Source organism: Zea mays, chromosome 3, assembly GCF_902167145.1.
Source record: "Zea mays cultivar B73 chromosome 3, Zm-B73-REFERENCE-NAM-5.0, whole genome shotgun sequence".
NCBI lineage: Eukaryota > Viridiplantae > Streptophyta > Magnoliopsida > Poales > Poaceae > Zea > Zea mays.
Genome location: NC_050098.1, coordinates 160,535,757 through 160,607,845, shown reverse-complemented (window position 1 = coordinate 160,607,845; position 72,089 = coordinate 160,535,757). Strand labels below are relative to the sequence as shown.

Sequence of the window (72,089 nt, the reverse complement as noted above, 5' to 3'; positions counted from 1 at the left end):
GGAGGCAGCAGCCTCAACATCATCTACGCCGAGACCCTCGGGCTCCTGCGTGTCGATCTGTCCTTGGTCCGAGCAGGCGCTGCGCCTTTCCATGGGATCATCCCCGGGAAGCGCGTCCAGCCCCTCGGACAACTCGACCTTCCCGTCTGCTTCGGAACACCCTCCAACTTCCGAAGGGAGACCCTGACGTTCGAGGTGGTCGGGTTTCGAGGAACCTACCACGCGGTACTGGGGAGGCCATGCTACGTGAAGTTCATGGCCGTCCCCAACTACACCTACCTGAAGCTCAAGATGTCGGGCCCCAACGAGGTCATCACCGTCGGCCCCACGTACAAACACGCGTTCGAATGCGACGTGGAGTGCGTGGAGTACGCCGAGGCCCTCGCCGAGTCCGAGGCCCTCATCGCCGACCTGGAGAGCCTCTCTAAGGAGGTGCTAGACGTGAAGCGTCATGCCGGCAACTTTGAGCCAGCGGAGACGGTTAAGTCTGTCCCCCTCGACCTCAGCGGCGACGCCTCCAAGCAGATCCGGATCGGCTCCGAGCTCGGCCCCAAATAGGAAGCAGTGCTCGTCGACTTTCTCTGCGCGAACGCCGACGTCTTCGCGTGGAGTCCCTCGGACATGCCCGGCATACCGAGGGATGTCGCCGAGCACTCGCTGGACATCCGAGCCGGAGCCCGACCCGTCAAGCAGCCTCTGTGCCGATTCGACGAGGAGAAGCGCAGAGCCATAGGCGAGGAGATCCACAAGCTAATGGCGGCAGGGTTCATCAAAGAGGTATTCCATCCCGAATGGCTTGCCAACCCTGTGCTTGTGAGAAAGAAAGGGGGGAAATGGCGGATGTGTGTAGACTACACTGGTCTGAACAAAGCATGTCCGAAGGTTCCCTACCCTCTGCCTCGCATCGATCAAATCGTGGATTCCACTGCTGGGTGCGAAACCCTGTCTTTCCTCGATGCCTACTCAGGGTATCACCAAATCAGGATGAAAGAGTCCGACCAGCTCGCGACTTCTTTCATCACACCCTTCGGCATGTACTGCTATGTCACCATGCCGTTCGGCTTGAGGAATGCGGGCGCGACGTACCAGCGGTGCATGAACCATGTGTTCGGCGAACACATTAGCCACACGGTCGAGGCCTACGTCGATGACATCGTAGTCAAGACGAGGAAAGCCACCGACCTCCTTTCCGACCTTGAAGTGACATTCCGATGCCTCAAGGCGAAAGGCGTCAAGCTCAATCCCGAAAAGTGTGTCTTCGGGGTGCCCCGAGGCATGCTCTTGGGTTTCGTCGTCTCCGAGCGGGGCATCGAAGCCAACCCGGAGAAGATCGCAACCATCACCAGCATGGGGCCCATCAAGGACTTGAAAGGCGTACAGAGGGTCATGGGATGTCTCGCGGCTCTGAGCCGCTTCATCTCACGCCTCGGCGAAAGAGGTCTACCTCTGTACCACCTCTTAAGGAAGGCCGAGTGCTTCACTTGGACCCCTGAGGCCGAGGAAGCCCTCGGGAACCTGAAGGCGCTCCTCACGAAGGCGCCTATCTTGGTGCCCCCAGCTGCCGGAGAAGCCCTCTTGGTCTACGTCGCCGCGACCACTCAGGTGGTTAGCGCCGTGATTGTGGTCGAGAGGCAAGAAGAGGGGCATGCATTGCCCGTTCAGAGGCCAGTCTACTTCGTCAGCGAGGTACTGTCCGAAACCAAGATCCGCTACCCACAAGTTCAGAAGCTGCTGTACACGGTGATCCTGACACGGCGGAAGTTGCGACACTACTTCGAGTCTCATCCGGTAACTGTGGTGTCATCCTTCCCCCTGGGGGAGATCATCCAGTGCCGGGAAGCCTCGGGTAGGATTGCAAAGTGGGCGGTGGAAATCATGGGTGAGACGATCTCGTTCGCCCCTCGGAAGGCCATCAAGTCCCAGGTCCTAGCAGACTTCGTGGCCGAATGGGTCGACACCCAGCTACCGACAGCTCCGATCCAACCGGAGCTCTGGACAATGTTCTTCGACGGGTCGCTGATGAAGACAGGAGCCGGCGCAGGCCTACTCTTCGTATCGCCCCTCGGGAAGCACCTACGCTACGTGCTACGCCTCCATTTCCCGGCATCCAACAATGTGGCTGAGTACGAGGCTCTGGTCAACGGATTGCGGATCGCCATCGAGCTAGGGGTCCGACGCCTCGACGCTCGCGGTGACTCGCAGCTCGTCATCAACCAGGTCATGAAGAACTCCCACTGCCGCGACCCAAAGATAGAGGCCTACTGCGATGAGGTTCGGTGCCTGGAAGACAAGTTCTACGGGCTCGAGCTCAACCACATCGCTCGGCGCTACAACGAGACTGCGGACGAGCTGGCTAAAATAGCCTCGGGGCAAACAACGGTTCCCCCGGACGTCTTCTCACGAGATCTGCATCAGCCCTCCGTCAAGATCGATGGCACGCCCGAGCCTGAGGCACCCTCGGCCCAGCCCGAGGTACCCTCGGCACAGTCCGAGGCGCCCTCGGCTCGGCCCGAGGCACCCTCGGTCCAGCCCGAGGTACCCTCGGCACAGTCCGAGGCACCCTCGGCTCGGCCCGAGGCACCCTCAGTTCGGCCCGAGGTACCCTCGGCCCACGAGGGCGAGACGCTGCACGTCGGGGGGGAGCGAAGTGGGGTCACGCCTGATCAAAACTGGCAGACCCCGTACCTGCAATATCTCCACCGAGGAGAGCTACCCTCCGACCGAGCCGAAGCTCAGCGGGTGGCGCGGCGCGCCAAGTCGTTTGTCTTGCTGGGAGATGAGAAGGAGCTCTACCACCGTAGCCCCTCAGGCATCCTCCAGCGATGCATCTCCATCGCCGAAGGTCAGGAACTCCTGCGAGAGATACACTCGGGGGCTTGCGGCCATCACGCAGCGCCTCGAGCCCTTGTCGAGAATGCTTTCCGACAAGGTTTCTACTGGCCGACGGCGGTGGCCGACGCCACTAGAATTGTCCGCACCTACGAAGGGTGTCAGTTCTACGCAAGGCAGACCCACCTGCCCGCTCAGGCTCTGCAGACGATACCCATCACCTGGCCCTTTGCTGTGTGGGGTCTGGACCTCGTCGGCCCCTTGCAGAAGGCACTCGGGGGCTACACGCACCTGTTGGTCGCCATCGACAAATTCTCCAAGTGGATCGAGGTCCGACCCCTAAACAGTATCAGGTCCGAGTAGGCGGTGGCGTTCTTCACCAACATCATCCATCGCTTCGGGGTCCCAAACTCCATCATCACCGACAACGGCACCCAGTTCACCGGCAGAAAGTTCCTGGACTTTTGTGAGGATCACCACATCCGGGTGGACTGGGCCGCCGTGGCTCACCCCATGTCAAATGGGCAAGTAGAGCGTGCCAACGGCATGATTCTGCAAGGACTCAAGCCTCGGATCTACAACGACCTCAACAAGTTCGGTAAGCGATGGATGAAGGAACTCCCCTCGGTGGTCTGGAGCCTGAGGACAACGCCGAGCCGAGCCACGGGCTTCACGCCGTTCTTTCTGGTCTATGGGGCCGAGGCCATCTTGCCCACGGACTTAGAATACGGTTCCCCGAGGACGAGGGCCTACACCGACCAAAGCAACCAAGCTAGTCGAGAGGACTCGTTGGACCAGCTGGAGGAGGCTCAGGACAAGGCCTTACAACACTCGGCGCGGTACCAGCAGTCCCTGCGACGCTGCCACGCCCGAGGGGTCCGGTCCCGAGACCTCCAGGTGGGCGACCTGGTGCTTCGGCTGCGACAAGACGCCCGAGGGCGGCACAAGCTCACACCCCCCTGGGAGAGGCCGTTCGTCATCGCCAAAGTTCTGAAGCCTGGAACATACAAGCTGGCCAACAGTCAAGGCGAGGTCTACGACAACGCCTGGAACATCCAACAGCTACGTCGCTTCTACCCTTAAGATGTTTTCAAGTTGTTCATATACCTCGCTCCCACGCAAAGTTTAGTCATCAAGGAAGGGTCGGCCTCGCCTCAGCAAAGCCTGACCCTCCCTCGGGGGCTAAAAGGGGGGAACCCCCTCTGCGTCGAATTTTTTCCTCGAAAAAAGATCCTTTCTGCCAGAATGTCTTTCGTGCTTTTTGACTACTTCGAAAGCGGATCCTGAAAACGACGGAGTACACGTAAGCAGCCAAGGCTGACCGAGCCGAGGGACTCCTACGCCTCCGGGATACGGATACCTCACTCATCACCTTCTGTGATAAGTAACTCACGTTCGGATAAGTGATTCCATGGACCGAACAAGTCTTCACGTTCGGAAGCTCTTCTGCCGGAGCGATTCTTCGAGCCTTCTCAACTGCGTCGGTGACAGAACCCCATGGACGGGTAAGAGTGCGCGTAAGCGGCAAGGCCGACCGAGCCGAGGGACTCCTACGCCTCCGGGATACGGATACCTCACTCATCACCTTCCGTGAGAAGCAACTCTCGCTCGCACAAACAATTCTGTTACGGACAAAAAAGTCCAGATACTCGAAACAAGAGGAAAAGAGATGCGGCTTTACAACACGGCGAGGGTGTGTTTTGGCCTCGGCGGCCGCAGAAAACACACGCTACAAGATAATCCGATCCTGCAGGCTCGGATCCTGACGGCTAAAGGGAGCAGCAGCGCCCCCGGCGTCGACAACACCTTCGGCGAGGCCCGACCTAGCCTCGGACGGTGACGCGGTCCAAGGGTCTCTGCTCTAAAGGACAACGTCATCACCAAGCCCGGGCCATCGCCGTCAGGGTCTTCTCCGAGAATCCGGCCCGAGCAGGTGGCTCGGCCGGTCACCCCGGGGCCTCGGCCAGCTGTCCTCCAAGGACATCAGCCCGGCCCGAGGCCTCGGCAGGTCAATTCCGGCGTCGGTCCCGCTAACGGACGACCCAGCCAGGCTCCGACCGACCAGGTCTTCTTTTTGAGCCAACTCCGCCTCTGTTCGCGCTGACACCGCTACCCCTGGCCTCGGCTCATCGAAGAGCGGCCGAGGGGTTCCTTTAACTGAGCAAGAGAAGCCTCGGGCAACAAGGCTGACCGAGCCGAGGGACTCCTACGCCTCCGGGATACGGATACCTCACTCGTCACCTTTACACGAGGCGTCTCACGCTTGGTGAAGCGGTTCAGACAACCAACAGGCGAGTCTTAGTGCTCGAAAATGAGGAAAAAACACGGCTCCGTGCCGAAATTACATACATGTTCAGGCCTCGACAGCCACGATGAACAAAAACACTGGCATTCAAAGTGCCATTACAAAACAGAACTCTGGTTCCACCTCCACAGGTACGAACAACCCCACTCGACGGGGGGGCCTGCGGAGCAACGGAAGACCGACGAACGGCGCACTGTCGCCCGCTCCGGCAGCGGCGACGACGACGACTTCTGCTCCGGGGGGCCGAACAGCGGCAGCGATGACCTCATGGCGGATGCCGCTGCCAGGAGGCCCCCGCCCGTGCCCAAACTCGTGAGGCAAGGACGGGCAGAAGGCCGTAGAGTTGGAGGTCAGTCCGTGGGCGGCCCTAGCTGTCTCATCGGCGGGAGAACCTCTTCCAGCTGTCGTGGCGGAAGCCGGCGCCGAGAGCGGCTCCGAAGCCACTCGGGTCCGAGAGCCAGGCACGCGGCAGCTGCCGGCGCCACGGACGACAAACGCCCTCCCCCCGATCACTGAGGGAAGGAGCGGGCCACCGCCCACGCAGGGGCCGACCCCAACTCGGCACACTCCCCTCCCTAGCCCTGGTGATGAAAATCCTTGAGGCTGAGGGAGGGGCAGAGACCGCAGCCCAGTTCGCTTTCCCTCTCCATCGAACTGGAGGTCACCATCTTGGGTGACCGCCGGCGGAGGGGGTGCAACCGGGCTGCACGATGAAAATCCTTGAAGCCGAACGATGGCTGAAAGGTACCAACTCCCACGGAGTTGCGTTCCTCCAACGACGAGGCGAAAAGACGGCGGGTATCCCCCATCCGGGGGCTTGGAAGGTGGAAAGACACGATGCATAAGGGAGCGCGAAGACATGGTCGCCTCCCAAGGGGGTCACCCTCCTTTTAAAGGCGACTCTCCCTACTTGCGTCCCCAGCCTTCGTAGGCTGAGTCTTCTCCAACACGCTCCAAGGTCCTCCTCCTACGGCGCGGGGGCTGGGTCCCACACGTCATGCAAAACGGCTCAAAGCAGAAGAAGCCAAACCGCCATGCGCGATGCGTGCAACCGCCCAGCGGTTACAAGCGGCTCTCCACTTTTGCCCAGACCAGCGGGCGAAAGGGCGGGCAGCCATGCAGGCGGCATGCAACCGCGCCAAGTGGGCGCACTTCTCCGACTCCCAACATGCCCAGCATGGAGGCCCAGGCCCACGCGTCATGCAACCGGCGCGCCGAATGCTTCGTGCATGCAACTGCACCGCCAGTTGCGCCACCACCGCGCCTCCTCTACTGCGGAACCAATACCGCGACTCGAGGCGACCCAGAACACGACCCAGCGGCGCCAGCCTGGCGCGATGGTCAATGCGACCAAAAATGGGCCGGCAGTAATGGCGGTGGCAGGCGGGCAGGAGCAGCGGTCACGTCGTCAGCCAAGCCTACGTCCCATCCAGGAGCGACGAGAGAACCCTCTCTCACGGCGTGAAGACGATGCGCCCGTGTTCCGTTCCTCGAACGGCCCGCGCACGCGCAACGGCCGCCCCGCGAACCACTCGCCCCGTCGCATTAACTCCGTGGCGGGACAGGCGGCGCCTCTGGCAGGAGAAGCGAGCGACGCTTCGCCTTCGCCATAACAACCGCGTCAAAAAAGGTACGCCGCGTCGTTCGATTTCGTATCCTTTTCCTTTTTCCTCTTTCTCTCTTTTGCAACAGGGACCGGGAAAGGGGGATACCCCAAAAAGGATCATTCCCCGTGAAGGAACCAGGCTCCGAGCCTCCCTACTGATCAGAGGTTCGAAGGCTGGCCCCTCGGAAGGGTTCAACAGCCGCCTCAGAGCGCGTGGGCTCCACACCCACTACTGGTCAGAGGTTCGAAGGCCGGCCCCTCGGAAGGGTACAATGGCCGCCTCAGGCTACTCGGGCTCCGCGCCCACTACTGATCAGGGGTTCGAAGGCTGGCCCCCGAAGGGTTCACAGCCGCCTCAGACACAGAGCGAGGGATGACCATGGGTACATTCGATACATAACCAAGGCTCGGGCTGCGCTCCCGAGGTACCCTAGGACATTTCCGAGACCAGCGGGAACGATCTTGTAACGGAATCCCATCGGAGGGAGGCATCGAGCCCTTGGACCCCGTCGCCAGGGGACCGGGTCCAGCAGATCACCCACAGGTACTTTTGGGCGTGCCTCTGGGCCTCTAGCCGACCCCTAACGAATGGGGCATGGACGTCCACTCGGATTACCCGCCTGCAGCTCACCGGAGACACCATGTTCGGCGTCCACCGAGGGCAACATGGCGCTTTCCCCCCTCCTCCTTGCGGAGAGGCGACACAGGGGCGTATGTGAAAAAGTCGAGTCTGTCCCTGATCGCCCTCTCGCCCTGTGCGGAGGCTCGGGGGCTGCTCTCGCAAACCCGGCTCCGGCCGAACTGTTGACAGCGTCAACATACCAGCCCGAGAACTTGGGACCCGACCGTACACCCGGGCTACGGCCAGCTCGCATGAGGGAACGACCAGACCAGCCGAAGCATTACGCGAGGCATTAAGACCTCGGAGGAGTCAAACCACTCCTCCGAGGCCTCGGGGGCTACACCCACCAGAACAAAACGCAACCGAGAAAGGCTGGTCCCCTTGCAAAAAAGTGCGACGAAAGCCTCCAAGCGAGTGCTAACACTCCCTTCGAGGCTCGGGGGCTACTATTGGGGACCATAATTAGGGGTACCCTCAAGGCTCCTAATTCTCAGCTGGTAACCCCCATCAGCATAAAGCTGCAAAGGCCTGATGGGTGCGATTAAGTCAGGGATCAGTCCATTCGAGGGACTCGATCACGCCTCGCCCGAGCCTAGCCTCGGACAAGGGCAGCCGACCCCTGAGGATCTCCGTCTCGCCCGAGGCCCCCCTCCAGCAGCGAACATATTTCTGGCTCGCCCGAGGCCCTGTCTTCGCCAAGAAGCAACCCTGACCAAATCGCCGCACCGACCGACCAAATCGCAGGAGCATTTAATGCAAAGGTGGCCTGACACCTTTATCCTGACGCGCGCCCTTCAGCCGACAGAGCCAAAGTGACCGCCGTCACTTCGCCGCTCCACTGACCGGCCTGACAAAAAGACAGCGCCGCCTGCGCCGCTCCGACTGTGGTGCCACTTGACAAAGTGAGGCTGACAGGCAGTCAGGCCCGGCCGCAGGCACCATAGGAAGCTCCGCTCCGCCCGACCCAGGGCTCGGACTCGGGCTAAGCCCCGGAAGACGGCGAACTCCGCTCCGCCCGACCCAGGGCTCGGACTCGGGCTAAGTCCCAGAAGACGACGAACTCCGCTCCGCCCGACCCAGGGCTCGGACTCAGGCTAAGTCCCGGAAGACGACGAACTCCGCTCCGCCCGACCCAGGGCTCAGACTTGGGCTCAGCCCCAGAAGACGACGAACTCCGCTCCGCCCGACCCCAGGGCTCGGACTCCACCCTGGCCTCAGCCGACGGTCTCCGCCTCGCCCGAACCAGGGGCTCGAACTCGACCTCAGCCACGGAAGACAGACTCGACCTCGGCTTCGGAGGAGCTTCCACTTCGCCCAACCTAGGGCGCAGACCAGCCACGTCAACAGGAGGCGCCATCATCACCCTACCCCGAGCTGACTCGGGCCACGGGGAACAAGACCGGCGTCCCATCTGGCTCGCTCCGCCAGATAGGCAATGATGGCGCCCCGTATACTCTGTGACGACGGCGGCTCTCAGCCCCCTTACGGAAGCAAGAGGACGTCAGCAAGGACTCAACAACTCCGACAGCTATCCCTCCGCCAAGCTCCAGCACTCCTCCGACGGCCACGACATCACACCAGCTGGGTGCCAAAATCTCTTCGGCTGCCACAACGGCATGTACTTAGGGCGCTAGCTCTCCTCCGCTAGACGCGTAGCACTCTGCTACACCCCCCATTGTACACCTGGATCCTCTCCTTACGCCTATAAAAGGAAGGACCAGGGCCCTCTTAGAGAGGGTTGGCCGCGCGGGGACGAGGACGAGACAGGCGCTCGCTTGAAGCCGCTCGCTCCCTCTCCCGCGTGGATGCTTGTAACCCCCTACTGCAAGCGCACCCGACCTTGGCGCGGGACGAACACGAAGGCCGCGGGATTTCCACCTCTCTCACGCCTGTCTCCGGCCACCTCACTTCCCCCTTCGCGCTCGGCCTCGCGTCGACCCATCTGGGCTGGGGCACGCGGCGACATTCACTCGTCGGCTTAGGGACCCCCCGGTCTCGAAACACCGACAAACATAATTTTTGTAAACATTATTATTGATCTATTTCCATTTATATTCCTTGTATAAACAATAGTAAATTACAAGTGTACCTTCGGCTTGAAGGAATGAAAATACAGACGTGACGCAAAAGTGAATGCCCAGTCCGTGTGAACAGTACGGGAATACTGTTCACCTATTTATAGGCACGGGTCGCAGCCCATGCAAAATTACATTAATGCCCTTTACATTTATCAATAACTCTATAGTAATTCTTCGAGGTCTAATTTGGCTTTTCATCTTTAAGTCGGTTTCCTCTTCCTGCCGTTATGCCGAAGCTTTTCTGCACATAGCTTCGTGATCGTCTTATCCTTCGTCGTGATCGCCGTCCCAGTCAAGCTTCGTCTTAACCATGTTCTTGTATACTCGCAATCTGACTTCGAAGGTACCTGTTCACATATTTCTCTTGGAAAACATAGTCAAATTACGTTTTTGAGGACCTTCGGAAGCCGAAGGCCCCCAACAGTAGCCCCTCGCAATATTAATTTGCTGTAAAGACAAGTTTATATTGTGATATGGACGAAGGCTATGGGCCGAAGGTCCGAAAAAACACCTTCCTTTTGCTAGAATAGCAACAGTCATTGACAAGCGGGACCCTCCAGTTTTTGACATATTGGGCGTATAAATAAGGGCTCACCCCAAGTTATTTGGCACGCTCTCTTGCCATCTGTTTCACCTGCTCAAAAAGCTTTCTGCCCACAGATATTTGACCGCCTCCCTAGTTTTAAGCTTCGGAGCCGAGAGGCAGGATTTCCGAAGGGATGTCTGAGGAAAAGAAAGTTGCTGCCGAAGTGAAGCTGAGCCTTTCTGAGGAGAAAAATCTGGGCTTCATTGAATCAATAGCAAAAACAAATACAGAGAAAATTACTAGGGAGATTTTGGAGGGCTTGTCTGAAGATACTGGTGAAAGTGATAGTTATGATGCGGACAGCGGGGGTGAGGATTCCGAAGATCGACCATGGCGACCAAGCCATTCAGTCTTCGGAAAATCAACTATTGGGCAAAATCACCTTGAAAACATGAGGGGAAGATATTTTCGAGATATGTCCATTCGGTATGAGCTAAATATTCTTGATTCTAGGAATATTCTTGATTTGGCATGGCGGATAATCCCGTTGAGCATAGCCGCACTAAACACATAGCCATTCGGTATCATTTCTTAAGGGATCACCAACAAAAGGGAGATATCGAGATTGCATATATTAACACTAAAGATCAATTAGCCGATATCTTTACCAAGCCACTAGATGAACAAACTTTTAACAAACTTCGGCATGAGCTAAATATTCTTGATTCTAGGAATTTCTTTTGATGTCTTGCATACATAGCTCAATTTATATACCTTTGATCATGTCTCTTTTATATATGCTATGACTAATGTGTTTTCAAGTCTATTTCAAACCAAGTCATAGGTGTATTGAAAGGGAATTGGAGTCTTCGGCGAAGACAAAGGCTTCCACTCCACTCCATAACTCATCCTTCGCCGTCGCTCCGAGCAACTCTCCGTCTTTGGTATAATCTTCACTCATGTTTTATTTACCAAAGGGGAGAAAGTAGTTTTAGAAAGGGCTTATATTTCACTCGAAGTATCCGTTTTTTTTGCGATTCATGCCAAAGGGGGAGAAAGTATGAGCCCAAAGCAAAAGGACCGCACCATCACCTCGTTTTAATGATTTTCAATTGGTAAATTTCAAATTGGTATCTTATTGTGTTCAAAAGGGGGAGAAAGTAGTATTTTCAAAATCGATATCTTAAAACCCTCTTGAACACTAAGAGGAGATTTCATTAAGGGGGAGTTTTGTTTAGTCAACGGAAAAGCATTTGAAACAAGGGGAAAAAATTTCAAATCTTGAAAATGCTTTGCAAAATCTTGTTCATTTACCTTTGACTATTTGCAAAAGGACTTTGAAAAGGATTTACAAAAGAATTTGCAAAAACAAAACATGTGGTGCAAGCGTGGTCCAAAATGTTAAAAATAAAAGAAACAATCCATGCGTATCTTAAGTATTTATATTGGCTCAATTCGAAGTTACCTTTTGCACTTACAATTATGCAAACTAGTTCAAATATGCACTTCTATACTTGCTTTGGTTTGTGTTGGCATCAATCACCAAAAAGGGGGAGATTGAAAGGGAATTAGGCTTACACCTATTTCCTAATTAATTTTGGTGGTTGAATTGCCCAACACAAATAATTGGACTAACTAGTTTGCTCTAGTCTATAAGTTATACAGGTGCTAAAGGTTCACACTTAGCCAATAAAAAGACCAAGAAAAGGGTTCAACAAAAAGAGCAAGGGATAACCGAAGGCTGCCCTGGTCTGGCGCACCAGACTGTCCGGTGTGCCACCGGACAGTGTCCAGTGCACCAGGGAACTCCAAGCCAAACTCTTCACCTTCGGGAATTCTCAGAGGCGCTTCGCTATAATTCACCGGACTGTCCGGTGTACCACCGGACAGTGTCCGGTGCCCCAGAGGAGAGCGACTCTGAACTCGCCAGCTTCGGGAATCCGCTCCGCTACCGGACTGTCCGGTGAGCCAGCGGAGCAACGGCTACTTCGCGCCAACGGTCGACTGCAACGCATTAAATGCGCGCCAGCGCGCAGAGGAGCAGAGCACGCGCTGGTGGCACACCGGATAGTCTACAGGACTTGTCGGGTGCGCCACCGGATAGCCAGGCGAGCCCACAAGACAGAGCTCCAACGGTCGGAACCCAACGGCCAGGTGACGTGGCTGGCACACCGGACAGTGTCCGGTGGCGCACCGGACTGTCTGATGTGCCATGCGACAGCAGCCTCCACCAAACGGCTAGTTTGGTGGTTGGGGTTATAAATACCCCCAACCACCCCACATTCAAGTCATCCAAGTTTTCCAACTTCCAACCACTTACAAGAGCTAAGCATTCAATACAAGACACACCAAATAGATCAAATCCTCTCCCAATTCCACAAAAGCTTTAGTGTTAAGTGAGAGAGATTTGTTGTGTTCTTTTGAGCTATTGCGCTTGGATTGCTTCTTTTTCTCATTCGTTCTTGTGATCGTCTCAATTGTAAACAAGGCAAGAGACACCAATTGTGTGGTGGTCCTTGCGGGAAGTTTGGTTCCCAATTGATTTGAGAAGAGAAGCTCACTCGGTCCGAGGGACCGTTTGAGAGAGGGAAAGGGTTGAAAGAGACCCGGTCTTTGTGACCACCTCAACGGGGAGTAGGTTTGCAAGAACCGAACCTCGGTAAAACAAATTCGCGTGTCACACTCTTTATTCGCTTGCGATTTGTTTTGCACCCTCTCTCGCGGACTCGATTATATTTCTAACGCTAACCCGGCTTGTAGTTGTGATTAAGGTTGTAAATTTCAGATTCGCCCTATTCACCCCCCTCTAGGCGACTTTCAATAACGACAAGAAGGGCAAGAGGAGAGAAAAGAAGAGGTACCACAAGAAGAGGGGCGGCGATGCCCATGTGTGCCGCTAATGGGACTCCGACGAGAGCTCCACCGACTCCTCCGACGAGGACGCCGCCAACATCGCCGTCACCAAAGGACTCCTCTTCCCAAACATCGGCCACAAGTGCCTCATGGCAAAGGACGGCAAAATGAAGAAGGTAAAATCAAAATCCTCCACTAAATATGAAACCTCTAGTGATGAGGAGAACTCTTGTGATGAGGAGGATAATTTGCGCACCCTTTTTGCCAACCTAAACATGCAACAAAAAGAAAAATTGAATGAATTAATTAGTGCTATTCATGATAAGGATGAACTCTTGGACTCCCAAGAGGACTTCCTAATTAAGGAAAATAAGAAGCATGTTAAGGTTAAAAATGCTTACGCTCTAGAAGTAGAAAAATGTGAAAAACTATCTAGTGAGCTAAGCACTTGCCATGATATTATTGCCAACCTTAGAAATGAGAATGCTAAAATAATTGCTAAGGTTGATTCAAATGTTTGTGATGTTTCAATTCCCAATCTTAGAGATGATAATGTTAGCTTACTTGCTAAGATTGAAGAATTGAATGTCTCTCTTGCTAGCCTTAGAAATGAGAATGAAAAATTAATTGCTAAGGCTAAGAACTTAGATGTTTGCAATGTTACCATTTCCGATCTTAGAAGTGAAAATGACATTTTACATGCTAAGATTGTTGAACTAAAATCTTGCAAACCCTCTACATCTACCGTTGAACATGCTGATATTTGCACTAGATGTAGAGACATTAATGTTGATGCTATTCATGATCACCTAGCTTTAATTAAGAAACAAAATGATCACATAGCTCAACTCAATGCTAAAATTAATGAGCATTACTTAGAAAATGAGAAATTTAAATTTGCTAGAAGCATGCTCTATAGTGGGAGATGCCCTGGCATCAAGGATGGCATTGGCTTCCAAAAGGGAGACAATATCAAACTTAATGCCCCTCCTAAAAGATTGTCTAACTTTGTTAAGGGCAAGGCTCTCATGCCTCAGGATAACGAGGGTTACATTTTGTACCCTGCCGGTTATCCCGAGCACAAAATTAGGAGAATTCACTCTAGGAAGTCTCACTCTGGCCCTAATCATGCTTTTATGTATAAGGGTGAGACATCTAGCTCTAGGCAATCAACCCGTGCTAAATTGCCTAAGAAGAAAACTCCTATTGCATCAAATGATTCTAACATTTCATTTAAGACTTTTGATGCATCTTATGTTTTAACTAACAAATCCGGCAAGGTAGTTGCCAAATATGTTGGGAGCAAACACAAGGGGTCAAAGACTTGTGTTTGGGTACCCAAAGTTCTTGTATCTAATGCCAAAGGACCCAAAACTGTTTGGGTACCTAAAATCAAGAACTAAACTTGTTTTGTAGGTTTATGCATCCGGGGGCTCAAGTTGGATCATCGACAGCGGGTGCACAAACCACATCACAGGGGAGAAGAAGATGTTCTCCTCCTATAAGAAAAACCAAGATCCCCAAAGAGCTATCACATTCGGGGATGGAAATCAAGGTTTGGTCAAAGGCTTGGGTAAAATTGCTATATCACCTGACCATTCCATTTCCAATGTTTTTCTTGTAGATTCTTTAGATTACAATTTGCTTTCTGTATCTCAATTGTGTAAAATGGGCTACAACTGTCTATTTACTGATATAGGTGTCACTGTCTTTAGAAGAAGTGATGATTCAGTAGCATTCAAGGGAGTGTTGGAGGGTCAGCTATACTTAGTTGATTTCAATGGAGCTGAACTCGACACTTGCTTGATTGCTAAGACTAACATGGGCTGGCTCTGGCATCGCCGACTAGCACATGTTGTTGGGATGAAGAATCTTCACAAGCTTCTAAAGGGAGAACACATTTTAGGACTAACAAATGTTCATTTTGAGAAAGACAGGGTCTGTAGCGCATGCCAAGCAGGGAAGCAAGTTGGTGTTCATCATCCACATAAGAACATCATGACGACTGACAGGCCACTAGAGCTCCTCCACATGGACCTATTTGGCCCGATAGCTTACATAAGCATCGGCGGGAGTAAGTACTGTCTAGTTATTGTGGATGACTATTCTCGCTTCACTTGGGTGTTCTTTTTGCAGGAAAATATCATACCCAAGAGACCTTAAAGGGATTCTTGAGACGGGCTCAAAATGAGTTCGGCTTGAGGATCAAGAAAATAAAAAGCGACAACGGAACGAAGTTCAAGAACTCTCAAATTGAAGGCTTCCTTGAGGAGGAGGGCATCAAGCATGAGTTCTCTTCTCTCTACACGCCACAACAAAATGGTGTAGTGGAGAGGAAGAATAGAACTCTATTGGACATGGCAAGGACCATGCTTGATGAGTACAAGACTTCGGATTGGTTTTGGGCCGAGGCGGTCAACACCGCCTGCTACGCCATCAATCGATTATATCTACACCGAATCCTCAAGAAGACATCATATGAACTCCTAACCGGTAAAAAGCCCAATGTTTCATATTTTAGAGTCTTTGGTAGCAAATTCTTTATTCTTGTTAAAAGAGGTAGAAAATCTAAATTTGCTCCTAAGGCTGTAGAAGGCTTTTTACTAGGTTATGATTCAAACACAAGGGCATATAGAGTCTTTAACAAGTCCTCTGGATTAGTTGAACTCTCTTGTGACATTGTGTTTGATGAGACTAACGGCTCTCAAGTAGAGCAAGTTGATCTTGATGAACTAGATGATGAAGAGGCTCTGTGCGTCGAGCTAAGGAACATGTCCATTGGGGATGTGTGTCCTAAGGAATCCGAAGAGACTCCAAATGCACAAGATCAACCATATTCCTCCATGCGAGCATCTCCACCAACTCAAAATGAGGATGAGGCTCAAGATGATGAAGGACAAGATCAAGAAGATGAGCCACTTCAAGAGGAGAGCAATGATCAAGGGGGAGATGCCCATGATCAAGATAAGGAAGATGAACAAGTTCCAAGACCGCCACACCCAAGAGTCCACCAAACAATACAACGAGATCACCCCGTGAACACCATCCTCGGCGATATTCAAAAGGGGGTAACTACTCGATCTCGTGTTGCTCATTTTTGTGAACACTACTCTTTTGTTTCCTCTATTGAGCCACATAGGGTAGAGGAAGCACTACAAGATTCGGATTGGGTAGTGGCGATGCAAGAGGAGCTCAACAACTTCACCAGGAATGAGGTATGGCATTTAGTTCCATGTCCTAACCAAAATGTTGTAGGAACCAAGTGGGTCTTCCACAACAAGCAAGATGAGCATGGTGTGGTGACAAGGAACAAAGTCCGACTTGTGGCCAAGGGGTATTCACAAGTCGAAGGTTTGAATTTCGGTGAAACCTATGCACCCGTAGCTAGGCTAGAATCAATTCGCATATTACTTGCCTATGCTACTTACCATGGCTTTAAGCTTTACCAAATGGACGTGAAAAGTGCCTTCCTCAATGGACCAATCAAGGAGGAGGTCTATGTTGAGCAACCCCCCGGCTTTGAGGATAGTGAGTATCCTAATCATGTGTATAAACTCTCTAAGGCGCTTTATGGGCTCAAGCAAGCCCTAAGAGCATGGTATGAATGCCTAAGAGATTTCCTTAAAACTAATGGCTTCAAAGTCGGAAAAGCTGATCCTACTTTATTTACTAAAACACTTGCAAATGATTTGTTTGTATGCCAAATTTATGTTGATGATATTATATTTGGGTCTACTAACGAATCTACATGTGAGGAATTTAGTAGGATCATGACACAAAAATTTGAGATGTCTATGATGGGGGAGTTGAAGTACTTCTTAGGATTTCAAGTGAAGCAACTCAAAGAGGGCACCTTCATTAGCCAAACGAAGTATATTCAAGACATTCTAAACAAGTTTGGGATGAAGGATGCCAAGCCCATCAAGACACCCATGGGAACCAATGGCCATCTCGACCTCGACACGGGAGGTAAATCCGTAGATCAAAAGGTATACCGGTCGATGATAGGCTCTTTACTCTATTTATGCGCTTCGTGACCGGATATTATGCTTTCCGTATGCATGTGTGCAAGATTCCAAGCCGATCCTAAGGAAGCTCACCTTAGGGCCGTAAAACGAATCTTGAGATATTTAGTTTATACTCCTAAGTTTGGCCTTTGGTACCCCAGGGGATCCACATTTGATTTAATTGGTTATTCGGATGCCGATTGGGTGGGGTGTAAAATTAATAGAAAGAGCACATCGGGGACTTGCCAGTTCTTGGGAAGGTCTTTGGTGTCTTGGGCTTCAAAGAAGCAAAATTCTGTAGCTCTTTCTACCGCCGAAGCCGAGTATATTGCCGCATGCCATTGTTGCGCGTAATTACTTTGGATGAGGCAAACCCTTAGGGACTATGGTTACAAATTAACCAAAGTTCCTCTTCTATGTGATAATGAGAGTGCAATCCGCATGGCGGATAATCCCGTTGAACATAGCCGCACTAAACACATAGCCATTCGGTATCATTTTCTAAGGGATCACCAACAAAAGGGAGATATCGAGATTGCATATATTAACACCAAGGAACAATTAGCCGATATCTTTACCAAGCCACTAGATGAACAAACATTTAACAAACTTAGGCATGAGCTAAATATTCTTGATTCTCGGAATTTCTTTTGACGTTTTGCACACATAGCTCATTAATATAACTTTGATAATGTCTCTTTTATATGCTATGACTAATGTGTTTTCAAGTGTATCTCAAACCAAGTCATAGATTGAAAGGGAATTGGAGTCTTTGGTGAAGACAAAGGCTTCCACTCCACTCCATCGAAATTATTCATCTTTTGCCGTCACTCCGCGCCGCTCTCCAACTTTGGTATAAATCTTCACTCATATCTTGTTCGCCAAAGGGGGAGAAAATAGTTAAAAAGGTCTTATATTTCATTCAAGTATCCGTTTTTGGCGATTCATGCCAAAGGGGGAGAAAGTATTAGCCCAAAGCAAAAGGACCGCACCACCACCAATTTTCAAAATTTGAGTTAAGAAAAGGTCTTGAAATGATGAATTTTTTAATTGGTATCTTACTTTTGATAGAATTTCAAATTGGAACACCCTCTTCAAAAACTAATATCTAAAACCCTCTTGAACACTAAGAGGAGGATTTTATTGAGGGGGAGTTTTGTTTAGTCAAAGGAAAAAGCATTTGAAACAGGGGGAGAAAATTTCAAATCTTGAGAATGCTTCTCAAAATCTTATTCATTTACCTTTGACTATTTGCAAAAGGACTTTGAAAAGAATTTACAAAAGGATTTGCAAAAACAAAACATGTGGTGCAAGCGTGGTCCAAAATGTTAAAAATAAAGAAACAATCCACTCATATCTTAAGAGAATATTGGTTCAATTCTAAGTAACATTTGCACTTACTTTATGCAAACTAGTTCAATTATGCACTTCTATATTTGTTTTGGTTTGTGTTGGCATCAATCACCAAAAAGGGGAGATTGAAAGGGAAATAGGCTTACACCTTTTCCTAAATTGATTTTGGTGGTTGAATTGCCCAACACAAATAATTGGACTAACTAGTTTGCTCTAGTCTATAAGTTTTACAGGTGTCAAAGGTTCACAACAAGCCAATAAAAAGACCAAAGATGGGTTCAAACAAAGAGAGCTAAAGACATCCCAAAGGCACCCTGGTCTGGCGCACCGGACAGTGTCCGGTGCACCAGGGAACTTGACACTGAACTCGCTACCTTCGGGAAAATAGGAGGTCGCTCCGCTATAATTCACCAGACTGTCCGGTGAAGCACCGGACAGTGTCCGGTGTGCCAGCGGAGCAACGACTACTTCGTATGCAACGGTCGATTGCAACGCATTTAATGCGCGCCTGCGCACGCAGAGGACAGAGCACGCGCAGAAGGTGCACCGGACAGTCTACAGGACCTGTCCGGTGCACCACCAGACAGCCCAGAGGCCCCACCTGTCAGAGCTCCAACGGTCAGAACCCAACGACCGGCTGACGTGGCTGGCGCACCGGACAGTGTCCGGTGGCGCACCGGACTGTCTGGTGCGCCATGCGACAGACAGCCTCCCAACGACCACTTTTGGTGGTTGGGGCTATAAATACCCCCAACCACCCCACATTCAATTGCATCCAAGTTTTCCAACTTCCTACACCTTACAAGAGCTATAGCATTCAATACAAGACACACCAAAGAGATCAAATCCTCTCCCAAGTCCTTAGTTCATTCCAAATCAAATAGTGACTTGTGAGAGAGTGACTTGTGTTCATTTGAGCTCTTGCGCTTGGATTGCTTCTTTTTCTCATTCTTTCTTGTGATCAACTCAATTGTAACCGAGGCAAGAGACACCAATTGTGTGGTGGTCCTTGCGGGGACTTTGTGTCCCGTTTGATTGAGAAGAGAAGCTCACTCGGTCTAAGTGACCGTTTGAGAGAGGGAAAGGGTTGAAAGAGACCCGGTCTTTATGACCACCTCAACGGGGAGTAGGTTTGCAAGAACCGAACCTTGGTAAAACAAATCCTTGTGTCTCACTCTTTATTTGCTTGCGATTTGTTTTTCGCCCTCTCTCTCGGACTCGTTCATATTTCTAACGCTAACCCGGCTTGTAGTTGTGCTTAAGTTTATAAATTTCAGATTCGCCCTATTCACCCCCCTCTAGACGACTTTCACACCTTCCATAGGGACCGGAGAAGAATCTAGTCTCTAACAGTTGGCCCGAAACCAAGCAAAGACAGTGAAGAGGTCCCAATGCATGTGCAAAAGTCTATGGAAAGCATCCATAAAATGCAGATTATGTTATTTAAAGCCAGTGCATGTAAAGGAAAGATATCTAGATTTTCCACAATTAAAACATAGAGCTTGATTTGGGCAACTGTTGGGGGCCTTCGTCTTCCGAAGGTCATCAAAAACACGACTAACATGTTTCCCAAGTATAATATATGTACACGAACCTTCGAACATGAGATAAAGCTGTACATGATATGAAGAGAGCAGTTCAGGAGAAGGATGAACCAATGTCGAAGCTACTCGTGGAAAAGCTTCGGCTCAGCAGTGGAAAATGAAACCGACTTAAAGGGGAAAAGGTTGTCTAGTCCTTGATAGATTATCCCTAGGTCAATAGTAAATGTCAAGGGCATGAATGTAATTCTGCACAGGCTGCGTCCTGTGCCTATAAATAGATGAACAGTGACATCGTACTGTTCACGCTGACTTGTATTCACTCGTGCATCACACTTAGACTTTTGCCTTCTGTCAAGCCGAAGGTACAAATGTAATTCAATATTGTTCATGTTTATTCACGATGATATAATAAAGATATGTAAATGATAGCATATGATTATTCATGTTATTTCTCATGTTTCATATGCTTTTACTTACATTAATATACACTGTGATGATGAAGGTACGTCCTTCATGACCTTCGTCCAAAGATCATTATATCCTAAAGGAAATAATGTTTCGAAGGACGAAGGACTTTGACCTTTAATGTTTTGTGTTTCCTTGTTCTTAAGCCGAAGCATTTGAGAACAAGTCCCCAACAGCAACGTTGCTTATAATATCCAAAGTTGTCACACTTGAAAAAAAAACTAGGCCTTGGGCCTAAACGTTATGCCAACTTTATTCATAACTTCATGTCTCGTCCTAAATGAAGGCCTACAACCACGAAATTCGTCGGTAAAATCGATTGGACCAAGACGACTGAAAATTGAACCCTTGGTGGTTGAAATCATCTAGGCCCTATTTGGTTTTAGTGATTAATGACAATGTAAGATTATATGTGACTAACGTGTGTTTTGCATAGCAAATGGTAAGTTAGGTCACATTACAGGAAGTCACGCTACAACAGTGAAAACAATCCCTCAAATGAGAACTTGAAGCGACAGCTGAAAAAGGTGAATCAACAGATGAAGGACTTCATATTCTCAGTGTAGAAGGAGTTGTGGACACTTGGTATAGAGTTAGGACTTCTATTTTTATTTTAGTCGTACTATAAAGAGGGGTTGTGGATGCGTAGTTTGACCAAGAGATATCTAGTGTAGTGTTGGTGCATGTTCACACTCACAACTAATGCTAGGTGTCACTCTATAGCTCACTCACAAGTTAGAACGAAAACGGTTTAAAAACTAAGGAAAAGAACTTGGGATTGCTGACTTAGGGGCACCAGACTGTCCGATGTGCACCGGACTGTCCGGTGCGTCCCCTGACAGTGGGCCTAGGAGTGCCTCGGGGGCAACCCTCTGCCCCCGAAAAACCTGAGAGCACGCTATTCGCTGGCTTGATTTTTAGCCAGGCACCGGACTGTCCGGTGCGCACCGGACAACCACTATTCACTGTCCGGTGCAGTGTCAGAGCAACGGCTTGCTGTTAGAACTAGCCGTTGGATGCGCACCGGTGGCACACCGGACTGTCCGGTGTGCCCATGCACAGTAGCCTACAGTAACAACTAGTTTTGGTTTGTGGGGTATTTATACCCCCTCTACTAGCCACATTAAGTGTCTTGCTACCCGTATACACTTGTATTCATTGCTAGCGCATTGCAAGCCCACAAAGCATAGTGAGGTGATTAACAAAATCATAATCCCATGTTAGGATCTCATTAGTGCGCATGAGAGCCACCTAGAGCACACACCATATGCATTAGTCTTCTCTTAGTCAAGTGAAAGTATATAGCTTGTTACTTTGGTGATCGGCATCACCTAGACGGCTTGGTGGCGATTGAAGTTCGGTGATAACAGCGGATGACTTGTTGGTGACCCGACTCGAAGATTGTATGTGGTCGTGAGGGATCCACCACGCCTGAGAGACAAAGGATCATCTCATAGTGAGCACTTGGCTCTTGCGAGGACCAAGGGGGAGCGATACCCTTGCGCGGGTGCTCCAACGAGGACTATGGAAAAGTATCTACTCTTCGATACCTCGGGAAAAATTTGGAGGAGTCTTCTTACCCTTACTTTACATTCTGCATTTACTTTAAGTATTTTACTTTGCGTATTTTCTTAGTTAGTATTTGTAATAATGAGTTGGTCGTTTGATATATCTTTGCCATACAAGACCGGACATTGCTTATGCAGTAAGTGTGGTGAGTAGGTATATGCATGATCCTAGAACAGGGCATATGAAGATAGTTTATCAAATCCTGAGATACCTGAAGGGAACCCCTGGCAAGGGATTGTGGTTTAGACCAAATCAACATATGAATTTGGAGGGGTATTGTGATGCAGACTGGGCAAGCAGTAGGGATGATCGGAGATCCACTTCTGGATTTTGTGTATTTGTGGGAGGTAATCTGGTTTCATGGAGAAGCAAGAAGCAAGTTGTGGTATCTCGGTCCACTGCAGAGGCTGAACATAGAGCAATGGCTCTAGTAGTGTGTGAAATGATATGGTTGAAGGGTCTCTTGAAGGAGCTTCAAGTGTTGAAGAATGAGACAATGTTGCTCCATTGTGACAATGTGGCAGCAATCAACATAGCAAATAATCCAGTTTAGTTTGATCGCATGAAGCATGTGGAGATTGATAAGTTTTTTATCAAAGAGAAGATTGATAGTGGGGCTTTGAAGTTGAAGTATGTCAAATCTCGTAATCAAGTAGCGGATAGTCTCACAAAAGGTTTAGGTCCTAAGGATAATGAGTTGGCATGTAACAAGATGTAACAAGATGGGAATGTTAAATATATTTAGCCCATCTTGAGGAGTGTTGGTGTAATTATAAACAAGTGTAAGGGTCTATCTGTAAAGTGATGAAGTATAATGGAAGTGAGAAGGTGCTATGTGAAAGTAACACACACCAAAAAACCACACATCCTTACGGTTAAAAACGGCTCGAACCTTTTACATGAGTAAATTATGGAATTAATTAAACTAGATATGATAATTCTATTTATGATCTCTTATTGAATTGAGATGTTATTTACTTATACTTATTAACTAATAAAATTTTAATCAACTTAATTAAAATTTAATGCTCAGCCTCAGTCATATTCTCTTACACTACACTTTTGACCGTATAGTAGTCGTTTTAGATAATTAGGTTCATACAATTCTTGATACATGTATATTACATGTCTAGATTCATTATCATCCATTTAAATATAAACATAAAAATTAAGAGATAAAACAACTTTATTTTAGACTAATCATACATTCAATAAGTAACATATAATTATAGCTTACATATATGCCTATAATCATTATCACTTGAATGAATATGAACAGAGGACAAAGATACAAAGAACTATATTTTAAGAAGAGGGAGTATGAGCCAAGCTACTATGTACTAAACCGTAAAAAGATGCAGCGACAGCCGCTGGCAAAACCTATGACAAACTGAAGCGTCTGAACCACTATAGACCTAAGAAGCTTCAACCAAAAAATTCAACAAAAATGATCAGACATTAAGATGACAAGGAGAACAAGAAAAGCAAGGTTCAGAAAGATTCAGAACTCATAGTTTTACATGGATAAAATGGACGGAAACAAGACAAGAATTATTCTGCATATTACAGTCAGGCTAGCTACCTAAGCTAGCAAACTATCAATCGCAAAGCTATTACATGACAAGCGACTAGACTACATTCACTACCAAGTCAAGCTCAGCTAGATGCGTATGGCTGTTGAAATGGTTAACAATCATGTAAGCAGTACCCAGGTCACCGGCTCGTTCTTGCGGTGCCCGAATTGTACAGAGCCAAACCTCCAAACAGGAGACTGCCATGAAAAATGACCCTTCGATGTTCAATCCACATCCAGTCCACAGAATCACTTCTCTTCACCTCCATCGGGTTCACTCTTTAAATTATCCGCCTTACCATCGTCTTCAGCTTCATCTTCTGAGCCTTCCTCACCTTCATCATCAGACATACTATTAATTACATCTTCTATAATGCGCTTCACTTCTGCTTTTCTGTCCATGAGGTCCATTTCAAAATGGGTCCCTGGTTTAAAAGAATCAAACATGTCAGTACACTCATCTGTTAGAAAACTAAGGTTAGAGATGGTATATTTCTTCACATATCTACTCCAATGAAATTTAAGCAACATAAATAGGTACCTAATTGCCTGAGAATATCAGCCAAAGTTGCCTACATAAAAAATAACGAGTTAGAATACAAAGCTTATAAAACTATGTGCCATGTTCAAAACGTAATCAATTGCTTACTGTGTTGAAGTCAACTTCCTTCAAAATGCCACTAACAACAGCATGAAGCTGTTCAGTGGTTGGGGCAGTCCCAGCCACTGACCCACCTTTGACTTTACCTGCAGAGCATAGACAGAAAATGGTTTATTAGGGCTATGGCAGTCATGTTTTGAGCCCCCTATTAGGTCAGTCCATCTCATGTGTGCACGACCAAGGAAACTAGCAAGTGACTTTTTTTAACCTCGGTCCAAAATTCGCTCCCACTGGGATTCAAACTAAGAACCTAAGGAATGCTAATCAGACCACCTAATGAACTCGGCTACAGACCCTTTCGCACAAGCCTTTTAACTGAAACCGGTTTTTTGGGTAAAAGAAAAAAACTCAAAGGCACACTTGGATGGCAATAATCAGAAAGAATCAGATTGGTATGTGCATAGACCAATCAATAGACACTGCATGTGGTAAACATCAACGAGCTTGTACCTTTACTCTTATTGGATGACCTGGCAGCTTTATTATTTTGGGTTTCTTTTCCATCACCCTTTTTGGATTTAGAAATCTTCTTGTTTGACTTATTTGAATCTGGTGACACGTCAGTTTCTTTTGAACTCTTTTCTCTCTTGCCAACCTTTTTTATCTCTACCTCAGGCTCATTTTTACTGTTTTGAGAAGGCTTTGATGCACGTTTCGTAGAACCTTTTTTCCCTGGTGCATCCTTTTCCTTTGCATCAGAACCTGTTTCTTTCTTTTGTTTAACATCTGAAGACTTTTTCTTTGAGGCAGGCTCATCATGTTCATCATCACTCAAAGCATGATCATTTGCCTCAGAGTCCCCATCAGCTTCCTCTCCTGTTGATGCATCCTCAGAACCAGTGGGATCATCATCCTCACCATCATTCTCTTTACCATCTTCAGCTGCTTGTTTATGGGCTCTTTTCCTTTTCTGTTCAATAAGACAAGCAGGCGGTAGGATTCAATTAATCAGTAAAAAAGGAATGTTCAACAAAAGTAATGCATTTAACTACTATAGACATTGCTGATGTATGTTCATTTATTTCCCTATCTAGACAGGCTATCTCTAGCATTTTACTCATCAACATCCCCCTACACTATAAATAATGCAGTCTACAGTGCAAAACAATGTTTTGCACAGCCATATACACAATTTGCTGGCCATAGTCTAAGAAATAACTACAGTACTAAGAAAGGAGAGCATGGAGTATACATAGTAGATTGTTGGGCAACACAAATCCCTTACACACTATATAGGCCATAGGTGGAACTGTCAGAACCCATGGATGTAGAAGAAAACAAGAGAGGGGACAAGTTTAGGATAGCAAGATGGTTTCTTCGATTGTGCTTCCATATATGGATACATTTGTCACTTGATATAACTCAACATCTGCTCAATTTCAGCATGGGGTCAGAAACAGAGGGAGTTGTCTGAGTGGACATGGGGTGAGCAGAGGGGGAACAGATGTGTGTTCCGTGATGGGGGGAGAGCACAGCTGTGAATTGGCAGCAGTAGGTAGGGGCATAGGACATTAATGGGTGTTATTGTGCTTAGATGGGCTAGTCAACTTCATGTGTTCCTCCCAGACCTCAGTGAGCTTTCAAGACATTGCTCTTTCTTTCTTTCTTGCAAATGTATGCAGCTACACCTGCTGAAATGGCATTCAATCTATGTTCAGCTCTAGGCAATATGTGACTTGAAGCTCACTAAGCCCCTAGTGCCTTTTAGAACCTTGAAATACATTGATAACCCATGGTACCACAACAAAATATTAGATATTTATAGTACTTGGAAATATATACAGCCAATCCAAATGGCCAGATGGTTACTGAAATAGCCACTTTAAACAGATATTTGACACAAACGACCAATTCAGTCAGCAATATATAATTGCCCAAAATAGCATTTTGAAATCTATTTATTACCTAAATAGACAACTATTTATTGAATCTTGATACATAAATAGCCAACTCAGTCATCTATATGCTTATGCAAATAGCTAACTCAATCAGCTCAATCAGTTATATCTGTTTAATCAAACAGCTAATTCTTGATACCGTTAAAGCCAATTCAATCAGCTATTTATGACTTCTCAAGTAGCCATTTGAAATAGCTACTTAATACCCCATACCTAAATACTCTACATTTTCTCCCAGAAATGCATGACTAACTTTCCATGGTACATTTTTGCAGAAAAATGAAAGCAAAATGGACTACGGAGACAGATTGTATTATTATTTAGAATCAAAGCATCTGGCTTCAAAACACAAATGAATGCGTTAAAGATAAATGGTTCCTTTGGATTGGACAGGGCACTAAAAAGGAAAAGTTTTAGCTTCACCCAACACTAGATATTATTACCTTCTCTGTAGAAGCACCTTCAGCAGTTGTCTCACGACCTACTTTAGATTTTCTTCCCCGTTTCTTCCCCTTCTGCAATGGCAGAGAACAGGACAGACACTTCAGTTCATGGTGCCAAGCTCAGAGCAAATAAGTCATGTGCTGCTAAGAATGCAGTGCTGCCAAAGGACAACCAACAAATCACAATGCTTTAAGTGGCCCCAGGCCAAGAAAAAAATCATGGGTGTATCAAAAGATGAACCTTTTTATCAGTGAGAACAACATCCCGAGTAACACAAGGAGACTCCAAAAATTCCAAGAGCTTGGCAGAAACTTCTTCCTGAAATTGAGTAAAACACGAACCATTAATAAAGAACTCACTGCTCATCAATAAACAAAGATTAACTCGGCCAACTAACCTTCTTCATAGTTACTTTTACAATAACGTCCAGTATTTCACAAAAATCTAGCAACTTCTCCTTGTTAAATTTCTCAAGCTTTTCCTTTATTCTGTTCCTCTGTTTTTCCTGATGAATATCACACAGTCAGGGCAAACATGACCAACAACAAACAAAGCCTACATAATCCAAGCACAGTTACATAAAAAAAGATCAGGTCATTCAAAAAGTATAACAAAGCTAACAAGAGTGTCAGGATTGGACTAGTACAGAATATACATGAGATAACCACAATTGAAACTATAAGAAATAAAATTGGCAACTAACTAAAGCATTATGTGTTGGTTCATTACAGGCATTAGGCTAGTACAGTATTACAGCAAACAGTTGCTTACTAAGAGGTGATACACTAATAATGGAGCTGCACATAACATGAGGAAAAACTTCTTTTACATAATATGGTTCTGTCATGGAAAAACTTACTTGATTGTCTGTCCAAACAAACCCAGAAAATTGAGATATGTTTCTCTTCAGAAAATGGTTCTGCAGAAAATCAACACAGCTTAAAGTAAATGAAATAAACAATACTGGAGCTACAGAAGGCGCGGAAGACTTACATTTGATTTTCTCCCATACAATACAGTATGGAGGCTCTGGAGATTCTCATCCACCTTTCTCTTTGATAGTTTAAATGAAACTGGTATTGCACAGACAATAATACAGACTAAGAACCTAACATATAATAAAGCACCAATGAAAAAGAAAGAGGTGCTTGTAAGATGTTTCCTTTTATCCAATGCAATTCTCTTTTCACCTTTTCTGTCCAGAATATCAACATAGTTTTTCAACAAACAGGATAATCAGTGATTATGATAATGGGACAATTCCATCATGTAGAATAGAGCACTCAAAAGTTGTGCAACAATCTTTCCTAAACCATGTTTTCTGATCGTCCGATTAATCAAGATTAATTGACAATTAATCAGGTGGTCAGAACTGCACACTCAATTAGGCTTAACAACGTGATTAGAACGATTAGAAAACTGATCGTCTGACTAATCGTGGATTAGTCACGATTAATTGTACAATTATATCATGGACGGTCACTTTTTTTACCCAGTCATTCAGGCCCAATCAAGCAAGCTCACGCTTCCCTTCCCCATTGGCAGCAAGCCAACAACTCCCTCAGTCCCTCGTGGTTCTCTCTCCTCTGCACGGACCTCCCTTCCTCGCCAACACAACTCCAGCACGCTTCCCTTCCATGCCAGCACAACACCAGCACGCCTCCATTCCCGGCCGACACAACTCTCCACTGGTGCCTCCCTTCCATATGGTTGAAGAAACCGATTAATCAGATCGTTCAATTAATCAATTAGATCGGCTGATCAGCCCTCTGGCGACCAGCAACGATCAACTGATAAGAAAACGTTGATCCTAAATGACAGAATTGTAAACAGTTTTTGTAAGAAACAACAGGATTGTAAACACTGTTACACAAGGATACCCACATAATTGGCACTCACAAGCTACTTGTGAGTTGTGACATTAGAAGTTATCTTTATGGAATAGCTGGTGCCAGTCTAATATTTATTTTTATGCAGCATTTAAGCTTTAGGGCTTGTTTGGAAGCAATGGGAATGGATGGGTAACATGGGTTTGAGGGGGCCAGAATCCCTCATTATTCAAAATTGAATAGTGAGGGATTCTAGCCCCCTCAAACCCATCCATTCCACTTGCTCCCAAACAAGCCCTTTAAGTGTTTCTCCAATGGCCAGTGAATGGTCCAACATGGATCTAATGAATCAGATCATCCTCACTAGAGGAAGCGATTCTTTGAAAGACATCACGATATTTTTGTTCTTTGCACATGGATCACACATAGCTAAGTTCAGTGCAAGGAAAGGCTCATGTGGAACCTCATGTGGACAACCTTCTCTCTCAAGCATCAACTCACCACAGCTGATGCCCTACAGAACTTATCATGTTGGACAGAGCAGCACGTTGTCTGCTACAACCTATGGGAATAAACTTGTGAAATGTACTGCAAGTTATTGAAGCCACACCACGAGTTTTTATTCCTATAAAGCCACCGATGATAAGTTCAAGGAAGAGCCAGCACCTATAAGAAAAGTATAAAGCCAAGCCATGCTCAAATTGGATATGTCCTTGTTTAGCAGGTCATGTTGCACAAGAATATCAAAGTTTGCATTCTCCTCGTTAGGGGGTCCATCCCCAAACTAATAGCTTTGGCTTCAGCGTCAGATATCTAGCAGAACCAGTTTTATTCTAGAAAACTCTACAGTGTCAAAGATCACATCATAGCCATAAAAACGAGGCAAACAGGTCCCTCGGGAGACTAACCGTACTGTCCAAAAGAATGTTTTTTCGAAACTATTTTGACCCCTGAGCGGACAGAGCATTAACCATTGTCAGACAAAGACCTAGCTATGTAGATCTTGTAGAGTCGGTTAACACTCAATGAAATGGCACAGGCAAGCAGATAGATCGCTCCAGTGGGACAAAAAGAAAGGAACACGTTTGAAGAGCCTCAGCTTACCATTGGGTATGTCCTTGAGCTTCGTTCCAGAACCCTGCAGCACAAAAGCGGGAAAATTGTTGAGGAAAAAACAAGCAAATCTTCGTATCAGAAGCAGAGTCACAGACGGTAGTGCTAGTAGCATGGAAAAGTGCGTGTTCAGTTCCAGGAGGCGAAACATCCTTAAACGTAGCTATTTTTAGCATTCAGCTAGTACGACAGCAGCCGGGACGGGAGCCGCGGGAAAACAAGAGATCAGGGGCGGGTGCGACACGCCCGAGCGAGAAAGGGAGAGGGAGAAAGGGAAGAGTCACCAAGGCTCACCTGGAGAATAGCGGGGGACTTTTTGGCGGGTGTGGCGCGCGGCGCGAGCTCCGCGTACCTCTCGACCGTCTTCCTCTCCCTGGACGGGCGCTCCACCGTGGGGCCCGCCGACTTCTTGGACGACGGCGGCGTCTTCTCCGCCGCCTCGCCCTTCTTCCTCCGGCCGCCCCGCTTCTTCTCCGGCTGCTGCTTCTGCGGCGTGGCCTGCTCCTCCTCCCCCGCGGGGGGCGCGGGGTCGGCGTCCATGGGGTCGTCGACGGGCGGATCCGCGGCGGGCGGGGACGCGGGCTTGGCAGCGTCCGCGGAGGCCATGGGCGGGAAGCAGGATTGGATTAGCCGGCTAGGGTTTTTGGGCCCGCGGGGCGTAGGAGCCGTGGGACGGGAAGTAGGAAAAAAGGGGGAATTTTCAGGAGGCGGGGCGGACGCGGGGCAGGGGAGCGAGCGACGAGCGAGCTTGAGAGGGCGGCTAACCGCGTGTGCTGATAAATGGCAAGGTGACGTGTGACGCGATGGGATCGGGATGGATGGATCTCGCGCGGGAGCGGGGCGGGCGGATTGGATCGGAGCGCGCGCGCGCGCGCCTGCCTGTCCCGCCGGAACCGATTTCTTTTCGCGCGCGGTTTTGCAGTTTTACCGTTTTGCCCTTTTTCTGCCGTTTTGCCCCATTTGGGTCATTTTGTTTTTTTGCCTGAAGCTGAGACAAAACTTCCAAATTCTCATCTAACTTGCAGTTCGCCAGTTTCTCGCGAACACACGTGTGCAGTATGCATCCGTCGTGCTCGTCAGAGACCTCGATTCGCTGCCATTATTATTATTATTGCTAATACACACGCTACGCTTTCATACTTGTAATGTGAGTGAGAACCCAGACAGCGTTTTAATACTTCTTTTTTACGAAACAAAACTATTTGGCCAAACATCGTTCAGGCCACCCAGGGGGAGGGGGGCGAATGGTAACTAGCCATGGGCGGGACCACAGGGCAGGGCTCCTGAGCCTCTGTACCTTGGGCGGCAAGCGAAAATGGCAAATTCATGCGGCGCCGGGGCGCGACCTTGCGGCGGTTCAAATTTTTTGGGACGGCACGGTGCAGGTCGAGTCGACGAGCCAATTTGGCACGCGCGCAACTTTCAGATCCCGCCCGCCAAACTTTGTGTGCTTGGACTCCTATTTCATTTGGATTTGGTCGAATGATACTACGCGAACAGGCCCGTTAGGCTGTGCCTCCCAATGGGCTCTCAAACCTCGGGCCCAGTAAGGCAATCACGTCAGGATATGGGCCCTTACGGCCACAGCTCGATTTTCATGGAATTTGTTTCGATTCGAGTTTACCCATAAAAGTCGCAGATCAGAACGTGGATACTGATTGCTAGCAGAGGATAGCATATTTATATACGAGACTAGTGGTAAATTTATTTGTCTCCTTAACCTGCCCGAAAGCGTATAAAATTTCTACTCTCCTAATAATCAATAAATAGCGGAGTGGTGTGTCTAAGAAAAAAAATGACATGACAATTAAAGGATCGGAAAAACGGCGAGAGAAGGTGAACGTGAATCACTAAAAAATTCTCAATCTAATCGCATGTGACTTGATTCCCAAAATCAATCCAATACAGGTGTAACCATGTCAAGTCTAACTTTTCAACCGGGTGTATCCTATACAGAGATGCAACCAGAACTAAAATCAATAGTTTCGACCATTCACTATATTGCTCAAGTTCTTCTAAACGTGCAAGCAGAAGCAGTTTTGGTACAATGATACGGTGACAAATGCAAATTCATCTCAATCTTTCTGTTTTCACTTATCTTGATTCAAATTTTAGCATAATGTAAACAAGACAATGAATGACTTGAAACATGAGACATAGCAACCTAGCATACTAGTGATAGCAAAAAAAGGATCTCAACGCGTCCTACACATGTCAGTTGCCAATCTCAATGGTAAACAACTTTTAAATTGAGCAAGAATTAATCATGTTCACATTTATGAAAATAGACTTATCTCAACAACATTGTACCAATACGAGCAAAGAGAGCCTAAGCTTGTCATACCATCATCATATACGCATGGAACATACTACAAAGAGTATAGTCATATTCTAACTGATATACAAATGAAGCTCAAAATGCTACATGAACAGATGCAATGTAGATATGTTACAAAAATCAAGAAATAAAATCTACAAACAACAAAGAGAGAAGAAAGGGCAGTATAAGTCACACCCGGTTTTAGAAGGCAAACCGAATGTGAACCATGTACGTGCTAAGATCAGCAATTCACGTACACAACAATTTACATAACCGGATATCATCACACAGTGCTCAAATAATAACATAAAAGAGGTAATAGTTGATTACATTATGATGCCCGAGACGTCCACATAGTCATTAACAAAGCTAAACACGGCCTTCACAGGCAGCCGACTGGGGTTTGCCGCTAACCCACGCCTAGAACTCATCAGTCTTGGAACTCCTGGAAATCCTCCACCACGGCTTTATCTTCTCCTGAGCAGTGGTTGCAATGTGGACAACCTGCGGGGGTGGTGTTGTAAAGCAAGGATGAGTACACGTCAACATACTCAGCAGTTGTCACGTTTGGTTGTGGTGGACTAGCTTTATGTGGAGTTAAGATCAAACAGTTGGTCAGGTAATTATTACTGGTAGAGTGCCAGGTTTTAGCATTAAACCCAGGTTATTACCCCAAAGTACTCCTTCCAAACGAAAAGAATACCATAAACCAGAATCATAATCAAAAACATCAAAACCTTAATTAACCTCATCATCATCTGCAATCATAGTATCTCTAATCAATGGAGCTCCCAAGGTCGCTCATAACCGTGAGCACGGCTGATATATCAGTTTTATAATACTCTGCAATTGTTGCACACTTTACCCACGAGCTATGATTCCTTTTTGCCTCGGGCTGATCAAACCCTTAAACACTACCAAGGTGAATAGACAAGGTTTCACTACATAGCCTTTACAAAGATTCCCTGAGGCTGTAGCTATCCGTTAGGTCCCCTAAATGTATCGCACTCCTCCCTAAGGGGTAAACCACCCTCGGTAGAGCGAGCCGCATACAACGAGCCCCATTGACGACATGACGACAAAGCAAACTACACTCAGTTCCTCTAATTATTTGGCTAAGGGCGTCCCATACTGTCACACCCGGGTTTTAGGGGTCCAAAACCCGAGCGCGAAATAATCACCAGGTGTGCTGGGACCAAGTCTCACACATATGATGAATCATGGCACAGGATCGAATGTCACATATTTACTATATAATAGGAGTTCTATACAAAATAAATAATTAATTACATTATAAAGAGACAACGGTCCAGCAACCCAAAGTTGACTGGGAGACGACGGCCTAGACCTCTCACGACACGTCGCAGCATCCTCCATGCGCCTCATCCTGTGGTACCTGTTCTTGACCTGTGGGGGGGTGAGACAGCAAGAGTGAGCTCACATACGTTCATCGCTCAACAAGTTGTGGGGAATAATGTGCATGAACTCGCCAAAGATGGGAGCTCACGTGAAGTGTAAGGCTTACCAAAGAGGATGGTTAGATCTGAGCATTGCTTTTAAAGTTGGTCAATATTTTATTAGCAACTACTAAGTATAAGTAAATACCAAACCCAATTAAGTAGTAGAACAAAAGTAACAACATCACCTGCGATGCAATGCATATGACAAATTGAATTTAGTTCCATAAATTAATCATGTGAGGGTCCGAGCTGCTCATGACCGTGAGCACGGCTAGTATACCAGTTTTACACTCTGCAGAGGTTGCGCATCTTTACCCACAAGTCGTGTTACCCATCTGCCAAGGGATCGCGACTTCCCATACACCTCTACCGAGGAGGCGAGGCAGGGTAACACTACGAGGCCTTTACAAAGTTCCACTAGCTTCAGAAAACCCGCTACAGTTTATAGGAAGCTCCAATGCAGGGTTCTTGCCTGACCGCCATCGCAGCAAAATCAACCAAGGACCTCCCTACACTGACCTGTAACACCCTGAATTTGGGGGTATAAAATTTCTTTTCCAATATCCACCAAATTCAGGTGTTACCCTCTCCTTTCCTTGTCTTCATCTTTTTTTAAAATAATGGGAGAGTTATTTCGTTATATATATACAAGTTTTTAGTGTAGTAAAATGAAACCCTAAAAGAGTTTTGATTATTGCATCATGCTGGAGCACCCATTTTTTTATGATGATTGTGCTTTGTTATGCATTAGTCTAGATTCATAAGGCATGGTATATTTTCAATTCAAAACTAAAAGCAATTTTAAATAGAAAGGGAAGAAGAGAAATGGACAAAGAAAAGAAGAGGAACATAAAAGAAAAAGCCCAGAATTCTTTCCCCTTCATTTCCCCCTTCCTGGGCCGCTCGGCCTCCCTGGCCCACGCGCCTTCGCCTCCCCCCCCCCCCCCCCGCACCCTGCTCGCGCTCCTGGGCCGCTGCGCGCGCCCACGGCCCAGCTGGACCGCGCCCCTGGCTCGCTCCCACAGCGCGTGTTGCCGGCCCACCCCGCGTGGCCCAGCGCGCAGGCACCCACACCCAGGTCGCCAGGCCAGCGCCCCCTCCCTGGCCCAGCAACCGCGACCCACCCAGCACGCTCGCGAGGACGCGCCCGGCCATCGTGCCTCGCTCCCGCATGGGCGAACGTTGCCCCTGCCCTCGCGCCGCCGGGCCCACCGGCCACCCTAATCAACTATTCATCTTCTTTAGGCACTCTTCGTGATTTGCGCTCCCATTCCGCCAAGAACCGCCCAGCTACTCGTGCTCCTGTCGATCTCCCACCCCTCCACTCCCCGACGGTTGGTGGCCGTCTCGCCAAAGTGGCCCAGCCGGTGCAGCCGAGATGGCGAAGGGCGATGGGCGCAGAGGAGGACCGCGGGGGCTTCGACCGGCCATGCGGCGACATCATCCATGGTGCCGACAATTGGGGCATGGAGCTCTGGCGGTGCTGCTCCGCCCAGGCATCGTCCGATGTGCTCAACGCTATCGACACGTGCGCTACGGTGCTGCAGACCGTGTGGCTCGTCTCCAAGACATGCGACAACGTCTCTAGGAAAGAGAAGCATGAGATGATCGTGTCTTGCCCCTTCCTGCTGTACCTCGTCTCGTCACAGGATAAGGCTGTGCAGACAACGAGCAGTCTGTGTTTCCTGAGGAAGTTGCAGAGGAAGTCCCTGATCAGCAGTTTGGTGAAGGCAAGTGTCCTCTGACCCATTATGTCCTATTTACTTTTTAATTCACTGTCCCGCACTACTTAATTAAAACCTAAGGATTGACTAGCTTTTTACTTTACCTTATCCTTGTTTACCTTTTGGGTTATCATGGTTAGCTTCATGCTATTGCTTTACTTGAATCAATGAACATGATGTGAATATTTATGATACGATGATGTTATCCCAATGATGATCTTATGATACTTTAGGGGACTCAGGTTGTTTCCTGAGTACCTCTCCATAAGGACCTGTTCGGGGAGTGACAACCCGGGATAACAGTGCAACCATGAGGGTGAAATGGGGCGCCCTTAGCTAATTAATTAGAGGAACTAGAGGTGTAGTTGCTTCGCCGTCGTGCCGTCAATGGGGTCCAGGCACAATGCTTGCTCTGCCGAGGCTGAGTGCCGAGGTTCTTTCGTTTTTGCTTTTGTTAGTCACTCTCCTGCGGGGAGGAGTACTGTGTTTATCAAACTGGAGAAACCTAACGGGCAGCTATGATCTCTAGGGAATCTTTGTAACAGCTACGTAGTGATACCCTGCTGGATCACCTAGGAAGTGATCAATGGGGATTAGCTCTCCCCGGGCAAAACGGGAATCATGGCTCATGGGTAAAGTGTGCGACCTCTGCAGAGGGTTAGAAACTGATATATCAGCCGTGCTCACGGTTATGAGCGACCTTGGGATCCTCTTTGATTAGAGATACATATGATCTAAGATACAATGGTTATATTTATGGTTTTGGTTCGATGATGATAATGATGTTCCTCGATGAGGAAATGATTCACAGGTTGGTTATATGATAAAACTTGGCTTCCACTAATAATAAATACCTGACCAACTAAAAGCAACTGCTTGAGCTAAACCCCACATAAAGCTAGTCCACCTCAGCCAAACGGGACATTTGCTGAGTACGTTGATGTGTACTCACCCTTGCTTTCACAAAACACCAGGTTGCCTTTGGTGCAATCTATGCTCAGGTAAAGAAGAAGGCGTCGAGGTGGATCTCCAGGAGTTCCAGGACTTCGACGAGTTCGAGGATTAGGCTAGCGACCACCCCCAGTCAGCTGCCTGTGGTGGGTTTATTTACGTTGGCTACGTTTCTATTCTGTGTACTTTGATTATATTATGTAAATGACTCTAATCTTTATATTATTACTTACTCTTTATTGTTATTCGAAGCATTGTGCTATGATGAGTCATTTATGTAATCGCCGTGTACGTGAATTTCTGATCCTGGCACGTACATGGTTCGCATTCGGTTTACCTTCCAAAACCGGGTGTGACATAAGTGGTATCAAAGCCTGTGCTGACTGTAGGACCGTTAACCTAGAGTAACATTGGCCGTTTTAAGGACTTATTAATTGATACTTCACCTCATCCTTGATTTTGCTTCAAAATTTTAGTCATCTCGACTAATTCTATATTGTGATCCTAAATGCCCCCTTGTCAAAGAGTATATTGTTCTAGCATGGTCTACACTTCTCTCAGTCTATTAGAACTTATCTCACTCTTGTGCTTGCGACATCTTTGTAGATGCCCCCTGACCATAGCCTTTAGTCTTTTGGGACCCTTTCCTCGTCCATTATTAAATTGCTACCATTTGACCATCTCTATTTCATTTTGTTATTAACATGCTCATATCCTTGCATTTTTAATACCCATACCCCTTAATCTAAAGTACTTACCCTTGTACCTCTATGGCCTATTTAAACATTTCAGTTATATGTCCATGATCTTCCTGTCTTTTGAGACCCTCTCCTCTTCTGTTGTTAAGTCGGTATCTTTCGGTGATTTCTTGTCTCTTGGTATTGGTATGCTGATCTCTATGAAACCTTACATACTCTCATCTTTTTATATGCTTACCTTTATATCCGATGTCTATTTAAAACATTTCAGTTTACATGTCCTTGACCACCCCTGTTTTTTAATGATCCATGAGCGGTCATTTTATTTTGCACATCTTTGGCAATCTCGTTAATTCCTTGTAACTTCGCTCGGTAATGAATTTTTTTACTTCAACTCTTCTGTCAGAACCTCACTTATCCTGTCCTTGTTTGTTTTCTCCACTTTGTCACTTTCGATTTTTGCCCTAACTCTGTCCATGGATTATGTTTTTCACCATTAGCACCTTCATCCTTATCACCTTTATATCTTACCTTGATGTTTATCTTATACCGGTCTTTAAAATATCCTCTTTTCTATCTCAATCTGAGCATTGTACTTTACCTACTTTTCCCTTGGTCTATCCTCTTCCTTGTCGCTTCCAAGTTTTCAACTCCATCCTTTGTTGTGCTCTGGTTGGTATTATCTTTACCTTTCTCATCTCTCGATCTTACCTTGGTAATTACACTATGTCCGTTCTCTAAAATCTCCAATATCCTATCCTAGTTTGAGAGCGGTGTCTTACTTATCCCACTCTTGGCTATATCCTCTTCTTTACTGCGTGTAAGCTTGGGCGCAACTCCATTCTTTGTTGTACTCATACCACTGGCTCTCCAATGCCTTCATCTTTCCTCACATACCCTTGTCTGTTATCGCCTTTGAACCTTGCGATATTGATGTCTTCTACCTAAATGCTTACCTTGAACTTATCCTTTAAAAGCCGCCCCTTTCTTTCAACCCAGTTTGAGAGCTGTGAGTTACCTACCTCACCCTTGACTTCTTTTTACTCCTTGTCACCTTACAAGTTTTGTCTTAATTCCATCATTTTCTATGTTTTTATTTGCTAGCACCATCACCTTGTCATCCATCGATCTTGCCTTGGTAGTCATCTTTATTCCTACTCTTAAAAAAATCTCCTCTCTTCTACCTCAAGTTGAGAGTGGCAATTTACCCATCTGGCCCTTGGACGTATCCTCTTCTTTTTCATTTGCAGGTCTCGTCTTAACTCCATCCTTTATGGTACTTATATCCTTTGTGCTTATGCTTATTTACCTTCTCTTCTACATCCTTGCCCATTATTACCTTTAAAACCCTCGTGATACCTATGCCCTTGCCCACATGCTTACTTTGAACCTACCTTTTAAAGCCTCCCCCTTTTCATCGCTGTTTGAGGATAATGTCTCACCTACTTCACCATTGTTTGCTTCCCCTTCTTTGATGCCTCGCAAGTTTTGTCTAAAATACATTCTTGGTTGTGTTTGTCTATTATCACCTTAACCCTTGTCATCCCTTGATCTTTACCATGATGCTTATCTTGCACCTGCATTTTAAAGCCGCCTATCCCATTTAATTTCAGGAGCGATGTCTTACCCATCCCACTCTTGTTCGGTCCTTTTTTTCCTCTGTCACGTTGCAAGTCTTGTCCTAACTCTATCTTTTGGTGTGCTTTTGCCTTTCACCTCCCTTACCTTTGTAATCCCTAGATCTTTCCATGATGTTATCTTATGCCTACCTTTTGTAAAATATCATCTTTTCCATCTCAATTTGAGAATGGTGTTTACCTACCTCGCCCTTGGTTGCATTTTCTCCCTTGTCGATTACAATCCTTGCTTAAATTCCATCCTTTATTGTGCTCGTGTCCCTATCCTACACGTCTTATTCTTCTCCTCGTCCTTCGACAACCTTAGAGATTAGTTATTCCCTTTTTAGAAAAGACCACCATCTAGTTAGCAATAACGTGTAGCAACGAGATGTTTGTTGTTGAATGCTTGTGATGTTTGTCTTTGTGTTATGACTGATTTGCTTCTTTGTGATGAGTGTTGATGTGTTGTGGCCCTTGGTCCGCAATAACATCAGTTCACTAGCTGAATACCATAGAGTTAAGTAGTTGGGTTCTCCCCCTGCTCTCTCTAATCCGTTTATACTTACCTTTTCTCGCTATTCTATCCTCTTACACCAGTCCATTTGGCAACCTCCAACTCCTCCAAATTAGTCAAGATCAGAGTCGGCAGCATCTTCACCAAGTGCATATCAACACTCCTGTTAAGGGGGTTAGCCGCTAACCCCAATGAAGACAATGCGGTCAGCATCAACCAACAAGATCAAAGTGGCGCAGCGGAAGCGTGGTGGGTCTTAACCCACAGGTCCTAGGATTCTCAAGGATCGTCTTAGTTGGTCGTGAAAGCCTGAAGGTCAAATCACCTAGTCCACAAGTTAAGCTGGAAGAATCAAAGTCGCATCGAAAAGCGGTGAAAACCAAGGAACCACTCTTGTTCTCTAGCTAGCCTTTTCTTGAATCTCGAGGGCGAGATTCTGTTAAGGGGGTTAGATTTGTAACACCCTGAATTTGGGGGTATAAAATTTCTTTTCCAATATCCACCAAATTCAGGTGTTACCCTCTCCTTTCCTTGTCTTCATCTTTTTTAAAATAATGGGAGAGTTATTTCGTTATATATATACAAGTTTTTAGTGTAGTAAAATGAAACCCTAAAAGAGTTTTGATTATTGCATCATGCTGGAGCACCCATTTTTTTATGATGATTGTGCTTTGTTATGCATTAGTCTAGATTCATAAGGCATGGTATATTTTCAATTCAAAACTAAAAGCAATTTTAAATAGAAAGGGAAGAAGAGAAATGGACAAAGAAAAGAAGAGGAACATAAAAGAAAAAGCCCAGAATTCTTTCCCCTTCATTTCCCCCTTCCTGGGCCGCTCGGCCTCCCTGGCCCACGCGCCTTCGCCTCCCCCCCCGCACCCTGCTCGCGCTCCTGGGCCGCTGCGCGCGCCCACGGCCCAGCTGGACCGCGCCCCTGGCTCGCTCCCACAGCGCGCGTTGCCGGCCCACCCCGCGTGGCCCAGCGCGCAGGCACCCACACCCAGGTCGCCAGGCCAGCGCCCCCTCCCTGGCCCAGCAACCGCGACCCACCCAGCACGCTCGCGAGGACGCGCCCGGCCATCGTGCCTCGCTCCCGCATGGGCGAACGTTGCCCCTGCCCTCGCGCCGCCGGGCCCACCGGCCACCCTAATCAACTATTCATCTTCTTTAGGCACTCTTCATGATTTGCGCTCCCATTCCGCCAAGAACCGCCCAGCTACTCGTGCTCCTGTCGATCTCCCACCCCTCCACTCCCCGACGGTTGGTGGCCGTCTCGCCAAAGTGGCCCAGCCGGTGCAGCCGAGATGGCGAAGGGCGATGGGCGCAGAGGAGGACCGCGGGGGCTTCGACCGGCCATGCGGCGACATCATCCATGGTGTCGACAATTGGGGCATGGAGCTCTGGCGGTGCTGCTCCGCCCAGGCATCGTCCGATGTGCTCAACGCTATCGACACGTGCGCTACGGTGCTGCAGACCGTGTGGCTCGTCTCCAAGACATGCGACAACGTCTCTAGGAAAGAGAAGCATGAGATGATCGTGTCTTGCCCCTTCCTGCTGTACCTCGTCTCGTCACAGGATAAGGCTGTGCAGACAACGAGCAGTCTGTGTTTCCTGAGGAAGTTGCAGAGGAAGTCCCTGATCAGCAGTTTGGTGAAGGCAAGTGTCCTCTGACCCATTATGTCCTATTTACTTTTTAATTCACTGTCCCGCACTACTTAATTAAAACCTAAGGATTGACTAGCTTTTTACTTTACCTTATCCTTGTTTACCTTTTGGGTTATCATGGTTAGCTTCATGCTATTGCTTTACTTGAATCAATGAACATGATGTGAATATTTATGATACGATGATGTTATCCCAATGATGATCTTATGATACTTTAGGGGACTCAGGTTGTTTCCTGAGTACCTCTCCATAAGGACCTGTTCGGGGAGTGACAACCCGGGATAACAGTGCAACCATGAGGGTGAAATGGGGCGCCCTTAGCTAATTAATTAGAGGAACTAGAGGTGTAGTTGCTTCGCCGTCGTGCCGTCAATGGGGTCCAGGCACAGTGCTTGCTCTGCCGAGGCTGAGTGCCGAGGTTCTTTCGTTTTTGCTTTTGTTAGTCACTCTCCTGCGGGGAGGAGTACTGTGTTTATCAAACTGGAGAAACCTAACGGGCAGCTATGATCTCTAGGGAATCTTTGTAACAGCTACGTAGTGATACCCTGCTGGATCACCTAGGAAGTGATCAATGGGGATTAGCTCTCCCCGGGCAAAACGGGAATCATGGCTCATGGGTAAAGTGTGCGACCTCTGCAGAGGGTTAGAAACTGATATATCAGCCGTGCTCACGGTTATGAGCGACCTTGGGATCCTCTTTGATTAGAGATACATATGATCTAAGATACAATGGTTATATTTATGGTTTTGGTTCGATGATGATAATGATGTTCCTCGATGAGGAAATGATTCACAGGTTGGTTATATGATAAAACTTGGCTTCCACTAATAATAAATACCTGACCAACTAAAAGCAACTGCTTGAGCTAAACCCCACATAAAGCTAGTCCACCTCAGCCAAACGGGACATTTGCTGAGTACGTTGATGTGTACTCACCCTTGCTTTCACAAAACACCAGGTTGCCTTTGGTGCAATCTATGCTCAGGTAAAGAAGAAGGCGTCGAGGTGGATCTCCAGGAGTTCCAGGACTTCGACGAGTTCGAGGATTAGGCTAGCGACCACCCCCAGTCAGCTGCCTGTGGTGGGTTTATTTACGTTGGCTACGTTTCTATTCTGTGTACTTTGATTATATTATGTAAATGACTCTAATCTTTATATTATTACTTACTCTTTATTGTTATTCGAAGCATTGTGCTATGATGAGTCATTTATGTAATCGCCGTGTACGTGAATTTCTGATCCTGGCACGTACATGGTTCGCATTCGGTTTACCTTCCAAAACCGGGTGTGACATAAGTGGTATCAAAGCCTGTGCTGACTGTAGGACCGTTAACCTAGAGTAACATTGGCCGTTTTAAGGACTTATTAATTGATACTTCACCTCATCCTTGATTTTGCTTCAAAATTTTAGTCATCTCGACTAATTCTATATTGTGATCCTAAATGCCCCCTTGTCAAAGAGTATATTGTTCTAGCATGGTCTACACTTCTCTCAGTCTATTAGAACTTATCTCACTCTTGTGCTTGCGACATCTTTGTAGATGCCCCCTGACCATAGCCTTTAGTCTTTTGGGACCCTTTCCTCGTCCATTATTAAATTGCTACCATTTGACCATCTCTATTTCATTTTGTTATTAACATGCTCATATCCTTGCATTTTTAATACCCATACCCCTTAATCTAAAGTACTTACCCTTGTACCTCTATGGCCTATTTAAACATTTCAGTTATATGTCCATGATCTTCCTGTCTTTTGAGACCCTCTCCTCTTCTGTTGTTAAGTCGGTATCTTTCGGTGATTTCTTGTCTCTTGGTATTGGTATGCTGATCTCTATGAAACCTTACATACTCTCATCTTTTTATATGCTTACCTTTATATCCGATGTCTATTTAAAACATTTCAGTTTACATGTCCTTGACCACCCCTGTTTTTTAATGATCCATGAGCGGTCATTTTATTTTGCACATCTTTGGCAATCTCGTTAATTCCTTGTAACTTCGCTCGGTAATGAATTTTTTTACTTCAACTCTTCTGTCAGAACCTCACTTATCCTGTCCTTGTTTGTTTTCTCCACTTTGTCACTTTCGATTTTTGCCCTAACTCTGTCCATGGATTATGTTTTTCACCATTAGCACCTTCATCCTTATCACCTTTATATCTTACCTTGATGTTTATCTTATACCGGTCTTTAAAATATCCTCTTTTCTATCTCAATCTGAGCATTGTACTTTACCTACTTTTCCCTTGGTCTATCCTCTTCCTTGTCGCTTCCAAGTTTTCAACTCCATCCTTTGTTGTGCTCTGGTTGGTATTATCTTTACCTTTCTCATCTCTCGATCTTACCTTGGTAATTACACTATGTCCGTTCTCTAAAATCTCCAATATCCTATCCTAGTTTGAGAGCGGTGTCTTACTTATCCCACTCTTGGCTATATCCTCTTCTTTACTGCGTGTAAGCTTGGGCGCAACTCCATTCTTTGTTGTACTCATACCACTGGCTCTCCAATGCCTTCATCTTTCCTCACATACCCTTGTCTGTTATCGCCTTTGAACCTTGCGATATTGATGTCTTCTACCTAAATGCTTACCTTGAACTTATCCTTTAAAAGCCGCCCCTTTCTTTCAACCCAGTTTGAGAGCTGTGAGTTACCTACCTCACCCTTGACTTCTTTTTACTCCTTGTCACCTTACAAGTTTTGTCTTAATTCCATCATTTTCTATGTTTTTATTTGCTAGCACCATCACCTTGTCATCCATCGATCTTGCCTTGGTAGTCATCTTTATTCCTACTCTTAAAAAAATCTCCTCTCTTCTACCTCAAGTTGAGAGTGGCAATTTACCCATCTGGCCCTTGGACGTATCCTCTTCTTTTTCATTTGCAGGTCTCGTCTTAACTCCATCCTTTATGGTACTTATATCCTTTGTGCTTATGCTTATTTACCTTCTCTTCTACATCCTTGCCCATTATTACCTTTAAAACCCTCGTGATACCTATGCCCTTGCCCACATGCTTACTTTGAACCTACCTTTTAAAGCCTCCCCCTTTTCATCGCTGTTTGAGGATAATGTCTCACCTACTTCACCATTGTTTGCTTCCCCTTCTTTGATGCCTCGCAAGTTTTGTCTAAAATACATTCTTGGTTGTGTTTGTCTATTATCACCTTAACCCTTGTCATCCCTTGATCTTTACCATGATGCTTATCTTGCACCTGCATTTTAAAGCCGCCTATCCCATTTAATTTCAGGAGCGATGTCTTACCCATCCCACTCTTGTTCGGTCCTTTTTTTCCTCTGTCACGTTGCAAGTCTTGTCCTAACTCTATCTTTTGGTGTGCTTTTGCCTTTCACCTCCCTTACCTTTGTAATCCCTAGATCTTTCCATGATGTTATCTTATGCCTACCTTTTGTAAAATATCATCTTTTCCATCTCAATTTGAGAATGGTGTTTACCTACCTCGCCCTTGGTTGCATTTTCTCCCTTGTCGATTACAATCCTTGCTTAAATTCCATCCTTTATTGTGCTCGTGTCCCTATCCTACACGTCTTATTCTTCTCCTCGTCCTTCGACAACCTTAGAGATTAGTTATTCCCTTTTTAGAAAAGACCACCATCTAGTTAGCAATAACGTGTAGCAACGAGATGTTTGTTGTTGAATGCTTGTGATGTTTGTCTTTGTGTTATGACTGATTTGCTTCTTTGTGATGAGTGTTGATGTGTTGTGGCCCTTGGTCCGCAATAACATCAGTTCACTAGCTGAATACCATAGAGTTAAGTAGTTGGGTTCTCCCCCTGCTCTCTCTAATCCGTTTATACTTACCTTTTCTCGCTATTCTATCCTCTTACACCAGTCCATTTGGCAACCTCCAACTCCTCCAAATTAGTCAAGATCAGAGTCGGCAGCATCTTCACCAAGTGCATATCAACACTCCTGTTAAGGGGGTTAGCCGCTAACCCCAATGAAGACAATGCGGTCAGCATCAACCAACAAGATCAAAGTGGCGCAGCGGAAGCGTGGTGGGTCTTAACCCACAGGTCCTAGGATTCTCAAGGATCGTCTTAGTTGGTCGTGAAAGCCTGAAGGTCAAATCACCTAGTCCACAAGTTAAGCTGGAAGAATCAAAGTCGCATCGAAAAGCGGTGAAAACCAAGGAACCACTCTTGTTCTCTAGCTAGCCTTTTCTTGAATCTCGAGGGCGAGATTCTGTTAAGGGGGTTAGATTTGTAACACCCTGAATTTGGGGGTATAAAATTTCTTTTCCAATATCCACCAAATTCAGGTGTTACCCTCTCCTTTCCTTGTCTTCATCTTTTTTTAAAATAATGGGAGAGTTATTTCGTTATATATATACAAGTTTTTAGTGTAGTAAAATGAAACCCTAAAAGAGTTTTGATTATTGCATCATGCTGGAGCACCCATTTTTTTATGATGATTGTGCTTTGTTATGCATTAGTCTAGATTCATAAGGCATGGTATATTTTCAATTCAAAACTAAAAGCAATTTTAAATAGAAAGGGAAGAAGAGAAATGGACAAAGAAAAGAAGAGGAACATAAAAGAAAAAGCCCAGAATTCTTTCCCCTTCATTTCCCCCTTCCTGGGCCGCTCGGCCTCCCTGGCCCACGCGCCTTCGCCTCCCCCCCCGCACCCTGCTCGCGCTCCTGGGCCGCTGCGCGCGCCCACGGCCCAGCTGGACCGCGCCCCTGGCTCGCTCCCACAGCGCGCGTTGCCGGCCCACCCCGCGTGGCCCAGCGCGCAGGCACCCACACCCAGGTCGCCAGGCCAGCGCCCCCTCCCTGGCCCAGCAACCGCGACCCACCCAGCACGCTCGCGAGGACGCGCCCGGCCATCGTGCCTCGCTCCCGCATGGGCGAACGTTGCCCCTGCCCTCGCGCCGCCGGGCCCACCGGCCACCCTAATCAACTATTCATCTTCTTTAGGCACTCTTCATGATTTGCGCTCCCATTCCGCCAAGAACCGCCCAGCTACTCGTGCTCCTGTCGATCTCCCACCCCTCCACTCCCCGACGGTTGGTGGCCGTCTCGCCAAAGTGGCCCAGCCGGTGCAGCCGAGATGGCGAAGGGCGATGGGCGCAGAGGAGGACCGCGGGGGCTTCGACCGGCCATGCGGCGACATCATCCATGGTGTCGACAATTGGGGCATGGAGCTCTGGCGGTGCTGCTCCGCCCAGGCATCGTCCGATGTGCTCAACGCTATCGACACGTGCGCTACGGTGCTGCAGACCGTGTGGCTCGTCTCCAAGACATGCGACAACGTCTCTAGGAAAGAGAAGCATGAGATGATCGTGTCTTGCCCCTTCCTGCTGTACCTCGTCTCGTCACAGGATAAGGCTGTGCAGACAACGAGCAGTCTGTGTTTCCTGAGGAAGTTGCAGAGGAAGTCCCTGATCAGCAGTTTGGTGAAGGCAAGTGTCCTCTGACCCATTATGTCCTATTTACTTTTTAATTCACTGTCCCGCACTACTTAATTAAAACCTAAGGATTGACTAGCTTTTTACTTTACCTTATCCTTGTTTACCTTTTGGGTTATCATGGTTAGCTTCATGCTATTGCTTTACTTGAATCAATGAACATGATGTGAATATTTATGATACGATGATGTTATCCCAATGATGATCTTATGATACTTTAGGGGACTCAGGTTGTTTCCTGAGTACCTCTCCATAAGGACCTGTTCGGGGAGTGACAACCCGGGATAACAGTGCAACCATGAGGGTGAAATGGGGCGCCCTTAGCTAATTAATTAGAGGAACTAGAGGTGTAGTTGCTTCGCCGTCGTGCCGTCAATGGGGTCCAGGCACAGTGCTTGCTCTGCCGAGGCTGAGTGCCGAGGTTCTTTCGTTTTTGCTTTTGTTAGTCACTCTCCTGCGGGGAGGAGTACTGTGTTTATCAAACTGGAGAAACCTAACGGGCAGCTATGATCTCTAGGGAATCTTTGTAACAGCTACGTAGTGATACCCTGCTGGATCACCTAGGAAGTGATCAATGGGGATTAGCTCTCCCCGGGCAAAACGGGAATCATGGCTCATGGGTAAAGTGTGCGACCTCTGCAGAGGGTTAGAAACTGATATATCAGCCGTGCTCACGGTTATGAGCGACCTTGGGATCCTCTTTGATTAGAGATACATATGATCTAAGATACAATGGTTATATTTATGGTTTTGGTTCGATGATGATAATGATGTTCCTCGATGAGGAAATGATTCACAGGTTGGTTATATGATAAAACTTGGCTTCCACTAATAATAAATACCTGACCAACTAAAAGCAACTACTTGAGCTAAACCCCACATAAAGCTAGTCCACCTCAGCCAAACGGGACATTTGCTGAGTACGTTGATGTGTACTCACCCTTGCTTTCACAAAACACCAGGTTGCCTTTGGTGCAATCTATGCTCAGGTAAAGAAGAAGGCGTCGAGGTGGATCTCCAGGAGTTCCAGGACTTCGACGAGTTCGAGGATTAGGCTAGCGACCACCCCCAGTCAGCTGCTTGTGGTGGGTTTATTTACGTTGGCTACGTTTCTATTCTGTGTACTTTGATTATATTATGTAAATGACTCTAATCTTTATATTATTACTTACTCTTTATTGTTATTCGAAGCATTGTGCTATGATGAGTCATTTATGTAATCGCCGTGTACGTGAATTTCTGATCCTGGCACGTACATGGTTCGCATTCGGTTTACCTTCCAAAACCGGGTGTGACAGACCACTCCCCTACTGCCCTTGCCCCTTTCGGGTAAGGTAGTCTTCCACTAGCTTTCCTAATTAATCAGCCAAGGGCGTCCCATTAAACCCTTGTGGTAGCACTGTTTTTCCGGGTGGTCGCTCCATGTTCCAATTAACATAATGATCTTATCATGAACAGTAATAATAAACATATAATAAAAGTGTGATCATGAATAATGTACCTTCATACCCAAAACCACATAAAGCACTAGCAAGTACTACCCAAAAAGTTCAGTGGTAAACAAGGTATAAAGATAGACAAACTAGGGTAACCTATTGGGTTCCATCAAAATTAACCTATGCAGATCATTATGATTAATCAGAACATGGCTGGGTAAAAAGAAGTGACCAAGGGCACAACTTGCCTGGGACTTGAGATTCCAGGTACCAACTTGCTCTTCAAATGACACGTGTCCTCACTGCTAAACGTATCAATACAGACAAACATGGTATAGGCAAAAAATAACATTACACCAAACATACGAATAAACTGTGTGATAATAATCTACGCACCATAACGAGATCGTAGAAACAAGAACCACTAAATTCGGAGCTACGGTTATTAAGTTATGAATTTTCGAAATTATTTAGTGCTTAGAATAGATTAATCCTAATGAACCATTTTAATTCAAGTTTCATGGCTAAACAGTGTTACTGGTTGGTAGACAATATTAATACAAAATTAATGAAACTGGAATAGATCAATTCGGACTTAATATGAATTTTCTACGAATTAAACAAGTTTCTGGAATTATTTTTGTATTAAAATCATTTTCTATAATTAATTTTCTATTTCCATTGTTCTCTGGACTGGGCATCAAAAACAAAGAAATGCAGGGGCTAACTCGAAATATTTCCCAGACTCAGGCTAACCCTATATGGATGGCGGGTTAATACTGGAAACCAGGGGGTTTCTTTTGTAAATCTACTCTGCTGAAGGGGTAAGATGCAACCAGAGCCGCCAGATCTAGTTTCAACGATTAGGATTAGATTATACCCAGTTATGAACCGGTACGCACCCAGAGCCGTCCATTCCAAGATCAGCGCCACAGATTTTAATAAAATTTGATTCCCTATGGATCGTCCGATCTAGATCGAGGGTTCGGATTCAATCACGAAGGAGGTATGCCCAGGATCCAATCTCAGCCGCACACTCTACATCCTACGGCTCACACTGATTCACCCCCAATTTAGTGCCTAGCATCAGGGCGGCGCCGTACAGGGCCACGGCGGAGGCCATCGTCGGCCGTTCCCCAAACCGCGATCCCGAGCGTCGTGTTTCAATTCGAAGGGCAATTCACGAAAAGGGACGCGCAGCTAACTGTATGGGGAACCTCTCACCTCGACTCAGGCAGCAACGGGACCCAGCATCGTGGAGGAGCAGCGCGGCGGACTCCTGGAAGCACGGCGAGGAATTATCGTTCCATCAGGCCACCCGTGCCCTGAATCCTTTCCTCCCACAGTCACTGGTCACCAGCGACCCCCCCTACTCCGCTAGAGGGCCGCGCGATTTTGTAGGTGCGAATCACCGGCTGCGGCAACTTCGTCGTCCGCCATTCTCTTGGTGACGCACGGAGACGGAATGTTCTCGGTCGGCTTGGCACTGATGATGGAGGAGGGGAGAGGTAGTGCTCCATTTATATGCGCGAGACAAGGGAACTCCAGGCCGTTCACTGCACGCGGATTCCGCGGATTTCTGTTGTCAGCCGCGAGTCCGAGGTAGAAGACGATATTAGCGTGGTGTGAGGCAGACGACGCGGTCCCACCGGACAGACAGAGCCGATGCCGCGGAGAGGAGGATCCCAGCGGAATCCATGGCGATGTCCTCGGTGTTCGTTCGCTGGGTCCGGCGAGGGAGCAGGGCGATCACAGGCTTAGGATTTATGGTGCCGCGGATTGCGCAAGGGCAGGCGGTGACCGGTAAGGTTGGCCCGAGATCTGCGCGGTAGGTTGTTGCGGCGCGCAGACATCGGCATCAGGCTCAACGACACGAGGAGGAAGATGGTCTGTCATCCGGGCCCGCAGTCAGCGAGAGGGGGAATCCAGGATAACGCGCAGACTGGTTGGCCGACGAGGGAGATAGAGCTGACCTGGTGGCCCCACCTGGCAGTGACACAGTGAAAAAGAAAAAGAAAAGGGGGCGCAAGTGGGCCGGCGGGGTGCTTTTCAGCCCAGCAGGCGCAGTGAAGGCGCGGAAAGGGGAAGATGGGCCAGAAACAGATATTTCAGCCCAAGTGACGTTTTCATAATTTATTTTCTTTCTTTTTTTGTTTTCCATTTTAAATTCCAAATTCAAACAGAATTCAAATTTCAAATACACGTTCAGTCAAAACTTCAACACGAATACATGAATATACTTTTTATTAATCTATTTATTATAAAAATGCTTTTGAATATGTCACTTGTATATTTCGAATTACATTTATTATTTTTGAAAGTAGTTTCTAATTTAGATATTTCAAGGAAGTGTTTATAAATATGTATATTACTCATATAAGGATCTTTTATATATCCTCGTATAAAAGAAAACATTTATTTAAAATAAATATGCCTCTTTAATAGGATACGTAATTAACATAAATTCCTCATTTTTTTTGACTCACTTAGGGTTTTAGAAGCTAGATTCCAGGGTTTACAAATCCTACCCCCCTTAACAGAAATCTCATCCTCGAGATTTGTAAGAAAAAGGGATAAAATAGGTTTGGTCTAGAATTTTAGTTTCTCATTTGGTTTCGGGAATCAGAGTTTTGTTCAAGTCTTTACATAATAGTTAGTAGATGATTTGGAAAATATGAATATTGTATGTCTAGCCATTTATTAGGTTAGATGTGGTACGGTTATGGCAAGTAGAGGTTGTGGCAAGGGTATAATAAGGAAAGACTTCATCCTAACCTCTGGACCTTGATTCTTCTGGCGACTCAACTTGATCTTTGAATACTTGAGTTGATGCTTATCCTCCTTTGACATGGTTGGTCTTCTTTGGCCTTCATCCTTAGAGTTTCCATCCGTGTTATGGACATATGGTTAAGATAGTTGTCGGGTGCTTGGGCTGGGTAGGCCCAACAAGGTTTACTTTGCTTTTGGGATAAATGGGTTGGGCAACCTATAACATAGGCTAGGTTGTGGTGGTTCCACAGACGAGTTGGTCTAAGACACCAATTTAGGTTTAGTACCCATCTATGTTACCAATATTAACTAACTTGTTTAAGTAACTCAATTTGGATTAGATCATGTTAGATTAGGTGGGATCTAGATCAGATTGGTATAACTAGATAAGATCTATTTATTTTAGGCTAGATCATGGTTGTTACTGTAGAGTGGGATAGGTATGCTAATTAGAACAAGATAAATCCATAAGGATGAGGTAGAATCTTTTGGGGTTAGTTAGATCTATTAGGATAACATAAAATCTTTTCAAGATAAGACGAACTTACTAAGGTAATAGAATATTATTTAAGATAAGATGGATCTATGTGTGTAGGATAGAATCTTTTCAGATGAGATAGATATTGTTAGGCTAGATATTTTAATGAGGGATAACCTAGTTTATCTAGTTATTTTATAAATATTATCCTTTATGCCTATATGTATATGCAGATGTAATTGTGGACATTACTCCACAACTCATCACACTCAATCAAAGATCCAAATCAGACAAGTATCGTAAGAACAAACATTCAAATACATAAACACTTATAAAAATAGTTTTGTTTTTTTATTCCTAAGATTAGGTCTCCTATTCCTAAAGTCACTTTAGGTACAAGATTTCAAAGTGTGAAATCCACATTCGTCTTTAGTAATGAAAAGGTAAGAATAATCAGAGTAAAGCGGAAACAGATGAGAGAAGATTAAGGTAAGTTTAGAAAAGAATCAGAGTAGCAAAGGTAAGTAGTAATGGTTGTCCAGTTCTATCTAGGTTTCGTCCTACAATCAACATTCCTCTGATACCACTTCTGTCACACCCGGGTTTTAGGGGTCCAAAACCCGAGCGCAAAATAATCACCAGGTGTGCTGGGACCAAGTCTCACACATATGATGAATCATGGCACAGGATCGAATGTCACATATTTACTATATAATAGGAGTTCTATACAAAATAAATAATTAATTACATTATAAAGAGACAACGGTCCAACAACCCAAAGTTGACTGGGAGACGACGGCCTAGACCTCTCACGACACGTCGCAGCATCCTCCATGCGCCTCATCATGTGGTACCTGTTCTTGACCTGTGGGGGGGTGAGACAGCAAGAGTGAGCTCACATACGTTCATCGCTCAACAAGTTGTGGGGAATAATGTGCATGAACTCGCCAAAGATGGGAGCTCACGTGAAGTGTAAGGCTTACCAAAGAGGATGGTTAGATCTGAGCATTACTTTTAAAGTTGGTCAAAATTTTATTAGCAATTACTAAGTATAAGTAAATACCAAACCCAATTAAGTAGTAGAACAAAAGTAACAACATCACCTGCGATGCAATGCATATGACAAATTGAATTTAGTTCCATAAATTAATCATGTGAGGGTCCGAGCTGCTCATGACCGTGAGCACGGCTAGTATACCAGTTTTACACTCTGCAGAGGTTGCACATCTTTACCCACAAGTCGTGTTACCCATCTGCCAAGGGATCGCGACTTCCCATACACCTCTACCGAGGAGGCGAGGCAGGGTAACACTACGAGGCCTTTACAAAGTTCCACTAGCTTCAGAAAACCCGCTACAGTTTATAGGAAGCTCCAATGCAGGGTTCTTGCCTGACCGCCATCGCAGCAAAATCAACCAAGGACCTCCCTACACTGACCACTCCTCTACTGCCCTTGCCCCTTTCGGGTAAGGTAGTCTTCCACTAGCTTTCCTAATTAATCAGCCAAGGGCGTCCCATTAAACCCTTGTGGTAGCACTGTTTTCCCGGGTGGTCGCTCCATGTTCCAATTAACATAATGATCTTATCATGAACAGTAATAATAAACATATAATAAAAGTGTGATCATGAATAATGTACCTTCATACCCAAAACCACATAAAGCACTAGCAAGTACTACCCAAAAAGTTCAGTGGTAAACAAGGTATAAAGATAGACAAACTAGGGTAACCTATTGGGTCCCATCAAAATTAACCTATGCAGATCATTATGATTAATCAGAACATGGCTGGGTAAAAAGAAGTGATCAAGGGCACAACTTGCCTGGGACTTGAGATTCCAGGTACCAACTTGCTCTTCAAATGACACGTGTCCTCACTGCTAAACGTATCAATACAGACAAACATGGTATAGGCAAAAATTAACATTACACCAAACATAAGAATAAATTGTGTGATAATAATCTACGCACCATAACGAGATCGTAGAAACAAGAACCACTAAATTCGGAGCTACGGTTATTAAGTTATGAATTTTCGAAATTATTTAGTGCTTAGAATAGATTAATCCCAATGAACCATTTTAATTCAAGTTTCATGGCTAAACAGTGTTACTGGTTGGTAGACAATATTAATACAAAATTAATGAAACTGGAATGGATCAATTCGGACTTAATATGAATTTTCTACGAATTAAACAAGTTTATGGAATTATTTTTGTATTAAAATCATTTTCTATAATTAATTTTCTATTTCCATTGTTCTCTGGACTGGGCATCAAAAACAAAGAAATGCAGGGGCTAACTCGAAATATTTCCCAGACTCAGGCTAACCCTATATGGATGGCGGGTTAATACTGGAAACCAGGGGGTTTCTTTTGTAAATGTGCTCTGCTGAAGGGGTAAGATGCAACCAGAGCCGCCAGATCTAGTTTCAACGATTAGGATTAGATTATACCCGGTTATGAACCGGTACGCACCCAGAGCCGTTCATTCCAAGATCTGCGCCACAGATTTTAATAAAATTTGATTCCCTATGGATCGTCCGATCTAGATCGAGGGTTCAGATTCAATCACGAAGGAGGTATGCCCAGGATCCAATCTCAGCCGCACACTCTACATCCTACGGCTCACACTGATTCACCCCCAATTTAGTGCCTAGCATCAGGGCGGCGCCGTATAGGGCCACGGCGGAGGCCATCGCCGGCCGTTCCCCAAACCGCGATCCCGAGCGTCGTGTTTCAATTCGAAGGGCAATTCACGAAAAGGGACGCACAGCTAACTGTATGGGGAACCTCTCACCTCGACTCAGGCAGCAACGGGACCCAGCATCGTGGAGGAGCAGCGCGGCGGACTCCTGGAAGCACGGCGAGGAATTATCGTTCCATCAGGCCACCCGTGCCCTGAATCCTTTCCTCCCACAGTCACTGGTCACCAGCGAACCCCCCCGTACTTCGCTAGAGGGCCGCACGATTTTGTAGGCGCGAATCACCGGCTGCGGCAACTTCGTCGTCCGCCATTCTCTTGGTGACGCACGGAGACGGAATGTTCTCGGTCGGCTTGGCACTGATGATGGAGGAGGGGAGAGGTAGGGCTCCATTTATATGCGCGAGACAAGGGAACTCCAGGCCGTTCACTGCACGCGGATTCCGCGGATTTCTGTTGTCAGCCGCGAGTCCGAGGTAGAAGACGGTATTAGCGTGGTGTGAGGCAGACGGCACGGTCCCACCGGACAGACAGAGCCGATGCCGCGGAGAGGAGGATCCCAGCGGAATCCATGGCGGTGTCCTCGGTGTTCGTTCGCTGGGTCCGGCGAGGGAGCAGGGCGATCACAGGCTTAGGATTTATGGTGCCGCGGATTGCGCTAGGGCAGGCGGTGACCGGTAAGGTTGGCCCGAGATCTGCGCGGTAGGTTGTTGCGGCGCGCAGACATCGGCATCAGGCTCAACGACACGAGGAGGAAGATGGTCTGTCATCCGGGCCCACAGTCAGCGAGAGGGGGAATCCAGGATAACGCGCGCAGACTGGTTGGCCGACGAGGGAGATAGAGCTGGCCTGGTGGCCCCACCTGGCAGTGACACAGTGAAAAAGAAAAAGAAAAGGGGGCGCAAGTGGGTCGGCGGGGTGCTTTTCAGCCCAGCAGGCGCAGTGAAGGCGCGGAAAGGGGAAGATGGGCCAGAAACAGATATTTCAGCCCAAGTGATGTTTTCAAAATTTATTTTCTTTCTTTTTTTTCATTTTAAATTCCAAATTCAAACAGAATTCAAATTTCAAATACACGTTCAGTCAAAACTTCAACACGAATACATGAATATACTTTTTATTAATCTATTTATTATAAAAATGCTTTTGAATATGTCACTTGTATATTTCGAATTACATTTATTATTTTTGAAAGTAGTTTCTAATTTAGATATTTCAAGGAAGTGTTTATAAATATGTATATTACTCATATAAGGATCTTTTATATATCCTCGTATAAAAGAAAACATTTATTTAAAAGAAATATGCCTCTTTAATAGGATACGTAATTAACATAAATTCCTCATTTTTTTTGACTCACTTAGGGTTTTAGAAGCTAGATTCTAGGGTTTACACATACAACCCTCATGACAGTACTATTTTCCCGGGTGGTCATCCAACGAACCAGTCCTTACGGAGAGGCACTCGAGAAACCGCTCACGCCCCCTTAAATGTCACGATGCCATCATCATAATCAAAAGTAAACCTCGTATCATAAATAATCTCATCATGTTCATTGATTAAAGTAAAGCGCTAGCATAGAGCTAAATCAAAATGATCAAACCTAAATAGGTGAACAAGGACAGGATAAACAAGAACTAGTAAATCCTTAGGTATAAATTGTGTAAATGCGGGAGATAAATTATAGAATGATTTAGACATAAATAGGTCAGAGGACACTTGCCTTCACCAACCAGCTGCTGCTCGGGGTCTTCGCCTGCATCTCCTTCGAACTCTGCCAACGGACCGTTATCTATACGAGTTCAAACATGCATTCCACAATCTTAACATTGAAAGAAATAATACACCACACAATAAAATATAACAACTAAACAGACGTGTGGCACAGAACTCGCATCCACGACTATGCGAGAAAAGAAACTACAGCGATCGAGGCTACGACCAAAAGACAATTACGTTAAGCAGTTATGGATTAAAATACTTATCTAAACATAACCATATTAATTAATAATCATACAATGCATAAATAAAATTAGCACTGGATCCTAATTAGCTCGGTATCTGATTAATCGTCGTTACACTACACACCTTAATTATTATACGCGATCATAGATAATTTAAAAGGATTGTCGCACGACGAAGCACGCGACATAACACATGATCTAAACGGAAATTAAAATGGATCATCGCGCGACGAAGCACGTGACACCACACTTGATTTAAACTGAAATTAAAATGGATCGTCGTGTGACCAAGCGCGCGACACCACATGCGATCTAAACTGAAATTAAAACGAATTGTCGTGCGACACCACACACGATCTAAACTGATATTAAACAGATTGTCGCGCTATGAAGCGCACAACACAACACGATCTAAACTAAACTTAAAACATTACTACGCGCGTTAGGGTTGCGTGCACGGGCAGGGGCTACGCGCGCCGGGGCGAGCTGCGCCGGGGGGCGCCGCGACCGAGGGATGTGCGCCAGGGCAAGCCGCGCCGGACAGGGCTGCGCGCGCGCCAGGGAGAGGCTCGGCTAGGGGAAGGAGAGAGAGGGGAGGGAGGAGAGGGGAGCTCACCACAGGCTCGACGGACGGCAGCAACCGCTCACCGGTATCCACCCTAGGGCATGGAGAGAGGTGGAAGAGAGGGAGAGGGAGGTTATTTTGCGCAGGAAGGAGAGAATGAGGGGGAGGGGCGCATATGGGGAGGTGGGGCGCCTAGGCGCGCGCCTAGGGTCGGGGCGGGCCGTGGGTCGGGCCGACTTCCCTCTACTCGATCTCGCCTGCTTCTAATCAAGATCAATGCGTGAATCAAAAACCAAAACTAGACAAACGCACGCCTAGGCACAACATTAGACAAAATAAATATGCTCCGGCATGATGCAACAACAATACCAACTTAGGTTTTGGTTTCACGTGATACGGACACTAGTCTCTATATTGCTTTGAAAATAGGAGGAAGGAGCAAAATAGGAAGAGAAAAAGAGAATAACGCCTAAATTCGGTGAATATTGGAGAATAAAATTTATACCCCAAAAATCAGGGTGTTACAAACCTATCCCCTTAAAAGAATCTCGCCCTCGAGATTCAAGGTTGGGCAGCAAAGAGCTCAGGATATTTGGCCATCAAATCATCTTCACGCTCACAAGTTGATTCTTCCTTAGAGTGGTGACCACATCTGACTTTGTACATCCTGATAGTGTTCCTCCGGGTGACCATGTCTGCAGTCTCCAGAATCTATGTTGGCTTCTCTATATAGGTCAAGTGTTCCTAAACTTCCAGATCTTCCACTGGCAACTGATCTTCTGGCACACGCAGACACTTATTCAACTGAGACACATGAAAGACATCATGCACCGCTGACAAATCTTCTAGTAAACTGAGCTGATTGGCCACTTCTCCACGCTTTGCGAGAATCTGATACAGACCAACATATTGGGGTGCTAGCTTGCCTTTGACTCCAAACCTTCTGACTCCTCTGATAGACGAGACCTTTAGGTAGACAAAATCTCCCACTTCAAAACTCAACTCTCTTCTTCTTGTGTCTACATAGCTTCGCTGCCTTGGCTGTGCCATCTTTAGATTCTCCCAAACCATCTTGATATTCTCTTCGGCTTTGAGCAAAATGTCGGGCCCAAACACTTGCTTTTCTCCAGGCATCACCCAATGCAACAGAGTTCTGCAACTCCTTCCATAAAGTGCCTGAAATGGGGACATCTTCAAACTGGTCTGGTAATTGTTGTTGTAGGAAATTCTACATAAGGTAGTCTCTTGTCCCATCCGGACTTATCTTGCAACACACAGGCTCTCAACATATCCTCTAGGGCTTGATTAGTTCTTTCAGTCTGACCTTCTGTCTGCGAGTGATAGGCTTGACTGAAATTCAATTGTGTACCCAAAGCTTCATGCAACTGCTGCCAGAAATGAGATGTGAACTGCATTCCTCGGTCTGACACTATCTTCTTTGGTACACTATAAAGACAAATGATCTGGGACATATACAGCTCTGTCAATACTGCACTGTTGTAGCTAGTCTTGACTGGTATGAACTGGGCTGACTCAGTCAAGCGATCCACTACTACCCAAATGGAATCATAGCCGGCTCGAGTGCGAGGCAACCCGACTATGAGGTCCATTTTGATCTCATCCCATTTCCACTGAGAAATTTGTAGCGACTACAACAAACCGGCTGGCCTCAGGTGCTCTGCTTTGATTCTCTGACAACTGTCACATATAGCCACATGCTCTGCAATCTCTCTTTTCATTTTGTACCACCAGAATTTCTTCTTTAGATCCTAATACATCTTCTCGCTTCCAGGATGTATGGAATAGGTTGTCTCATGAGATTCCTTGAGGATCAACTCCCGAATGGATTGGACATTGGGAACACACAAGCAGTCCTTGAACCATACCACACCTTCTGCATCTTCTCGAAAATCTTTGCCTCTTCCTTCTAGAATCAGCTACCAGATTTCATTGATCTTTTCATCGTTCTTTTGCGCTTCTTTGATTTCCCGCTCTAAGGTGGGCTCTAATTCGATTGTTACTCCTCGTGTGTTGTTCAAAAATCCGAGGCTCAATCTATCAAATTCTTTGGCCAACTCATAAGGCATTGGGTGGACGACCATCATGTTGATTTGACTTTTTCTGCTTAAAGCATCTGCCACCATGTTCGCTTTGCCTAGGTGGTAGTGAATCTCCAATTTATAGTCTTTGATCAATTCTAACCATCTTCGCTGCCTCGTATTTAGCTCCGATTGGGTGAATATGTACTTCAGACTCTTGTGGTCTGTATAAACATCGCACTTCTACCCGTACAAATAGTGCCTCCATGTCTTCAGTGCGTGAACCACTGCTGCTAACTCTAGGTCATGAATTAGATAATTCTTCTCATGAACATATGGCTGTCAGGACGAGTATACCACAAATCTTCCCTCTTGCATCAACTCACATCCCAAGCCGGTGTAGGAAGCATCACAATACACCGAGAATGGCTTGTGCACACAAGCAAAATTAAGACATACGCTGTAGTCGACTTCTCTTTCAGCGCTTTAAAGGCCTCTTGGCACTTCTAGGTCCAGTTGAACTCAACTTTGTTTGCTAATAGGGCTGTCGTTGGTCTCGTAATCTTCGAAAACTCTTCAATGAATCGCTGATAATATCTTGCCATTCCAATGAAGCTCTTGAATCCTCGAACATCTGTTGGTGCTTTCTAGTTCAGAATGTCTGCCACTTTCTTCGGATCAATCCATCTCTATTTATAATGTGATCCAAAAATAAGACTTCATCAATCTAGAACTCGTATTTGCTCAACTTTGCATACAACTGGTGCTCTCCCAATCTCTACAATACCATCTTCAAATGATCTACATGCTCTTCCTCACTTTGAGAATATATGAGAATGTCATCAATGAACACCCCCACAAACTTGTCTAGATAATCCATGAACACATTGTTCATCAGATTCATGAAGAAGGCTGACGCATTCGTCAGGCCAAAAGACATAACTATGTACTCATACAGGCCATACTTGGTAATAAATGTCGTCTTCGGGATATCCGGAGGTCGGATCCTGAGTTGATGATAACCTGACCTTAGATCTATCTTCGAGAACACGCTGGCTCCTCTCAGCTGGTTGAACAGATCTTCTATTCTAGACAGGGGAACTTGTTCTTGATTGTAAATTCATTCAGAGCTCTGTAATTGATGCACATCTTCCTGGTGCCGTCTTTCTTTTCCATGAACAGGACAGGAGCGGCCCAAGGTGAGGTACTTGGTCTGATGTAACCTTTCTCTGACAGCTCATCTATCTGCTTCTTGAGCTCCACCAATTCTGGTCAAGATACCCTATAGGCTGTTTTATAAATAGGGGTGGTGCTAGGAATAAGCTCTATGGCAAACTCAACTTTCCGCTTTGGTGGCATACCTGGTAGATCTTTAGGGAACGCATCCAGAAATTCTGACACAACCTTGATAGCCTCGAGTGGATTAGCCTCTTTGCTATCAATAGCCATCTAGTGACAACCTCCTTTCTTTGGCTCGGGTGAGACTAGTTCAATCACCACTTCTCCTAGTGGGGACACCAACTTCACCGTCCTCTTATCATAGCTAATAACTGCTTGATACTTATCTAGCCAATTTATCCTTATGATAACATCTATTCCCTGAGTGCCCATCGCTATGAGGTTAGCAGGAAACTCTATCCCCCTTATTTCCACACTTACATTCAAGCATACACTATTGGCTCAGACTTTTCCACCGGTTAAGTCAATTTGAATTGGTGTTGTCATGGTGGTTATGGGGAGATTATGCGCTTCTACCTATGATGCAGTAATAAATGAATGTGTTTCTCCAGTATCAAATAATACTTCTTTTTTTTTGGGAAAACGCAGGAGAACTGCGCCTCAATATATTAAGAAGAAGAGATAAATCCAGATCAAAGAGATCTGGACAAATTACAAGGCCTCCTCATGGGGGCCAGAAACACAGCAAACTGAAAAAATCCATCAAACTAAATAACTCCCTAGTCTCCAGGAATTAGGGCAGCAAGGTATGAAAGACCCTTAGCCCCAGCCATCTCCCAAGACTGCCTCTCCTCCCTGGCTAAATTAATGGACAGATCTAAACTAGGAGTACAACCATCAAAAACACAACTATTACGATGCTTCCAGGTTATCCAAGCTCCTAAGGCCACAAGAGAATTAAGACCTTTACCACGGATACCAGAAGCCAACCCAGAAATCTGCTCCCACCAAGCCATAAATGAAGAATGTCCAGGCTGGGGAGCCAGTCTCTGAAACCCAAACGGTTTAAGAAGAGTAAACCAGAATACTCTTGTGAACACACAGGAGACGAGGACGTGATCAATAGTTTCAGCTTCCTGGTCACAAAAGAGGCACCTAGCTGGATGATCTAAGCCTCTCTTCGCAAGCCTGTCAGCGGTCCAGCATCTTTTGTTAGCAACCAGCCAAAGAAAGAACCGACACTTTGGAGGTGCCCAGGTTTTCCAAATCAGGTGATAGAGACCAAAGGACGTTGACCCAGCAAAGAGGCCCTCATAAGCCGACTTAGCCGAATATTTACCATCTGCTGCAATACTAAAAATGTGCTTATCCTCCACATCAGGCTGCAACACCATTTCTGAAAGAAGCTCCCAAAGATTCAGATAATCCACTAGAACTCCCACAGACAGAGCACCCTTTATATCAGATATCCATTTTCTGTTGGCAAGAGCTTCAAGCACAGTTCTTCTATTTGCAATCCTTTTAGGAATGATGGCGAATAACCTAGGCGCCAGACTACACACATTCTGCCCCAAGATCCATTTATCTGTCCAAAACAGAGTGTGTGCTCCATTTCCAACCTTAGAGACCAAAACAGTGGAGAAGAAAGCTTCTGCCTTTTTTGGAACTTGGATAGGGAGATTAGCCCAAGGTTTTCCAGGATCAGTTTTATGAAGCCATAACCATCTCATACGAAGGGCCCAGCAAAGTTCCTTTAAACTAGAAATACCCAGCCCTCCCAAATGGAGGGGTCTGCACACCCTTCCCCAAGCAACCAGACAATGTCCTCCCCTGACTTCCTTGCGGCCTTTCCAAAGAAAACCCTTTCTAATTTTATCAATTGCCTCCAAAGCCCATTGAGGAAAATCAATGGCCATAGCCAAATATATGATCATACTGGAGAGCACATGCTGAACCATAATCTTCCTACTGGCTCTAGTCATAAGATCAGCTTTCCAACTCGGAAGACGGTCGGCCACCCTGTCTATGATAGATTGAATCTGTTCTCTGGTCAGCTTATGAAGGGAGAGTGGAATTCCAAGATATTTGCAAGGGAATTCGGACCTCTCAAAAGGCAATAAATTCTGGACCAGCACAAGGTCATCCGTAGGGCACTGGATGGGAAAAACATTAGATTTCTGCTCATTGTTGCGGAGCCCAGACGCCTTTCCAAACAAATCCAAGATATTTAATGTAGTGGAAATGTCAGCAGCCGAAGGCCTCAAAAATATGACAACATCATCAGCATACATAGAGATCCGGTGGAGATTAACCCTGTCCGACAGGCGCTGCAATAAACCTGCTTCCTCGGCCCTAGTAAATAGCAGGGCCAAAATGTCCATTACCAAGATAAAAAGCATTGGGGAAAGAGGGTCGCCTTGCCGAAGACCTCTTCTGTGAATAATCTTCCTCCCCAAAAAACCATTAAGAAGGACCTGAGTAGACGAAGAGGCCAACAGTCCACAGATAATATCCCTCCAAAGCTGTCCAAACCCAAGCTGCGCCAATACCTCAATAAGAAAAGGCCACGAGACCGAATCGAAGGCCTTGGTGATGTCCAATTTGAGAAGCAAACTGGCCTTCTTCTGGCGATGAAGGAATCTGGAAGTCTGCTGCACCAGCATGAAGTTATCTTGAATAAACCGCCCCTTGATGAAGGCACTCTGATTTGGAGAAATCAGCCTGTTAAGCTTGCTAGCCAGCCTGTTGGCAAGAATCTTTGTAATCAGCTTGCCGAAACTGTGCACAAGGCTTATTGGCCTAAAATCCTTCACATGTTCAGCCCCCTCTTTTTTTGGGATCAAGGTAATGTAAGCAGAGTTCAACTTGTCAAAATTAACAAAGTTATTATTCCAGACAGCATGAGTAGCAGCCATGATATCAGATTTGATAACGGACCAGCAGGACTTATAAAAACATCCAGTAAATCCATCCGGCCCCGGCGCTTTATCAGAAGGTAAAAGCTTAATGGTATTCCATAGTTCCCTTTCCGAACAGGGAGCCTCAAGCGCAGCCAAATCATGCTGAGAAAGGCCAAGGGCCTCCAAATCCACTGCTTGCTCTCTGTCCCAGCATGAACCAATTAAGTTTGAAAAGAAACCATCCACTGCTGCAGCCTTGTCCCTATGGCTAGTAAGGATATCATCCCCATCAACCAACGTAGCAATAAAATTCTTTCTCTTACGGTGTTTGGCATGCAGGTGGAAGAATTTCGTGTTGGCATCACCCTCCTTGAGCCACAAAATCCTTGATCTCATCCTAGCCATAGTACGCTTCAGGGAGGATAAAAGCAAAGAATGTTTTTTAAGCTTGCCTTTCAGCCAAAATTCATCCGGAGTCAACACCCTTTCATCCTGAGCAATTTCCAGCTTATGAGAAATTTCTTTTGCCAAAGCTAGTTGAGATCTAATGTGACCAACCTGCCTATCACTCCAAGCTTGCAACCTCCTGGTTGTCTTCTTCAGTTTATAGTGGAGAGTGAGGAAAGGACAGTTCGTTGTACCAACTGAGTCCCAGGCATCGCGTACAGTATCAAGAAATCCCTCCAATTTAGGCCAAAAAGCCTCAAAATGAAAACGTCGACTCCCTGATATATTATCTCGAAGACCCAGAATTAATGGGCAATGATCAGAGTCTTGGGAAGCAGAACTCTGCAGCAGCACATCAGGGAAAAGAAACTCCCAGTCAACTGAGCATAGGACTCTGTCCAATCTGACCAGAACGGGCTCCATTTGTTGATTTGACCAAGTAAAACGCCGACCATGGAGAGGAATTTCTTTAAGGTCGAGATCATTGATAAATCGCCTAAACCTTCCCATCATAGCTCTGCTGAAATTGTTGTTGTTCTTGTCAGAGGCTTTGTAGATTAAGTTGAAGTCCCCAGAAACAACCCAAGGACCATTGCAACCCTCTCTTACATTTCTTAGCTCCTGCAGAAAAGAGATCTTCTCATCATCCCCTTGGGGACCATAAACACAGGTTAACCACCAGGTACCTCCTTCTTGCTTATGGAACTGAATGGAGACACTGTGATTATCAATTCTGCTCGCACCTGTGAATCTCAAATGATTTTTCCAGGCCACCAGAATTCCTCCACTGGCTCCAATCGAAGGCAAGAAGACATATTCAGAAAATTCAGCGCCCAAAACAGAAATTAAGGTGCTACTAGCAATAGATTGCATCTTAGTTTCCTGCAAACATACCACCTCAGCCTTAACGGACAGAGCTAATTCTCTAACAGAATCTTGACGAGCACGAGAATTGAGACCTCGCACATTCCAAATAAGAATTTTGGATGGATCCATTAAGAAACACAGTTTACATCACCAACCAGAAAACAACACCCTTATTGAAGGGGAACCAACACAGGGGCTCTCCACCCAAACAGGGCAGCAAGAGCCTCCACCTCACTACGAATCAGGGGGCGCTTGAAAAACTGAGTATATTCATCCAAGGCTTCCTGACTAATTCCCTCATTCTCGGAGATAATATGCAGGGATCTCATGACTTTCCTGGTAGTTCTACCTCCCAGGTCAAGGAGATTAAATTCCACTCCAACTCCCGCAACACGGCGACTTCTTCTTGGCATGGGAGCAGCAGGCGGGGAAGGTGGAGGATCAACGTGCGGATCAACTCGCGGAACAGGAAGAATCCCAGAAGAATACTTGGAGATTCCATTGAAGAACACTTGATTTCTGGCTTCAAAGCTTGCTGTCTCATGTGATTGGGATTCAGCAGCAAAATCAAGGGCAGGGGCAACAGCATTGCACCCAGCCAAAGAATTATCCACAGACTCCGAAAGATTCAGACAAGGCCTCTCTGAAATGTTGACCTCCACAACCTGTATCAACTGTCCTTCCTGAATTGGGGCGTGTTTGCTTCGGAATCTGCATCTCGAGTAGACTCTCAGGGGGGCCACAGCATTAGATGTATCACCTGGGAGGGGCGAATTCGCACCAGCCTGTTCCAGTGACCCAGCAACAGCAACAGTCCTGTGTCGCTGGGGCGAAACAGGGAGGACAGAATCCAGCGACCCCACAGCAGCAGACCCAGACGGCCCAGCTAAGATATTCTCCAAGGTTGTCATGCATGGCACATGAGTGGCAGGAAGGGGCGAGCTCAACCTAGCCTTCTCCAGCGGCTCAGCCAAACATCCGTGCTGAGGCGAGGAAGGTCCAGGTGAGGTCAGCAGCCCATCACCAGCACAGACAGCAGCACCATCTTCCAGAGCTAGGACCGGCGCCACCATCCTATTTCCATGCACAGCCACAGACCGTTCTCTGCCCACGCCCTGATGTGATCCGAGGCGAAGGTGGACAGGCTGACGCTGCAAAGGGCGTGGTTGTCGGAACCGGGGATTGGACGGGCCCCGGACATCTCCATCTTCCTCACCATGAAACGCATTCTCATCTGAAGGAGAGAGACTGCTGTCCGAGGGTAACTGAAGGGGAGCCGGACAAGCAGCAATGCTAATCTTGTAGGTCCGACATCTCGCCTCCTGAGTAAATGGCTCTCGCTCAATGATGTGGAGATCCATCTCCCTGCAAAGCTTCTTCGGATCCAGACACCATGCCCGAAGCTTGAGTGAGGAGAGATCTGTCTTGCACGCAGAGGCGGGGTGCAACTCCAAGATGTGACAGGAGCCACGAAGAAGTGTCTTGGCTGTGTTCAGACCCCACGCGTGCGCTGGGATCCCCCTGATTTCAATATCCATCAAGTGAGAGAAAGACGTAGCTGAGGCATGTGCAAATCTTGTCCATTGCTTGAACACGAGCGAGAACAAAGGGCCTCTGAATGGCTTTCCTTCATTAAGCACTCTAGTCGCCACTTCCTCATCCGGCAAAAACAGCAGGAAGTCTTCTGGCTTGGACTGGTGAATAGACATATCGTCAATATTGATGCAATAACGACGGCCCACTTCCTCCAACACCTCCGAGCCGAGAACAGCGGGTCTGGTACCAGTAACAGTGACAAATAATGCTCGACGGAGCGCAGCTTCTTCTCTTGCCATGTCCGTTGAAAGTTCCAAAACACAAGAGGGCAAGTTCGACGTGAGAGGAACCAAGTCAGCAGGGGGAGACTGACTGTTCCCCACCACCGCAGCCCCTTTCCCGCGTCTTGAACGTCTTCTTTTCCGCTTGGGCTGTAAGGACGGCTGCTTCTCAAGATCCATGACAGGCTCCATCGCGGCACGATCATGCGACGAAGCAAGACGTCTCCAGACCGAGGTCTTGCGCGCGCCCCCCAGAGAATGAACCTTGTCCATGCCAGATAACCTCTGCCACACCGGAGGTCTCACCGGAGTCCTCGGCCTCACCAAGGCCCGCTGGGAGGAATCCTGACTGCCCGGAAGACACCGCTTGACGATGCCCAGGCGCTGCCACACTGGCTGCTTCTGAGAGTCGGCCGGCAGAGATGAGCAGTCTGCCACCCGATGTCCAAAGCAGAGACACCGAAAACACCTTGTTGGACGCCGGCAGGTAGCAGCCCGGTGAGAAGTAGAGAGGCAGTTGTAACACCGACCTCGGAGATCCACACGGGACCCTCGACGAGGGAGGTGCACACCACGATTCCTCTGTCTGCGATCAACCACCTGCCAGCCACCTTCAACAGCCGGAAGGGTCACCTCAGACGACACCTTGGCGGGGAAAACAGGAGCAGCTAGCGCAGAAGGGGAGGGGGAGGGCGAGACATGGCTAGCCAAGGGGGAGAGACCAGCGGCGCAAACCGAGCTGGAGAGGAGTGCAGCTTTAAAGGAACGAGAAGATGGAGAGGAACCTCCAGCTGAAGCGTCGCCGCGCCAGCGCTGGGCCTTGGACCGCCCTTCCTGGGAGCTCAGCCGCCGGGACGACCAGGACGCAGACGCCGAGGAGGTGGGAAACAGGGTGGTAGTCGCCGGTACCGGAGAGATGGCCGGCGAGGGGCTGGTGGGGAGGGGAGATGGGATGGAAGCCGAACAGGCGGGTTGGAATTCCGAGGTGGAGGGCGCCGCGCCAGGGCAGGGAGCCGAGGCGCCGGGGCAGGGAGCCGAGGCGTCAGCCATCACTCATCATAACTAGCAGCTCTCAAATAATACTTCTGCAAGATGGGATTCGACTAGGAACGTACCTACTATCATGCCTGGTTTTCCTAGAATGCTTCGACCTCCAGATGGTTCAACCTACCATGGTTGTACCTACTAACACGGTTGCCTGCTCTTTGCTAAGGTACATTTTGCCTTGTTGGGGCATTGGGGGCTGGCTGCTATTGAGCCATCTTCTTTGGACAATGCATCACCCAATGGCCCTGCTCTCCATAATGGAAGCATCCTCTGCCTCCTCCTTGCACTGAGGCTGCTTGACTGCTCTGGTTGGTCACTGGAGTAGGAAGACGAGGTGCTTGATTATTCTAGAGCTGACCTCCTCATGGTTGACTGTTCTGGTGATACTCCTGATGCTGAGGGTACTGCCTCTAGACTGCTGCTGATGCGGACATTGGTTCTGTTGCTGATATCCTTGTGGGTGACTCTGCTTGAACCGCTGGGGTGGATTACCTAAGAAACGGGGGAGATTGTTGCTCCCAGGCTGAGGTCCACTAATCTTCGCTTGTGATCTTCCATCTCCTTGCGCTTCTTCTCCGTCATGATTGCTCTATTGATCAGGTGCTGGAAGGTGGGGAAGGTATGATTCATCAGTTGATATTGTAGGGGATCGACTATGCCTCTCAAGAAATGGCACTACCTCTTGGCATATGTGTTGACATCTTCAGGCGCATAGCGGGACAGATGCAGAAACTTGTCTATGTACTCACTAACTGACATGGGCCCTTGCTTTAGTGCCAAAAACTCCTCTTTCTTCACTGTCATCAGACCTGCTGCAACATGATACCGACGGAAGTTATCTCTGAATTCTTCCCAAGTAATGGCTTCGAGGTCTGTGTGGTTGGTGAGATAAGACTCCCACTAGGACTGAGTTGCTCCCCTCAATAAACGGGGACCATACAGAACCTTTTCTCTGTCATTGCACTGAGCGGTGTGCAACTCACGCTCCACTATACGCAGCCAATCCTCGGCATCCATGGGGTCAGTAGAGTGGGCGAACATAGGGGATGATCTCTTATGAATTCCGCATGCTTATATCTAGGCATTTGAGGCATCTGCACTTACAGTTGAGGTTGGGGTGGGGGCTGCTGTTGCTGCACCTGTTGCATGGCTGCCAGAGTCTGACCAATCGCTTGGACTGTCTAAGTCTGCATCAAAAACATTTGCTCTATTGTCATTGGGGTGGTGGTTACAACTGCTGTCTGCCTGCTGGGGGGCCTCATCTTGTGGTTCCTGCTACTCTTGCTGGGTGCGTCTCCCTCCTCTACTCCTATTGTCTGACATCTGTGGAAGGCAACCACACATTAGAACTGATCTTGCAAATCTTACAGCATAAGAAAAGGGTATAGAGTTCTTCCACAACACAGAACAAGCAAGCATCTTCACTGACTCCCAACATAGGCAAAAATAGCTTCACAGATAAGGAGGAAAGTAGAGATAAAAAGGCTTCTAAAAGTAGCCTAGAGGGGGTGAATAGGCTACACCTGAAACTTTTAACTAAAAACTTCGAGATAGTGTTAAATTCAAGTTGCACTGGTGCAAACTGGTTCAGCCGCTTTTATTTACAGCTGAACAAGTTTGAACCTGCTCAACTTAGATTAGATAAACAGTTAAACAAGTGTGACAAAGTAATGAGAGATTCTTTCTTAAGACTTGCCCTAGAGAAAATCCACTCGAATGGGTAACAAATCGATGTGAATCGGTTTCACACGAGTTGCACACAATATAATCAAATATGAACTAGCCAACAATTTAAAGCACTTTTCAAGAGCACACCAAGAACACACGATTTAACCCGAGGTTCGGCAACCACCACAAAGGTGTCCTACTCCTCGTTGAGGAGCCCATAAAGGGCTGGGTCTTTTCCAACCCTAATCCTCCACAAGCCGACCACCAAGGTCAAGGCAATCTCTTCTCAACTTAGCTCAACGAGCGGGTGATACAAACTTCTTGGGGTTGTCCACAAATTTGGAGACTCCCAAGCAACCTCTATCCATCAAGGAACACAAGGTTCCAAGAGTAACAAATCCGCACAAGATTCAAGTTTGTGATGAGCTCGAGAGATGAAGAGAAAGGGAGAATCGAGATGAAATCAACATCGAGTTAGACCGACTTCACCTCACACCAAGGTTCCTTCAATCAATTGAAGGAGATGCGATTTCGAGTGTGAGAGGTGGATTGAATGCTCTTGTTTGAGAGTAGGTCAGCCAAGAAATCATGGAGAGGGTAGAAGTGAATGAAGAGAGAGAGTGTGAGGGGTATATAAAGGAGCCCCAAAAGCTGGTGGCCGTTGGGGAATCCTGACTGAAAACCGATTGAACCAGTTCTGAAACCGGTTGAACCGATTTCCACCAGGGTGGTTCTCGGTTCATAGGCTGGCTCAGCCGGAGAGTGGACCAGTTCCAAAATCGGTTGAACCGGCCCAAAAACCGGTTGAGCTAGTTTTTCAACTGTCTGCACACGACTTTTTCTGATAGGACTGACTGGCAGACTGGCAGATCAGAAAGTTGTAGAAGGAACAATGCTGTAACGTCCCAATTTTGATCCCAAGGTTAGAAACCCTAAAACTCCTAACCCCCCCTTGATTATCTCCTGAGACCCCACCTCATAAGACATCTTATTCATCATATGCATACCCCATGGTTGGTTGTAGCACATCACATAGAATATTTTTGACACCTAAAGAAATATAGCTAAATATTTGTTCAAAAGAAAAAGGAGATAAAAGAAATAGAAATAGAAAAAGAAAAAGGAAAACCTCCCCTCCCCTCGGCTGGGCCGAATCCGGCCCAACCTTCTCGCCTCTCCCCCGCGCGCCACGCATGGCCCACGCGGCCCACCCCCTCGCGCCCGCCCACGCCACTCCCTCCCCCCTCGCTGACGACCCGACCCCACCCATCAGCCGTGCCCACCCTCGCTCCCTCGCAACCGCCCTCTCTCTGGCAAGCGAGCCCCGCTTGTCAGCCCCTCCCTCGCGCCCATGACTAAGCTATCGACGTGATCACCGTCGGCCGCCGCTCGCCCCGTCGCCTTGCCATTATCGCGCTCACCAGCTTAGTTTTGCGCCTTGCGTCTGCCCGAGCCATCCCGTCGCCCTGTCTGCCCGAGCCATATTGTCACCACCACTGTGCGCCATCATCGCCGCCGTGGCAAGCTTGCCGGTGCTCGCCACCTCTCCTCCCCTTCACCGCCCCGGGCGCCTATAAAAAGGACCGCTCGAGCTCCCTCCTTCTTCACACCAGCCTCGGCCACTCCCTCTCCCCTCCCCTGAGCCGAATCGAGCTCTGCGCCGCCGTGCCCTCCCTCCGCTCCGGTGAGCTCCGCTCTCCTCTCTCTGTTGAGTTCTAATCCAATTAATGTAGCTCTTTAGCTTCACCACTCCCTCACGAACACAACACACCCCTTCCCTTCACCTATTGCACCCGGCAACCTCGCCGGCGATCCCACCGCCGCGGACGCCCGCCACCTCGCCATGGACCGGCCACCCCGAGCGTCCACTGGCCAAATTGGCCCCACCTCCATAATCCCCTACCTCCGCCCGTGCCTTGCCACCACTCCGTCGACGTAGAACCGGGCCACCGGCGAAGAACTGCCACCAACGGTTGGTTCTCACCGCCGCGAACCACCCTTCTCTCCCCCCCTACGCCGTTACCCCCTCCTCCCCCTGACGCGTGGGTCCATGCCCATGGCGTTCGCCCGCGTCGTTCCTCCCTTTCGTGGGCCGGTTGGGCCGCCTGCCCCCGCGCGCGCGCCCGCGCTCAGCTGGACCAAAATCCCCCCCGGCCCAGTTAGCAGAGAAAACCCTTTTCTTTTTCTTTTTTCATTTCTTTTTCCTATTTTTCTTATATTTATGCATATATTGATATTTTATGCACCAAAAATAGTCTAAATAAATTATAGGGCACTGAAAGTCGCCTAGAGGGGGGGGTGAATAGGGCGAAACTGAAATTTACAAATATAAACACAACTACGAGACGGGTTAGCGTTAGAAATAATGAGTCCGAGAGAGAGGGCGCAAAACAAATCACAAGCGAATGAAGAGTGTGACACGCAGGTTTGTTTTACCGAGGTTTGGTTCTCGCAAACCTACTCCCCGTTGAGGAGGCCACAAAGGCCGGGTCTCTTTCAACCCTTACCCTCTCTCAAACGGTCCCTCGGACCGAGTGAGCTTCTCTTCTCAAATCAACCCGGGAATAAAACTTCCCCACAAGGACCACCACACAATTGGTGTCTCTTGCCTCGGTTACAAATGAGTTTTGATCACAAGAACAATTGAGAAAGAAAGAAGCAATCCAAGCGCAAGAGCTCAAAAGAACACGACAAATCTCTCTCGCTAATCACTAAAGCCTTGTGTGGAATTGGAGAGGATTTGATCACTTGAGTGTGTCTAGAATTGAATGCCTAGCTCTTGTAAGTGGTTGAGAAGTGGAAAACTTGGATAACTTGAATGTGGGGTGGTTGGGGGTATTTATAGCCCCAACCACCAAACTAGCCGTTTGGGTGGAGGCTGTCTGTCGTATGGTGCACCGGACAGTCCGGTGCGCCAGCCACGTCACCCGAACGTTAGGGTTCCGACCGTTGGAGCTCTGACGCTGGGCCCGCCTGGATGACCGGTGGCGCACCGGACATGAACTGTAGGGTGTCCGGTGCTCCAGCATGGGCGTGTCTCACTTCTGCGCGCGCTGGCACGCATTTAATGCACAGCAGGTAGCCGTTGGCGCCAGAAGTAGCCGTTGCCCCACAGTTACACCGGACAGTCTGGTGTACACTGGACATGTCCGGTGAATTATAGCGAAGCAGCCGAAGCGAATTCCCGAGACTGGCGAGTTCAGAGCCGCGTCCTCTTGGAGCACCGGACACTGTCTGGTGTACACTGGACAGTCCGGTGAATTATAGCGCGCCGGCTCCGAGAATTCCCGAAGGTGAAGAGTTTGAAGTCAGTCTTCCCTAGTGCACCGGACACTGTCCGGTGGTGCACCGGACAGTCCGGTGCACCAGTCCAGGGTGCCTTCGGTTGGCCCTTGCTCCTTTGTTTGAACCCTTTCTCTTGATCTTTTTATTGGCTTATGGTGAACCTTTGGTACCTGTAGAACTTATAAACTTGGGCAAACTAGTTAGTCCAATTATTTGTGTTGGGCAATTCAACCACCAAAAATAGTTATAGGAAATAGGTGTAAGCCTAATTCCCTTTCAGGCACAAAATGATAATATCTAAAAGTTGGCACACTCCATCAAGTCACCATGGTTGATGTATTGTTCATTACCTATTTTGCTAGGAGGAGAGGGATCCGATCCTCCGGAATTTGTGGCTCCGGAAAAAGGGCTGGAACCCGACCTCTCCGAAATAGATCTTTCATGCCAGGAAAGCTTCAACAAAGGCAACTCCATTCTTCCCTTGATGCATAAATTACCTGCTCTCTCTACCACTACCTAAGCCGAGAATAAGGGTTGGGTCCTTTGCATTGTGAGAGGAGAGATAGACCGCATTAAAGAATATCTTTTGAGTACAAAATGTGGGATGGGAAAAGGGCAGTATTTTTACTAATCGACGTTTTCAAAAAGTGTATGATGAAGGGTATTCACCCTTATCACATCTAGAGTGGGACAATCAGGGACTCCCTGGTTTAGGGGAGGGCCTCAGGTGTTGGCTCAGCAGGGTTAGGCATGAGCAGAAGGATTATCCCCTCTTATAAGGACCGGTTTGTCATCCTTCACTACCTGTACTCATGACAAGTACAACCACTCGAGACTGTATGGATAGTCACTCAATCAGAACTCGTACGGTCCAAACCCTAGGGTTGTGATGGCTGGGGAGCACCAGGAGGATAAAGAGGGGGAATGTTTTGTCTGGTTTGGACATGGCAGTGGCCTGACTCCTTCTGGTATAACCGCTAAGGTATGGACGTGCGAGGAAAGAAAGAGATTCGGATTCGGATCTCATTGGCCATGAGATCGCTGAGTCGGACTAGTGGGTAAAGTGTACCCCTCTTCGCAGAGTTCAAACCTATTCGAATAGTCTGTGTCCACTGGAATGGACGAGTCTGGTGTGGTATGACAATTAGTGTTTATAACATTTGCAAGCAGGGAAATGTGTGAGTGGGTGTGTTTTTGGAAATGAAAACAATGCCACGGGAGCAGGAAGCTCAGTGGTGGTTGAGTGTGAAAATGTGCTACTTCCTTCTTTAGGG

The 72,089-nt window shown here is 47.1% G+C and overlaps 1 protein-coding gene across 1 annotated transcript; it reads right to left on the bottom strand.

Annotated features, from left to right (window-relative positions):
• Positions 1-23,188: 23,188 nt before the first annotated feature.
• On the bottom strand, positions 23,189-30,128 carry LOC103650830 (protein DEK-like). Its single transcript, NM_001329044.1, has 11 exons — positions 29,570-30,128; positions 29,267-29,300; positions 27,327-27,406; positions 27,193-27,252; positions 26,731-26,838; positions 26,574-26,651; positions 26,333-26,404; positions 24,442-24,901; positions 23,980-24,077; positions 23,872-23,902; positions 23,189-23,755 (listed from the first exon to the last, which is right to left on the bottom strand). Exons 1-11 carry the CDS (start codon positions 29,879-29,881, stop codon positions 23,580-23,582), a joined length of 1,509 nt encoding a protein of 502 aa, NP_001315973.1. The 5' UTR covers positions 29,882-30,128; the 3' UTR covers positions 23,189-23,579.
• Between the last annotated feature and the right edge of the window lie 41,961 nt (positions 30,129-72,089).

What these genes read in the sequence shown, in the direction of transcription:
- LOC103650830 (NM_001329044.1), bottom strand. Translation starts at nt 29,881, where the DNA reads ATGGCCTCCGCGGACGCTGCCAAGCCCGCGTCCCCGCCCGCCGCGGAT. An exon ending in AGTCCCCCGCTATTCTCCAG is followed by an intron (nt 29,301 to 29,569) that starts GTGAGCCTTGGT and finishes TTTGTGCTGCAG; the next exon opens with GGTTCTGGAACGAAGCTCAA. An exon ending in TTGTTCTCACTGATAAAAAG is followed by an intron (nt 26,405 to 26,573) that starts GTTCATCTTTTG and finishes CTGCCATTGCAG; the next exon opens with AAGGGGAAGAAACGGGGAAG.